The 72,089-nt window shown below is 33.1% G+C and overlaps 4 protein-coding genes and 1 long non-coding RNA gene across 7 annotated transcripts in view; 3 read left to right on the forward strand and 2 right to left on the reverse strand.

Annotated features, from left to right (window-relative positions):
- Positions 1-12,075: 12,075 nt before the first annotated feature.
- On the reverse strand, positions 12,076-13,114 carry LOC128175513 (putative nuclease HARBI1). Its single transcript, XM_052841199.1, has 2 exons — positions 12,894-13,114; positions 12,076-12,768 (listed from the first exon to the last, which is right to left on the reverse strand). The coding sequence occupies exons 1-2, from the start codon at positions 13,112-13,114 to the stop codon at positions 12,591-12,593; spliced, it is 399 nt and encodes a 132-aa protein (XP_052697159.1). The 3' UTR covers positions 12,076-12,590.
- Positions 13,115-20,240: 7,126 nt separating this feature from the next.
- Positions 20,241-21,388, forward strand: LOC128177947 (uncharacterized). The gene is made up of 4 exons (XM_052844881.1): positions 20,241-20,293; positions 20,387-20,451; positions 20,772-20,990; positions 21,123-21,388. The coding sequence occupies exons 2-4, from the start codon at positions 20,388-20,390 to the stop codon at positions 21,155-21,157; spliced, it is 318 nt and encodes a 105-aa protein (XP_052700841.1). The 5' UTR covers positions 20,241-20,293; position 20,387; the 3' UTR covers positions 21,158-21,388.
- Positions 21,389-32,573: 11,185 nt separating this feature from the next.
- Positions 32,574-43,845, forward strand: LOC128177946 (uncharacterized). 2 transcript variants are annotated; one of them, XM_052844880.1, is made up of 6 exons: positions 32,574-32,797; positions 39,098-39,356; positions 40,519-40,696; positions 42,050-42,292; positions 42,455-42,561; positions 42,717-43,845. In XM_052844880.1, the coding sequence occupies exons 1-6, from the start codon at positions 32,770-32,772 to the stop codon at positions 43,027-43,029; spliced, it is 1,128 nt and encodes a 375-aa protein (XP_052700840.1). In that variant the 5' UTR covers positions 32,574-32,769; the 3' UTR covers positions 43,030-43,845. The 2 variants fall into 2 exon arrangements, with proteins under 2 accessions (XP_052700840.1, XP_052700838.1); XM_052844878.1 differs by lacking the exon at positions 32,574-32,797 and having other exon boundaries at positions 38,127-39,356.
- Positions 43,846-45,651: 1,806 nt separating this feature from the next.
- Positions 45,652-72,089, forward strand: part of LOC128177945 (organic cation transporter protein-like) — a 28,807-nt gene continuing 2,369 nt past the window's right edge. The window contains exons 1-11 of one of the 2 annotated variants that reach the window (XR_008242886.1): positions 45,652-45,960; positions 48,733-48,830; positions 49,998-50,194; positions 52,627-52,857; positions 53,767-53,969; positions 54,161-54,439; positions 54,536-54,670; positions 54,915-55,000; positions 57,655-57,775; positions 58,225-58,297; positions 58,610-58,852. Coding sequence is in view for 1 of the 2 variants with exons in the window: in XM_052844877.1 (XP_052700837.1) it covers positions 45,881-45,960; positions 48,733-48,830; positions 49,998-50,194; positions 52,627-52,857; positions 53,767-53,969; positions 54,161-54,439; positions 54,536-54,670; positions 54,915-55,000; positions 57,655-57,775; positions 58,225-58,297; positions 58,610-58,822 (1,716 nt within the window). In the remaining variant the exon portion in view is untranslated. Of the gene's footprint in view, positions 45,961-48,732; positions 48,831-49,997; positions 50,195-52,626; positions 52,858-53,766; positions 53,970-54,160; positions 54,440-54,535; positions 54,671-54,914; positions 55,001-57,654; positions 57,776-58,224; positions 58,298-58,609; positions 59,785-72,089 lie in introns of those variants that run through there. The other variant, XM_052844877.1, reaches the window with a different exon arrangement.
- Positions 54,535-72,089, reverse strand: part of LOC128177948 (uncharacterized) — a 20,976-nt gene continuing 3,421 nt past the window's right edge. Inside the window, exon 2 of the long non-coding RNA XR_008242887.1 lies at positions 54,535-54,682. This is a non-coding gene — a long non-coding RNA (uncharacterized LOC128177948). The remainder of the gene's footprint in view (positions 54,683-72,089) is intronic.

Raw genomic sequence — 72,089 nt, forward strand, 5'->3', positions numbered from 1 at the left:
AATTTCATTGGTTCATAATATTAACCAATGATTTTGAAGCTAGGTGTATAAATAGGTTACCTATACTTCTAATTAAGTTAAAGCAGTATACCGTTTCAAGAAAATACCATCCGGTTGATATCTGTGGCATCTTATAGTATGTAAATTTCATATTAACTGTTTTACTTATCAGTGTAAATGTTTAGTCTCTGGTTTTATTTTAATTGCATTGTCAATACTAAAGTGTATTTTTGTAATTAAAGTTACAATACTTGGAATGTGTCTGTAAAGTTCAAAGGTTAGCTTTCTTTACAGTACGCACTGTAATTGATTTTTTTATGAAACATATAATGTATTTGTGGTAACTTATAGCTAATGTATTTTCTTTCATTTTGTCAGTTTTCTCATATTATGTATTATTTTGTAGGTCAATGCCTCTATATTCAAAATAAAAATAAAGTAATCAGATACACAGTACACAATCTTCATTTTCCTTGATTGCTCGGTTACATCTGGATCCTGTTATATCAATATTTAATGGTTTAATAAAGCATTATTAAACTCCAAATAATTAATGAGTCATTAATTTTCGTTATATCAAAGTTTTAATTAAAAAAACGGTTCATTGAAACTTCATTAACTTCGCACATTCAATGATGCCAATAGGGTTTAATTAACGCTAAATAACAATGGCGTAATTCAACGTAATGTTTCGTAATTTAGAGAAAAAAGGCAGACAGGGTGTTTCGAGAACGTTTATCCATCGACAATATGTCTAAAGAGGAAATTCGGGGGGAATATCGGTTTGGTAGAGATTCGATAAAGTAAATTGTGGATCTGATTGATCCAATCATCGGTTCCAAAACAAAAGATCACATTCTCTCTCTACAGAGTTGCAGGTACATCACTGACATATTAAACTTACTTTGCCATAAGCCTCTGCCTATATGTCAATGGCCTGTCAAGCAGCAACAAAGGCCATAGCTTCCATTTGTTATACTTGATAACGTCACATATGTCCCCATTTTGGTGGCAGATCCTAGCAATTTTACTGCTGATACTGTAACTAGCGGTTTTTTTTTTCAAATATTCTTTTTGTCTTTATCAATTTACACTTTGATTTTGTTTACACTTCGATTTTGTTTACAAAACACACGATAGTGAATTATCATAATATTTATCCACCTTTGTATAAAATGAAGCATTATGGGTAATATTTACAGAATAAGAACGCTTTAATGACATGTACATATTAATATTTTTAATGCTGCATTAACTAATATCCCTTTAATAACGGTTTTTTACAACACTTTAATGTGTTTATTATCTAATGATTTATCTAAATTTTAATGATTCATTAGGCTTAATAATACATCAAAAAGAAAAGACGCCTTAAAAATCGTGTTTTGCGGACATATCCTTTTTAGTCCAAAGTTCCCGTATGAGCTGGAACGATAAAGAACCCCTCATGATAAATATTTCTTTATACAGAGACACTATTAAAAATTCCTATATGTAGATTTGAGGATTTACATTAAAAGAAATCTGAAAAGCAAATGAATGAATTTTTTTCTTCGAACCTTTGTATTTTTGCATTAAAATCAGAAAAATGTTGTAATTTTTAATCTCTACTGAATGTCCGATGCTTGGTAAATATTGTCCGATCCATGGTGAAATAGTTCAACACTTTATTTATCTTTATTTTCTACATTTTTTACAATTTCACAACAGCGTAGATATACATCACTATTCTCTCGAAGTCGCCAGTTTATTTTTACTCGGACATTTACGGTCCAGGGCTCACGATAGGATTTTGCCTATGACAAGAACAGTATCTCGACAAATGGAGAAACATTCACACTAATCTTTAAAAATCTCAAATCGAATGCACGCTACTTACATCCTCAAATTCCGATTAAATTCCTTAAAACTGAACTTTTATTCTGCAGCCACATCAACTTAAACTCAATTTCATTGGTTAATATTCCTTGTGGTCCAATCAGAATCAGTCTTTTTTGAAGACGTCAAAATGGCTGGCCCTGACAGAAATCAATGTGGTTACAGAAAAAAAAGTATTTTCAGTAATATTTCTCCCTCGTGAAAATTCATAAGAACGAAAACAGATTTCCTGCAAAGATTTATAATGGGGAATGTTGACATCTTTTTGACATCTTTTCACCATTCGGAAGTCACTCGGAATACCTCGCACAATTTTTCAACGTTATCATTCGGCTTAATTGTCGCTGATGCATGCAAAATCCCGGAAGACTTTCTATTTTTCGCTGTGTATTGAAACCTGACAAGCTAGATGGGGCGTTGTAAAAGGGAAATTTTGGAATTTTTTCACACTATTTAATGGATATCGTCAGAATCAAGAGGTACATGTATTTATAAATATCGAATAATTAAAGAAAATTGAGGAAAAAGAAGAATTTGAAAGAGACTTTAACGATTATCGTTAGCATGATTAACCGGGGATTCATTTCATGTTAATTGCTGTAGGTACGTTACTCTTTTTAAAATATTGGAGTTAAAATTACGTAATGTAAACTAGAATTTCCTACAGAGCACACTATAAATCTTCAGACCTTAGCTACGTTTATGAAACTGAAATGTGCATATATTTATTGTCTAACGGTTAAATGTGTAATGTATGTGTCGATCACTGGATAAAGAGAATTTTAGAAATTATGTCAATAAAGTTAACACGTTTGTTGTGTGTTTCGCTAGTAATGGGAAGAATTGTACAACCATGTAAATGCACCCATTCCCCATGCCCCGAAAGAATTATCCATTTGGAATAAATATTTTCATTTATTTATTTATTAATCATGTTTATACTGTTTACCTACAACCAGCCAGAATATTCTCTGTTCCCGAAATTAACACAAACACATTGTTTCAACTCAGATATAATGTCAATTTACAACTGATGCCAAGTAGATGCATTAACAATTTTTGGGTAGCAAACTATATAACAATACTACAAATTTGACCTTTTCTTTAATTTTACTCTATTTGTTTTATATTAATATAAAAACAAGTTTAAAGAGAAAACCTGATTGTTTAAATTATTGACTTTCAAAAAGGTATTAAAAGCCTTATATAATTGTCACAAAGTGTCCGTATTCAGAACCAGATGAATAAGAACATTCTTGTATGCTGATAAACTCTATAACTTATGAATTGCTGCGCGAATGGTTGCTAAACAAAATTTTGAACCAGTGTAATCTCTCCATGGAACCCCCCCCCCCCCCCGAGCGTGCATGGGGATAAGAAAAAACAAAGTATTTTGATTCAGTGGTTTTTAACAAGTTAAATATTTGATCACTACAATAACATATTTATTTTTAAATAATGCATTTTCCCACGCAATATTTTCATTTCGCAAAGGGATGCTCCGCTTTGCTGTGACCTTGTTCGAATTTTGGTTAGCGATGATTATCTCAAAAATCAAAAATGGAGAGGTTATGCAAATGTTGACATTTTTGTCCCCCGCCGCAACGCGTTGCGGGGACATAGAAATGCCGGGCGTCCGTCCGTCACACTTTTTTGTAAGCGCTCTCATGCCTACAAATTTTGACCGATTTTCATTAAATTTATTTAATCGAGTTATGGAACTTTGTGACGGATTTATCACACTTTTTTGTAAGCGCTCTCATGCCTACAAATTTTGACGGATTTTCATTAAATTTATACCAAATGTTTATACCACTATTATCTTGTTAGGTTAAAAAGATCATTGCATTGTTAGCATTGTTCGATACTTTTTGTTGGAGTTATGGGACTTTTTGACCTTGTAAGCGCTCTCATGCCTACAAAGTTTGATGGATTTTTATTAAATTTATACCAAATGTTTATACCGCTAAAACTTTGTTCAAGTTCTTTTAGATTCTAGTATTTTGGATATATTTGCGACAGGAAAAATAGAAAAAAAAATGGGTGGTTGGGGTAAAAAAATGTTCCTCCCAACCTCCCCACACATTTAATTCTGGAACAGCCCTGAATGTTTGAAAATATTCCAATATACAGTATACTAGTATACTGCTTGACAAGACCCTGGAATTCTATTCTTGTAAAATCTAAACAAAAGATGAGAATTAAAGAATTAATTCTAAATAATTTGTGGGTAAGGTGATTGAAATATGGGAGTAATGGGAAGCTTTAAAAGTCGCAGCGATAAGTTTGCGGCCGCTCCGGGTCACAAGTCAAAGGTAAGGTAGAGAGTTTAGCAGGAATGATGTAATAATGCCATTGGCAAGAAACTTTGCACATTGATCAACTCTATTTTGGTGTACCTGTCGGTGATATTTCAATGGTTTATCCTCCCTGGTGGAAATAAGAGTATATGTCTCCTAAATTTCCGAACAGACATCTACAATATATATATTTGGTCTGTTCAAGTTGGTATGCATGCTAAACTAAGTTAGGTTGTATTATTTAAACAAGATAGATAGTAACAATAACTATTGATAAAAATGTTCAATTGTCGCTTATCCTTAGTAAAAACTATGAGAAAGTTAACACACTTTGTAGAGACCGGGGGCTACAGACCTCCAGCTTGTTGACAAGAAGTGATAAGTCACCAGGAGGGCTTACAAGAGGACGTGGTTTGTCAGAGGTCACATGGTTACTTTCTATGCAGAGGTTAAAAATGCAATAAATAAATTTACAGGTGAAGCATTTAGTAGTAGTAAACAGCTAAAAAAAACCAGGAAATGGAAAGGGACAAAAACGGATATTGTGGGCATGCTGAGATTTCTAAAGGACAGAGATCCTTTTGGGAAGTTGCCATTACTAAGAAACATTTAAACTGGGGTAACAGGAGACAGATATTGCAAAAAAAAATTGGGAAGGAATCATTGAGTCAATGAGATGGCAATCAATTTGAACATACTGTTTTAGAAGACCTCAGCAAGTTGTCACATTGAAATCCAGAAACCTTATGAAAATTGATGACGTACCTGATTTTTTTTTTTATTGGGTTTTTCATTTCACAACATATGTACATATGTAACATAATAATGATTGTAACATTTTTATAAACATATTACATAGTCTTTATACTATTTCTACTTAATAGTACAGTTTTGTATATTTCATATGAAGTGAAGCTGATTTTGAGAGAGAGAGAGAGAGATTATGCAGGTGGATTACAATACAAGTATAGACTATGCTATACTGAAAACAAATGAAATGATATGAGGGTTCACATCGATCAAAAAAACAAAAAACAGAAGAATTAAACTTATCTCTATAACTACAATTTTTCACAGATATTCTGCCAGTGGCTTTCGTATTCCTTATAATTACATCTTTTCAACAGCAAATATTTTTCAGTTAAGATTCTTTCTGTTATGACCTTTTTCAAGGCATGTATATTTGGTGTCGGATTACTTTTATATTTACATGAAAAAATATATTGCTTCACAATAAGAGCTATCAGGTTAAAAAATTTATAACTTTCTTTATTTTTGTATTTTCCAAAAAGAACTGATTGAATATCAGATGTAATCGAGATTTCAAACTGTGTAAAAATCCACTCTTCAACATCACACCACAATTCTTTTACTATATTACATTCATAAAATAAATGACCAATACTTTCTTCATCTTTTTTACAAAAGGTGCAAACAGCAGATTCTGCTTTTTTTATATTAAAAAGATATTTATTTGTAGGGACAATCCTATGAAGTATTTGATATTGCAGCCAATGTAGTTTTGATTCCTGTGTACACTTAAAAGGGAGTTCAAAAATTCTACTCCAAGAAGTTTGTGAATAGTTATAACCCTTTTCTCTCCATTTTGATATCGATGTACATATTTCTCTTTTTTTTGTCTAATAGTATGTTGTACATGGGTTTACAACCTTTACAAGTATTAATAAACAATAGAATATGATTAGGGACAATTGGTCCATATTGTAATGTGTTCTGTAGGTTTGGTAAGTGTATATCTTGTGTATGTAGTCTGGTTGTAACTGCAGTTCTTAAACTTGCATACTCTATGAAATTTGTCTTTGGATTAATGTGTTTCAATTCATCAAAGTTTCTAAATGTTCCATCTATATTAAGCAGATCACTAACAAAAATAAATCCTTTATTAACATAACTTTTGATAAATATTGATTTATTGTCTGTGGTGATTTTGGGATTGTGCCATATATTATCATTTATAATTTGGGGTCTACTAAGTGGCGTTTGTTCAATTATTTTTAACCAGCTGAGAAGCACTTCTTTCCAAAAAGAATTTTCTAATTTTTTACATAGAAGGTACGAATAATCAGGACCATTTCTCCATATTTCAGAGATACTAATTTTCAAAATTGATTCTAAAAGCTTTACCCATTTTGTATCAGTTTTAATTAGTCTTCTCATCCAAGTAGCTTTGAGTGCTGTGATAAAATTTCCATAATCTACCATTTTGAGACCCCCATGATTATAATCTTGTATAATTGTACTTTTCTTTACTTTATGAACTTTACAGCCCCATAGGAAATGAAAAATATCATGTTAAAAAAGTTTTTAGGTATTCAGTTTTTGGGTTGGGTAATGCTAGTATCAAATGATTTAGCTTTGGTATTATTAGTGTCTTGATTATCGTAATTCGGCCAATTGGTGTTAATTTTCTTAACTTCCACTGATTTATCAATCTTCTAATTTCAGACAATTTTGGTAAATAATTTAATTCTTCCATTTCATCTAATTTAACTGAAAATTTGATACCTAGAAGCTCAAAATTTAAATTGTTCCAACTAAGTTTCCATCGTGAATGATGAAATACATCCTTTGAAAATTTTTTGCTACCAATCCAAACCATTTTTGTTTTTGTAAAATTTATTTTTAAGCCTGATACTTGTGCAAAAAAGTCTAAAACCCTAAGAATGCCATCATATGATTGTGGTGTACCATCCATTATAATTGACGTACCTGATTTGATTGACCCCCAATTGCTGTTTTAACGGCTAATGGCATGGACATGGATTTGTCTGAGGTTCTCATTTTTGAGTTGTACAACATACCTCCAGCATTGTTGGATGCAAATGGTTTACCTAGAGAAGCACACGCGTCAAACCCTGCTGTCTTGAAAACTGCCATCCGGATAATACCCCATCCAGTATATTAAGTATGTACTTGATGGTGGGCCACTTTTGCGTTGGGTTTCTTGGGTGAAAGGTGAAAACTTTGCTGATATTTGTAGAAGATATATTGAACATGGGTCAAACAGATATCCTGGCGCTGTGATTTTCTTTGATGGGTATTCTGATAATCCAAGCACAAAAGACTTCTCACTCATGCGACGCCGCAATGGGATCACAGAAGCAATCTGAGGATATGCCATGTCGATCAAACAAAGATGTTTTCCTCATGTAGTCCCAACACAAGCAGCACATTTTTAGTCTAGTCTCCTAGAAGGTAAATTCGAAAAAACAAATACTTTGAAGATAATGCAGATGTACTAATCGTTATCTATAACGGGGATAAAATTTGAAAAAGAACAAAAGGTACTGGTCGTTGCAGAAGATACCATTATTCTTGTCCTTTTGTGGTTTCGGATGGACATGTTGTTTCATGACATTTTAATTGGAACAGACCTAAATAGGGGTCAAAAAGCAAAGCTTTTGGACATTAACAAAGCCAAAGATTCTTTTTAGTGAGGAACTATTCCAACTGCTTCCTGCAATACACTCCCTTACTAACGGTGAAACAACATCAAAGCTTTTGGGAATTGGCAAAGCAGCTGCATCAAAAAGTATAGGTCCAAACTACATTCAAGAGACATTAAAATCATTTTGAGACACATCTGGATGTACTGAAAGTATATTGCAGTCTGATTCAGAGGCCATAAGCTCTCTCCATGGAGGTTTACTATTAGAAGGTCTAGATCTTCTAAGATTTAGAAGATTTGTCGATTGGTTAGTTCCACATAAGCTTATGCATCGGCTGTGCTTGTCACATACGTGAGTGATATTTATATTACCGCTCCAAAGGAGCCTACATTTTCTAACAAATTTTTGTCAAAGATTTCTCAGCAACTATTATAATAATATTACCACAGATGCTTTTTAAATTTTAACACACTAATAGATTAGAAAAAATGTTTAACAAATTAAAGCAAGGTACCAGGAGTGGGAAAATAAGTACAAACAGTTTTCGTACAAATTAGAGAGCACATTGAAAGACCTGAAGGAGAAAAAGACAAAAACCTAAACTCAATAACAATAAAAACTGAGGAGGCGGGACATTAAGATTTTTAAAGAAAATGGTTGTTTGAGAACGAGAGAGAGGAGAGAGAGAATTGGCTCTGAAATCTGTTGAATATGAGAAGAAAACCTCGGAAATAGATCTAATGAGAAAGGAAAAAAGGAAGCTACTTGTGAAAGCTTGCACGTTAATTTGAAAAGAGAAGTTTCTATCAAAGGAAGTAAGATTTTTGGAGGGCATCGTCATTTCTGTGGACAATGACGTCATTCAACCTTTCCACAATATGGTAAGTAACTAAGTATACAAATAATCTGAGAGAAACAATTATGACCCTTTTATCAGAATTTTGGGTGAGCCAGAAAAAGTCAATGGGGTAATTGAAACTGTTGTAAAAAATCTCGAAGGTAAGTCTTTATCTAGTTTACCAAGTACAGGGCTGCGTTCAAGATCGTAGCTGGTACGTAGGGATAGCCGCTACGTATAGTCTGTCCCAAGATATCTTGGATTCACATTTTGTTTAATTGCTTGATATTTATAAATACCCCAGGGTTCAAACGATGTTCATTCAAAAGTATAATTTTTTTTTAAGATTTCTCAGCCGAAACGCCCCTGTTAGCGTATGAGGTTTCAATAAAATGCTAAAAATGTGATGTCTACGGAGATTTTGTATTGCAGCAAGCCCGGATGATGACGTTGAAAAATTGCGCGATTTATTCAGAATGTATTCCGAATGGAGTAAAGATGTAAACACTTAACATTATAAATCTCCGTAAAAAATCTGTTTTCGTTCCTGTGAATTTTTCTGAGTGACAGTTGATAATGTGTCAATGAAATTATCTTGGAAATTATCACTTTCAAATATTACAAGTGCACTTCTTTCACAGGTATGTGCATTTTTTATTAAACCGTCCAAATGTGCTGCATAAATATCTTGGGGCAGACTATAGATATTCGTAGCCTAAATATTTTATGCTAAGCATCAAATTAAAGATATTCATCGAAATTACCACTTTGTAACAAACATGAAATCTATTTACTTATTGATATTTTGTCTGAGACCAAGCGGCTAACCTAGCGGTCCGTTCAATAGACCTAGATATCTACCACCTAGCGGCTAGGCTATCTGCTACGATCTTGAACGCAGCCCATGTGTTAAAACTAGACTATTTTCAGAGGCAAAGCGCATTGCTCAGCCAAGTGTTTGAAGCAATGTTACAGGTAAAAAATGCTGCAATTAATGAAAATAATTTGAAGGTAATTACCCTCATCAAGACGGTACGTCATTTTCAGCCATTTTAGGTCACAAAAATACAAAAGACCTATATTTTTGGGGTTGTTTTAAGTTGGCAGTAGTAGTGCAACGCGGGCATGTTAAGGCTTCCCTACAGCGATGTGTAAAAAGGCTGTTGTTTGTGCTTCATACGATATGACGTCATATTTATCTCTGACGTCACGATCTGCATTCCTGTCGATAATTCTCAGGGAATGTATCTTAAGGTCGGTAGCGGGTTTAAAATTGTGCGCCCTCTGCGCAGGGTATTGCGCATAACTGTTGTAAAACACAAATTTAAAGTAAAATGTTCAATGATACAGGTTATTATGTAACGTTTTTATTTCAGAAAAATTACTTATCAATAAATTATTTTAAGTAAAATGAATCGTTAGAATAATGTCAGAAGTATTTTAATTTTTTCGCTGCTTCTTCAAAATCGACGTTATTGTCGTCGGAGTCAACGTCTTAGGATGACGTCAGTTGAGACTCTGACGTAACAATTGACAAAAATTAACGTCGTGCATTTTCTATTACAGCGACAATAATTAAAATCAAAACTATAATTGGCAAAATAAAAACATATACGCGACCCTTCTACGTTCTGTGTGAGTGGAATAGTATTTTTTCTTCTAATACAAATAAAACCTAACTTTGATTCGTAAACATCCTTTTGTTTTATTCAATTCTATAATGTAAAATGGCTGGCACGGCACGTTTATAGGATCAAACTATGACTACGGATAGCCTAAAAACCATCCGGTCAATTTCGTTTTAATTTAGCAAAAAGTTTACTTATACGTTAACCTTCCATCACTGAAAATTTACAGAAAATCGTATGTTTGTAATTTTTTAAATATGAAATTGAAAATGAAAACCCTCATTTTCCTGTATAATCCTATATAAAATGTCAGTGATGAATCGGACATACGACCAAAATTTAAGCGCGACAAACAGATAAACTATCCGGTCAATTTACTTTATATTTTGCACATAGTTTACTCATAAGTTAACATTTCACTGTAAAAAAAATTAAAGGAAATCGTATGTTTGAAACATTCTCCCCGAGACTCCTTAACGTTAAAAGTGAATTATATCAAACCAGTATAAAACTGCATGTTTCCTTTACATAGATGCTGCCGTTAATGCTAGACATACAGAATTCATTCATATTTAAAAACCAGTTTCAAAAATTCGGCAGTTTTAAAGCTTCGTTTTAAGTAAAAGACTATTTATAAACTAGTGGTTTAGAGACGCTCGATCCCTGCTTTGTGTAAACAACTGAATGAAGACATTTTAATGCATGTAAAAACTAGCTTGGCGCAGGTGAAAGATCAACACAATTTTAGAATATTTAACGTAAAATTGGCAGATAATATAAGTACCAATGTGAATCGTGCTTGGGAAACTTACGTCTTTTTTCCCAATTTTATGTAAATCGCTATTGATTAGTAAAAATGTGCACTAATTTGATGGTTTTGTAGAATGTTTCAACACTATCTTCCATAAACGAAATATGTATTTCAAGCTAGCCCAAGCAAGAACTTCAAAGTATATGACATAACAAAGGATTTTCCTTAAAAATATTTATGATTTAATGTCATTAATCACCTGCGCCGATGCGATTTAAATATTTCCTTGCAATATTAGGATTCTCCCGTCACGTAAATACAAAGTACATATGACGTCACAAAAATGCATCAAATATAATGGTAAACATCGTTGTCAATAAATGTGACATATTTTAATAAATACTCCAGGTCAAAGTATTTTTGCGATGATTCAAATAATATCGTTTTCCAGCCGTATTTTAGCATCGGGACGCCATAAGATTGCTGATATTATAAATTCACTAACGAACACGTTCAAAAAAGTTGATGGGCCAATTTTCCAAGGCTCTCAATGATTCTGACATAGGTAATTCTTAAAAAAAACACATTTCCAAATTAGTTGGGTCTATTGTTTCTACAGTGGCTGATCAAGGATAAAAAAAATAATTATGTCTTCAACAGACAGTTACAAGAACTTATTGAAAAAGGTATGCCAGATATCATTGAGAATAGGGACAATCGGAATCCTGACACAAGATCTGAATTAAGCAAATTAGTTCCTTCTTTTGAAAAATGCATATTTTTGTCAAGACGGCTAGTGAGGATGACAAGTGCCGGTTGGTGTTTAAAAAGAGTATTTCATACGGAAAGAATTCATATTCATTTGGTTTTATTGGGTAAATTGAGTCAATTTTAACAGACAATATCCAAGGTTTGAACCGATCGATCTTTAACAAGGTAAAATGAGGTTTTATCGCAAGAAATATAAGTCGTATTTAATATTATTTTCATCTTTTTCTTTTATGTCTTTTATTGTAATTTACTTACTATGAGTATCTTCTCTTAGATTTTCTATTTTCTGTGACGATAAAAAGAGTTTTCAGTTCTTTGCGACATGTTTAAATCCATACCTCAAATGAATGATATGTTTTCGACTTTTTCTGGCAAATTCGTAAAGCTTTAACCTTTTCACTGTTTGTTGGCACATGCGGAACTTCTCTGTATATAAGCGACTTTATCTTGATATTAAAGGGACTTGGACAGGATTTGACTTAAAAATTTTAAATTTTGTTTTTCCATTTTCAATGTTTATACTGATAAATATAGAAGTTTATAATACTATGTCAAAATTTGAAACTCAAATATCAAGTTATAAGCAAGATACAGAGTTCTTAATTCTTTGTTTCGTAAACAAAGCTCGAATATTGTCATTTTATTGGTGTAAGTTTTAATCAAATGTAACTTTCTTTTGTTGATAATAGTATTTATGAAGATATTGAATTAGTTTAAATTGTTTTTTACACGTCATTTTGTCTAAGAAAGGGTGAAATTCTACATTACATTTTTTGTAAACAACTATAAGACTCGAGCTTTGTTTACATAACTATCAATTCTTACCTCTGTATCTCGCTTGTAACTTGACTTTAACATTTCATAATTTGGTCAATCATTTCAAATGCACAAGTAAACCATTTTTTACATAAAAAAATTTTGATCTCAGATCGTGTCTAAGCCCCTTTAAGGACACCAAAAGCCCTCTCAACGCAATTTCTTGTCTTGATGTGACTGGCATTGTATTTTGTCCTGCTATCCTGCTTGGGGCGTGAGGAAAGGAGTCATCAGCCATGGACGAAGTGGGTAGCCACTGTCCCCTAAAAGCCATTCTCCACCTGGCAGCTGGTCCATTATCTCGGGAATGCTCGAGTTGGCAAGTATGTATACATCATGTGTTGCACCCCCATACTTGCAAACAATGTTTGTAAATCTGAAATGAGATGTTGGTATATAAATGCAGTCATAAGGAAACAATTTAAAAAATGTTGATAGTTTAATAGACCCAACATAATAATTTAACTGATTGTCCATTTAAAAATACTATTTTTTATTTACCTCAGGTCAGCCATCACGATTCCCTGCATGTTTATGGCATGAAACCCTTTTCTGCACACAAAAACATGCTCATCGTCTCCAGACATTCCGATGATGGGAATCAGAGTTCCATCAATGGCACCAACTACGTTGGGGAAGCTTGCCACCCTCAAGATATCCTCCTTGGTCCGAAGAATTTCCTCTTGCCCCATCGGAAAAATGATGTTGTCAAGGCTAAGCATTCAGGGCATCAACGACTCCCATAAACATTATGCTGAACGAGGGTTAGGAAATACCATGGATGTCAGCAGCCTCATACTGAAAGTCTCCTTTGGACAGAACTCGAAGAGTTGCCAACACCTATAAAATTTAATTATCGTGTGTTAATGTTATCGCTTATTCATATTTAATTTAAAGTTTCAATGAATATAGATACATGTTTTTAAATTATGTCTCCCCTTTCAAAGGGGAGACATATTGTTTTTGTCGACTTTCTTTTTCTTCTTCTTCTTATTCTTCTTCATCCAAATTTGTTCAGGCCGTAACTTCAATACCCTTTGACATTAAGACTTCAAACTTGGAACATAGGTAGATGGTATTGAGAAGGAGTGCACGCCACCAAAAGTTTTGACCTTGACCTATTTTGTTCTTCAAGGTCAAGCTTTTCATAAAAAAATATTGTCCGGACCATAATACAAGACTCCTTTAACATACAGACTTTTAACTTGTATCATAGATAGATGATATATAACCTAGTTGAACCTTACCAAAATGTTTGACCTTGACCTAGAATTTTAATTTCAATGTCATATTAGAAAAAACTTCATTGTTCAAACCCTGAAAATACTTTGACAGAAGGACTTCAACCTTTAAACAAAGAACAATAATAATACACTTAGGTGTACTATTGAATATTATTTGACTTTGACCTTGTTTTACTCAAGGTCAAATTAAGAAAAAAATAATAAAATTTTGTCTGGGTCATAACTTTAATACCCTTTGACATTAAGACTTCAAACTTGGAACATAGGTAGATGGTATTGAAAAAGAGTGCACGCCACCAAAAGTTTTGACCTTGACCTATTTTGTTCTTCAAGGTCAAGCTTTTCATAAAAAATATTGTCCAGACCATAACACAAGACTCCTTTAACATACAGACTTTAAACTTTAAACAAAGAGCAATTATAATACACTTAGGTGTACTATTGATTTATATTTGACCTTGACCATGTTTTACTCAAGGTCAAATTAAGAAAAAGATAATAAAATTTTGTCCGGGTCTGGGTAAGGCCAAAAAAAAATTATTCCTGTTTCCTGTCGCCCGACCGACCCTATCTTTTACCCTCCGACCCTAAAAGTTTTTTTTTTTGTGATCATGGTGGTGATCGATAACTTCGCCAGAATTTCCCCAGAAAGAGAAATGAAGATGACCAAGTCTTCTGAGTTCATAATCGTGTAAATTAACCTCACTGGCGAAAGAATGATAGAAAATTAATCTGCAGACATTCTTACTGCATAAATATACCTTGTGGTGAATAACTTGCGACTATCTTACCTTCAGGGGTTATAAATACGGGTGATGCAACAACATACCATGACATACTGTATATTGGAAATTACAAAAACAATGTTTATTACTTTAAATCCTGATATTACAGTTAGTCAATAACCTGTTATTGGTTAATAACTGCAATAAATGTTAAAATTATCATAAAACTGCTTTCTAAATTATCTTGAGAATTAAACAGATCATCTACATAACGTACGGTAGTAAGTGGGTCAAAGGGTTGGACTAATACCCCAAACACACGGAAGTACAGAGAGTGATTTAATTAATCATGTTGATATTGACATTAAGCTAATATAATACAAAAATATTCATCCAGAAAAGGATAAACACATTCAATACACGTAGATTAAATTTTGCAAATAATATTAGTTTTTATTTTTAATTAAAAAAATATTCTATTTTTTTTCTTTGCCTGTTGTTTTCTATACATTACATGCATCAACAATACAAAGACCTTTGGAAATTTTATATCATCTATTTACATACTGAACACTGGGAATATACATCTCTCTCTCATTATTACACACATGCTCCAAGTTTTTAAAAATAAAATATTTTTTAAAAATAAATTATTTTCCTACCTACCTACCCTAATTTTTTGGGTCAAGTGACAGGAAACAGGAATATTTTTTTGGCCTAATATATAGCTGACATCATTCTTTTTCAATTGTTAAATTTGCCCCATATTACAATCCTTGGGGAGAAGGGGAGACATGTGTTTTTTTTTTTTTTAAAAAAAACAATACCCACTAGTTTTCTTTGGTACAGAATGTCTTCAATAGAATACATTGTAGTTGTTTGGACAATTAATGATTACCATGGGGTAAGATGGGGTTATTGAGGGGGGGGGGAGACAAATTTTTTCATAGAAAAATATCTTTAAATCTTTTTCTTAGAAAACATTTGCCTAGAAAAGCTGTAACTTTTGTGAAAGGAATTTCAGATAGTGTAGATTCAAATTGTTCAAATCCCAATCTTTAGGAGTAGTGTGGGGCCACAATGGGGGTTTAGTTGTACAAAGGAAAAAAATTTAATTATTCACAAAAACTGAAATGTTTTTATATATGTTTTTACTTATTTATATAGCATTTTTATATATATTGCTGATTCTTTAAAATTGTTTAAACTTTGGCCCCTGGATAATTATTAGGGCTCACAAAGGTTCAGAGTTTGATGTACATGAATGCTGAATGTAACACGACTATAAAATCGTGTTAGAAAAGGGACTTAATTATACCGGTAAATATAAGAATATCAAGGGGGGAAACAGACTTTTTTGTATAGAATCTACATGTATTATACCACATTGTCCAGATATTTTGTATTATGACTCAATGAAGCCGATTTTATCCTGCCTATTGTTGCTCAGGTGAGCGATGTGGCTTATCGGCATCTTGTACTGTAAATTTCTATACCCCGTGTAATTTTAATGAGGGCACAAATGAATAACAATTATCAAATGTCCTGAGTTATTATACGTGTAGGTGGAATTTCATGGTCATTTGTATGCAGTCACTGAATATACCTGTTATATGTAATTACACAACACTGTCCAGATAGAAGTATTCAACACTACACGCATATCGCTTCAAATTAGGAAGTAAAACTGAACTGTTAATAAGTTCGCGTATGTGGAACTACTGTGCACCCCTTTATACTGAACCTTGTCGTCTATAATAATACATTACAACATGTTACAGATAATAACAATGAAATTTCTTATATTCATCCAATATCCTTTATCTGCACAGATATTCTCTTTGAAAAATCAATGTGAAATATCAAATAATTTTTTAAAATAGGTTTCAAAACCCCTAACACAGTTTCACCCGTAAAACAAGAATATTCCTCTGTTTGAGGGTCTGCGCATACTGTTGTGAAAAAATTGATGCCCAAAAGGGGGGGGGGGGGGGGTCATAATGGGTATTCATAAAAGACACTTATCATTGTTCATCAGCAAAAGTATGTGTAACATCAAGATTGTGTTTTATCACATAAATGTCATTCTGATGATTATTAATATCGATTTTTTTTGTAAAAAGGGGGTGGGGTGAAATGCTTGGGATTCCTGGTAAATTGTTGGATATTTTATACCAAAGAAAGAGGGTCATGGTTGATAATTGTAAAAGACAGTAATCATTGTTTGTCAGTAATTAATCAACCAGAGAGCATGTGTAACATTGTGTTTTATCATTTTAATATCATGGTGATCAGTGCATATATTCGGATTTTGCGGGGGGGGGGGGGGGGGGGGGGGATGCTTGGGTGAAAACTATACTGCATCTAGAAATACATCGGGTTCAATATCAGCGAAATTACTTTCCATAGATGAAACAGGCAGAGGGTGAGACATGTAAGTAGGTCGTGAAAGTCTTCTGTCCACCTGCTGAATGAAATCAACGCTAGTTCGCTTCGGGAATCGATAACGGCAGATCAGTTCTCTGTCACTGAAGACATCTTAGGGGTTAGTCCGGCCCCGGAAAACTCTCTGACGTCTCAGACTCCCCTCTCTTGCAAGTGTAAACAAATTCGCCGCCATGTTTGAAAAAATACGCGTACCTCTAGAGCAGACGTAGATTTACGTCCTATTATGACGTAATTTTACGTCAACGTAATTTTGTGAATACCGTTTTAGACGTAAACGTACGCTACGTCTAAGTTTACGTCTACGAACTTTAGTAAATATGGGTACTGCTCTGCAGGCGCCCTATGGTGATCAATCTGTCCGTCCTTCCGTCCGAGATTGTACGGAGCATATCTTCTCTCACCTTGGCTCAATCTGGCTCATACTTCACCCACAGGGTGCCTTTGGGTAGAGAGTGTGCAGTGATTTTGACCTTAAACTATGTTTCTAAGAATAGGGTCATAGATCATAACAAAATTTTATATATAATTATATTTTATGTCCGGAACATATTATCTTTTTCTTTTGTCAAATCTGACTAATATTTCACAAACAAAGTGTCTCTCGTCAACAGGTGTGCAGTGATCTTGAGTAAAGTTTGTATGTCAAGGTCATATTGGACCTTGCAAAAATTCTTTTTTCACAGCATACATAGTTTCCACCTACCCCTGTTTGGTCCATACTTCACATAAACAGAGCTTTTGAGTAAAGGGTGTTTTGTGACCTTTCACCAATTTTCAAGGTCAAATGTGTAGGTCATAGCAGAATTATATGAAAAATCCTTGTCTGGAACATATCTTCTCTCCTATTGGTCATTTCACTCATACAGCTGTACTTCACCCCCAGTGAGACTCGTACTTCACCAACATGGTGCCTTTGATCAAAGTTGTAGGAATGTTTGAAGGTCATAGTCATATTATATCACACAAAAATCCTTTTTCAAAGGGCAGAAAATCCTTTTGATAGTACAGATATGTACTTTCCACATAGCCCTATCTGGCAAATACTTTATTTAAACAGAGCTTTTTGGTAATTTTACGTAGTGATCTCGTACCAAGTCAATGTATGTCAGACTGGATCTATTTGTTTTCAGTTCTAGAGCATAGATTTTTTCCATTTGCTTAATCTTGCTCAGATTGAACAAAAATGTCCGTATGTAAGGGTCAATGAGATTGAATTAGAAGTTCTATGCCAGCTTGAAAATTTCCAAGTTTTAGATCAAGGTCAATGCAAATTTGTTTGAATTCCTTTCATCCAACTGTTTGTAGCTAATATTTAAGCGAGGCCCTTTGAGATAGTCACCGACTCAATGTTGTCTAGTTAACAGTTTTATTTTTATAGATTCTGGTCGTTTGATTTATTTACGTGGGAAATTTCATTTGTCAGGGAAATTTCTATCGATCTTGGTTTTCGATATTTTTTTAAATGTCCGTTTCAAAATTACCTATTTAAATGGACATCTGATTGGCGTTTATGGTGTGCTTTTTACTTGTGAAGGATTTTTGGATATTACATGTACCTCTTTACAACAAGTGAAGATTCGAAAGAGAGTGCAATAAAACTCTCGACCATATTTCAGATGTTCATTAGTTTGTCGGCCAGTCTGTTTAGAGTCAGAACGTTCTAGTCCATCCTTTGTTTCGACATCATTTGAAGTCGGATTGTGGCTTTTGTCTCCGGCTGTCGCAGTGAGACTTCACCCCCATTCGTCATTTTTAAACAACGTTAACCATTTCTCAGAAGGTGCGCCATTTTTCAAGGAAACCCCTCTCTAAGCAAGTGCCCAGCGGTACGTAAAAAGTGTACGTTTGGTGTCACTACTAAAGTAGTTGTTTTTCTTTCTCCACTGTCAGTACAGGGTTTTTTCATTTAATTTTTAATTCTTTAATCCTGCCAGTAACATGATCGTGCAATGTAGATATCGGCACATTGTACTTTCTTAATCGGCACAGTGTACTTTCTTCTTTCTTTCTGTAAGGACAAAACGCCTGATTTAACCTCATTCAAAGCAGCCGCCATACTCTCTGATGACCACCTACTCCTTTTAGAAGGATACGTATGCATTGTTTTTTTTACTCTGCAAAAAATTGTTTTCGCAACTCTATAATTAAATTCTTAATTAGTCTATGCGCGAAAAAATTGGATGTTACATGCCTGTTTAAATCTCCAAGCTATCATTCCTTGTAAAGACAAATATAAGAATTTCGGATGTAGATCAATAAATGTAAATTCCAACCCCCCAACAATTGTAATTATCCTGTGGTGAGCCCCCTCTTTAGGGATTTTACCTGTACAATTCACCTGTAACGAGCCTCAACTCGCTGGACCTTTAAAATTATAATCAGTCCGTGCACAGTTTGGAAAGGCCTTCCGAGGGGAAGGACGCAACCAAGACTTCTCCTGTTTTTCAAGTACTAGTCCGGGCACATTTTTACTTTGCTTTAAGCATTCCTTATTTTTTATGCGTATGGTCCAGCTTCTCTGAGGTAAGCCTTATTTTTGTCATAATTGTTGTGCTTTTAATATTGTTTCATATATGCAGTAAAAGCCTTAAAACATCCAGTTACGAAGTTTCTTGGTAATTTCAACTTTAAGCTATTCACGTTTATCATTAAATATTTTTACCAGCTGTTTACCTATATTTAGCATTCTTATTATGGTGGTCCATTTATGTCTTCATGTATACATGTATGAATGTCATGTTCCGTTGGTCTCATTTTAGTAAGTGTAAGTGTATCCATGTGTAAAGTAATGCATGTATTTCATGTATGTAATGCGTAACAGAAGTTACAAGAAAGTAAAATGTATATTCTTGAGACATGAACTATTTGTGCCATGTGTTGGTATGGTGTCCACCTTGGTACATAAGTATGTTTTTATATTTGAACAATTAACAGGTCTAAGTCTACCTGGTAGTTTCCTGGTGTTTTTACACGTACCTACACCGTAGACATCTTCGTCACTGAATGGAGCATATATAGCATTGTGTTTGTCGCTGTACAATTTTCTTAAAAAAGCTTTCAGTGCTTCTCAAAAAATACCAGGACTAAGTCTAATATTGACCAAGAGAGTAGGAAATTGTGAAATTCAGTTAAATAACTTCATTCCTAATGGAGTGAATAATGCCATACAATTTCAATATACATGTATTGTTATGCATCACTTAGAGTATATACACCTCATACAGAATTTACTGGCTATGTTTAAATTAGATTATGTGAATTAATAACTGTAACATTTAAATCGACCAACTGCTCGGCTGTGATCAAACCAGCAATGTGATATTTGGTTTGTAACAATTAATTACAATTAGTTGAAATTATGAAAAAAAATAAAACAATACGTAAATTATAGTTTAAGTTAAATTATATTCCTTTAATAGATGGGAAATAGAACACGCGCGTCTCTGTCCATCATTCTTCTTATTGAAACTAGTCCCTTGAAAAGGTACTAAAATTTGCAATGTTTTTTTTTTAAATGTATTATAAGTGAAATGTTTAATCAGTTTAGAAATTATTAATTTAAACCATTTATTTCCAGTATGCCAACTGGCTATTCAACAAAGAAAAAAAGAAAGATCACAGTTAAGACAGCATGTACATCAGGTACGGTAGGACTATCTTTGATTTGCCAAAACATTTTTGAGATCTTATTTCTTTCATATTTTTAACGAATGTCAAAGTCGTACATGTATTACAATCAAACCCGCCTCAACGTCTTGTTAAAAAATGAAATAATGCGGTAACCTTGTATGTATAATTTGTTATGTTTAAAAAATTTTTACATCATTTTCTCATTTAAATATAGATAATATAAACAATATTGCCCTCAATCCCAGTCAATATTTGTATAATATATATGTAAAAAGAATTTAACTACGGTACTATACAAATTGTATGGAAATATTTTAAATTGTGTATTTTAGATAACTTCAAGGCAGAGGTACTGCGTAACATCCAGAGAGAGAAACTGGAGCTAAAGAAAAGTCTGCTCGGGATAGAAAGGAAGAAGTTGGATGTGCTTACAGAGATCTGTGTTGAATTGAAAAGGAAAAAAAACTGTTGCTGTTCCTATTCTTTTCAAACTATTGAACCCCTAGTTGAATTTGAACCAGCATCTTGCTCAGTTTCACCAGTTATCAAAGGTATTGTGAAAGAAATTTAATTTTTTCTATGTGATGAAATTAGCCTTTTTTTATGTAAAGAGCTTTTCTGATGAATGGTGTCTGTTTATCCATCTGTTTGTAAACTTAACACATATGTTCCTTCTATTCTAGAACCAATTGGCAGTAATCATCATTGGAGATTCTAAAATATTGAATTAAAGGGTCAACCTTTTTGAAAAGGAGTTAAACATACAACTCTGTTAACATTTAAATACATGTAGGTGTCTTAGAGATACTCGTCTCAAGAATCATTGCACCAGCTATTCCAATATTAATAGTTTAGTGAAAATTAAAAGAAAATATTTTGCAAAGCCATATGATACACTTACGCTGTATTTAAAAATATTCCAAAGGTGAGCAATATGGTTCTGGTTCATTATTTTCTTGTATTGCTTGTTCAATTGGGGGAGGGGGGGGGGGGGGGGGTCTTATGGTCAATTCAATAAGAAATAAAACTAGAGCCGAGCTCGTTGCAAAGCAACGAGTAGGTCTTCCGTCGCAACTTCGTGTCGCGAAAGGATTGTCCATCAGTCTGATTAAAACACCTCCTTCTCCTGACACTTGTCAGAGCCTGACAGATCCTGTATTGATAAAATGTCATCTTTACACGACCATTTCTTCTTTCCAATTAGAGCTTTTGAAAATTGATTGGAACTCTTCAAACGGAGACCAAAAAATTAATTCATGCCTGTTATCTATGTAACCTCTAGATTGAGTATTTCACCACACCACCACAACAGATAAAGGCATATCTTTGCTAAGTAGGTGTTTATTTAGATTGTATGCAAATGTGGAGGTCAAGTGGAGATTGGTGGATCTGTTATTGATACAGGTATTTCAGAACCTGGCGAGTGTAAGGAGAAAGGAAATGGTTTTTAATGATACTGGATTATCAATATGAGAATAGTAAGTTCAAGAAATCAAGAAAGTAGTATTTCATACCAGGCAAGTTCTTCGTTTAACTTACTTCAAGTTTAGGATAACTTTAAAAAGTACATCATTTATGTACATGTATATAATTAATTTAATTATAATAAAAGTGTGGATGTGGCGGTGGGGGAAATGACCCAAAAATCAATTTTCTAAGCGTTAACTTAAGGGAAATATTGGTTGAGAGAAAGGGGGCATTGCTCCCACTGGACCATCTAAAAGGTACTGTTAGCAAGCTCACAAATGATATCCCCGCTAAGAAAGAAGTCATTACTCACGTATTTCTCTATTAGAGAATAATGGATGGCTCTTTTTCTTTAGTGAGTCAGACAAGGCAGGGTATATTTACAGGTCACAAGTAATCTTTATGTCAAAATCTAGCTTTTACTCATTTCCATTAATAAAAGATATGACACATGTTTAATATGACTTTGAACTTGCGCAACTGACCCTGGGTCAAGTTCATGACACATCATCGGTCATCAGGAATCTTTACATGAAATAGAAACACTTGCAGTCGACACTTGCAGTACTCTGATGATTTAATGTCGATCGACCGACTTTATTGCTTAATGTAGTCGTATATCATTACTTCTAATCCTGAGTACAAATTTTATTCAATCTTTGACTTAAAACTGTTAACTTATAAAACCAGATACATAAATAACTTATTAAGTTATTTATGTCTCTGATAATATATATTTTATTCTGTTCATAACTATAGAAGTTTAGCGTGTTCAACAGGTTATTTTTTTAGCCACATTCTCAGATTACGATATCGCACCTTTAATGTGAGGTTGATTGACATCGAATATTTAGACACTTATTGTTTAACAATTGACCGCTGCAGTGAAAGCATCCGTCCAAATGTTACTCAATCATTTATCAATTGCTGATCTGCAGCCCGGGGGCATTATTCTGAGCTATGTGGGCAGACGCGACACGAGATTTTCGGTAGCACGTGGAGCGGATTGACTTAGCATAGACTGACCGAATAACCACACGGGTGGGAAAGTGACATACATTGAGGAGAAAAATGTACACATGTTAAGTAGTCGCCAAAAATAGGTCTTCGCCACATTTTGTAAAATAATAAAGCCCTTGCACTGTGATCATGAAACCGATAAAATCTAAACAAATCTTGTTTAAAAACTCATGTGAACATTTTAAAAATAATCACTAAATCCCTCAATTCTGGACAATTCTTTTATCGTGTCAGCCTCTACCGCCAATCGAAACTTCTCGGGCCTTTCCGACAAGCTCGGAAAACACTTCGAATGTATTACCTAGGCGTCCATGACACCCCCCTTTTTATAAAACTATATATAATTACAACACATTTTATGATCTGTTGAGATGTGAGCTATACTTCATTATAGGTATCAATATAAATATAACACAGAAACGACATACAAGACTTCTTGCCGATACTTATTTCAATGGGAAGCGACTCCATTTTTTATAAAATTCGAACATCCGGTGATGTTAATGCATTCGAGGTGTTTTTCCAAACTTGCCGGAAAGGCCAGAGAAGTTGCAATTGCCTCTACCGCATGTGTTAATTTGATTTTTGATTTTTTTTTATCCTGCCTTGAACGCTCGGGGACTGTTTCATTTTCTAAATTCGGCTAAATAATGCTTCCAATTTTGAGCGCTCTCTCTCTCTCTCTCTCTCTCCCTCTCTCTCTCTCTCTCTCTCTCTCTCTCTCATTTTATGTGCAACCTTATGAAGACGTCAACTACTTTCTATGATATCTAAAAAACCTCTCAGCAGTATTTAGCGGAAATATTCGTGGGTAAATAAATAAATCTTAAATTGAAACACAAGTCAATCTTACATGTACCGGTCAAAATCTCGAATAAACAAATAGTTGGAATCATACAAAATATCAATAAACATGCACGTGTGATAAGGTACATGTAGAAGAACACAATGCTACCGCGGATCACTTGTCCACTCGCGCGGGAACTCCTTGGCTATGTTCTAGGGGTGATTATCGTTTTAAGGTTTAATCTTTGTGGTTTTGCGTTGTTTATCTATAACATTATTAGTACATGTATAGTTTTAGTGCATTTTAGAATTACAAATTCACTATTGATTTATGTCTGATGATGTTTCTGATTTGGAATAATATCGCTTTTATCAATTTTTAGAGGGGCTTCTCAATTCACATTCTAATGTTTAATTAAATAAATTGAAGGTGAACAAACTTCAAGAACATAAAATTGAAACAGTTCTTGTATATATATCTTGTTATTAGATAACCGCTGACCTCTAGGTAGTGCAGCCGATTTCCTCGGCCGCGGATGAGGGATCGGATAAATTACGTAAAGGTAAAACACACATAGAGAGCTCAGAACCCAGGAAGATTTACAATGTTTCCAGTATAATGACTAAACTCTACTTAATATAAGTTTTTCCCCCTTTAATCCCACAGTTGATCTATCTGTCTGATACTGCTTCAGTTCGAGAATGGCATTGCTTTTATGATTAAACAGAACGATTTCTTATTGACAATCTATCGTTTAATTCAAATTAAGAAGAGTAAGCTTTAATGTCATTGTGTACGATTCTTGTGTTTGCGGCTAAATAAAATCACATATGACAGACGCGATTCTTGTGTATTAGTAACCGCTGACCGCTAGGTAGTCCAGCCGCGACCTTGGCGATCGATTTTCTCGGCCGCGGGCGAGATGGGTTATGTAATGACGCACACAGCTAAGAATTTAGGTCGATTTGAAATGACTCAAATCTATTTTATGGAAGTTTTTTTTTTAAATGTAGTTTATGTATCTCACTAGATAAGAAAAAGAACGTTTATATTTTCTCGTTTTTGTTTTTCTTAACGGTTGTCCACTATAGGACCTAAACAGAGGTGGCTCAAAAAAAGGCTGTAAGAAAAACATGTACACGTATACTTTTTAGACACTTTTTCAAATGAATCAAAGCATCCCGTATATACTGGTACACTTTCAGCTGTTAATTTATGTACGTTATGCGCACGAAGACGATTCGCTTACTTGCCAAATGACATACAGGTACATGTTAACAAGACAAGCTTTTTACACTCATATTTCGCATTACCGGTACAAAATAATTTTGTAACGGCATTGATAACACAATAATGAACAACTTTTTTATCGACAGCTATTGCGAAATATTAACCATTTTTGAGTAATAAAGCGAAGACTTTTAAGGGCTCTAGACCCCTAATTTAAGGGGCCAACCCTTTTTCAATGGTGTCAAGTGAAAGCCCTTGATATTTTGCACATATTTTGTTCTATATGTGTTTAGAGAAAATTTTAAACTAAAGAGCTACATAACAAAAACACAACCAAAAATCAGCATTTTTTGAAACACAAATTCAAATCAATTTTTTGAAACTTTAAAGGAGGAAAATTGTAAAAACAAAACTCGGAGGACAACGTTCAAACTCTCTATTTTTAAGATTTGTGACTTTGTAATACATGCTATGAGCGGTTTCAGAGCCTTTGCGTGCACAAGAATGCCTATATTTTTGGGAAAAAGGGGAATAACTCGCTACCGGAAGTGTTGATTTCAACAATTTTCCTTATATATTGAGAAATAGTAACTACCAATAAGCTCTGAAAATTTGAACTTTATAAGACAACAAACAAGCAAGATATTTGAGTTTTAAAAAACGTCTAGAAGAAAAAAAAGAACTAGATCTCGTTACGAGTAACGAGTAGGTCTTCCGTCCGATTTTGTTTTCATATGATACGATGAAATATCGATATTCTCTGCCAAATCTGCGATCTTGGTGAATCTAGGTTTTTTATCTCGAGACCGAAAACGGACGAACAAAAGAGGTTTATGAAAATAAAAGCTAGGGTTTTTTATACATATGTTTAGTGTACACTACTGTTAATCATAGCAGATGAAACACCAAAGATAATCAGTTAAACTTGTGAAAAAAATGAATTGTTTGAACTCTTCTGGTGAGTACCGGAAGTGACGGTTGACAAAAGAAAACCCGTTAAATATATCTTCAATCGATTGTCTATCATTTATAAAAGTTTGTGTCTCAATTACTTACAGTGACTAAAATCTCGCTGGTATCAATTTTGTAAAAAAGGCTAAGTACCAAAGATATTTGAAATCTTGCTTGTTTTCAAGTTATCTGTAATATAGTTTACGAGTGTCTTGGCTTCTCATTTAAGGGGCCAGCCCCTTTTTCTTGAGTTCAATCGACAGTTCTCACGAATACTAACATTTTTTGTTCTTACACCCATCTAAAATTGTTGTTCATTTTTGAGATACAAATGATTGAATATTTTAGGGGCCAGCCCTATAGATCCTTAATGGGGACAGACTTTGGAGTTTTGATTAGTGGAATTGATTAGAATCATCAATGCAAACATTTTCTTTTCTACATTGCCTAACAAAATATGTCTCCTTCTCTAGATATATTGCATCAAAGTTTAAGTACTTTGGCCCCTTAAAATCCCTAATTACGTCATAAATGGGTCTGAAAATGATTTTACCTGATAAATATTGCTACAATCAACAACTTTGCTTCTATATTGCATTACCAAATTTTGATCGTTTTTAAGTTATTTGCAATAGAGTTTACGATAGTCTTGGCCCCTAATTTAAGGGGCCAGCCCCTTTTTCTTGATTTTGTTGGAAAGAACGTTTAATTATCTACTATATTTGTTATATATGTCTTAACAAAATATCAACTGATAAAAAGATACAGATGAAAACGTATGAAGAATTTGAATGAAATTCTGGTGTCGTAAAAATGTACAAAATGGCCGATAAATCGGTACCGGAAGTGCCGACAGGAAAAATCTCAAAAACGTATGAAGTTTACATCAAGACTCATCTTCTCTGAAAAAATGGTCGAAATCGGTCGAATAGTTTTTGAGAAATCTCGTGCACAAAATTTGTGGAAAAAAATAATAATAACTAGATACGACCTCGTTACGAGTAACGAGTAGGTCTTCCGTCCGACATTTTTTTTTTTTTTTTAGATAAAATGATACCATGAGATATCGATACAATTTCAAAATTACTCCCCCCCCCCCCCCCAAAAAAAAATGAAGATAAAGAATAAAAACCCTAATTACGTCAGACATGGGCCTGACGATGACTCTTTCAAACCGATAATGTAGAGATCAACAACTTTGATTTTTATAATGCATAACAAAATATTTATCGTTTTCAAGTTATTCGTAATAGAATTTACGAGTCTCTTGGTCCCTAGTTAAAGGGGCCAGCCCCTTTTTCTTGATTTTATTGGATAGAACTTTTGATTCTCTACTACTTTTGTTCTATATGTCTTGTCAAAATATCAACTGATAAAAAGATACTGATCAAAACATATGGAAATTTTGATTCGAAATCTGTACCCCATTTTTGTGCCTAAGCGAGCTCCAAGGAATAGCACCACTGGTGCAAAACAACTTAATAGTGCACAACTTCAAACCATGCTCTACCTATCCTGAAAATTTCAAAGTCATATCTCTTATAGTTTCTGAGATCAACTCTGCACAAAATTGGTCGTAAAAAATTACAAAATCGACCGTAAATCCGGACCGGAAGTGACGACGACAAAAAATTCATAAACATATAAAATTCAGATAATTTCCCATCATCTGTGAAAAAAATGTTCAGATCGGTTGAGTAGTTTTCGAGAAATCGCGTGCACAAAATTTGGAAAAAAAAAATAATAATAAACAGTACGAAAACAATAAGGTCTTCCGTTGGAAACGGAAGACCTTAATAATAATAATAATAAGAAATCGTATGAAAACTATAAGGTCTTCCGTTGGAAACGGAAGACCTTAATAAAAAGAATTACCAACAGAATCAGTACAAGGTCTTCCGTTGAAAACGGAAGACCTTAATAAAAAACTTGGTGATGTCATAGCATGGTAATTACTCTTGATTGTTAAATGACATTGCATTTTGAAATGGAAATTTGTTTGATATCAAATGCAATGGTTAAAGTTATATTTGTGTTATACTTGTTTTGCTATTGTTATCATCATTTGTTTAACAGTCAAGTTATGATGACATGAGTACAATTATTTTTTAACCTTAATATCTAGATCTCTTGTTCTTTTCACTTGCAATTTTATTGAACTTATTATTTTAAAAGCATTGAACCAGACTCTCTCTCTCTGATCTGTTGAGCTCCACCTGCACCGTTTGCTTGGAGATAGTTGATATCCTCTTCACCCAACCTGGGGCTGGATATCAAAGTCACCTCTGGCATTGGCAGCCTGTCCTTGATACACTTGTGTAGCTTGAAGCATGCTACCACAGTTTTCATGCACTTTTGAGTGGCAAAGGGTAATACACCCCAGTTGGATGTAAGCATCTCAAAGAAATCGGGGATTTATTATTAGCTTTATTTCTTTAGAGTACATGTATTAAGAAGATGAGTAATAAAATTTTTCATTAAGATGAGTTTCAGGAACACTTTCATTTCATGTCATCTTACTGAAATCTTGACTTGAGCACACCAAATGCTCTCCCCACCACAACACGAGTTCTGCAGTGGGCGCTGTTATAATTCACTTCCTTTTGATTAGTTGGAATGTTAAGTGGTGTCATCAAGTATAACTTCAAAGGATAGCCTATAATCAAATGTATGTAGTGGATAGCTCTATTCATCTATGTGAAGAATACTTAATATACTTGTTATATTTCATTTACTTCATTGTACCTGAATCTCCTAGAAGCCATCCATTGCACCATTGACCCACGATGAAGTTCAGGTTTGAATTTTCAAACACAAAGCTGTCGTGAACAGCACCAACCATTTGCACACCAAATCTATGAATCTTAAAGAAGATGGTTAAATGAGATGGGGCAAAAGCCCATTGGTTCAACAATGAAATCTATTTATTATCGAATCTTTCTTTAATGAACTGATACAGTTTTTGAAATCATGATTTTTAACATCTTTTTATCTTATACTAATAGTATCAGTCTTTAAAGTACAATAAAATAAATAATGTTAACTATGGAAATTAATATGGGTCATTGCTCTTTGAAATAATACCTAAGGGAAGCATCAGAAACGGTATGAACATTCAGAGCGTGAAAACCTTTCCTACAGACGTAGCTTAATTCGTTTTCGGAGGGAGCCTGGATTTTGATTAAAGTTCCATCCACTGCATCCAGCCCATTGGGAAATCGGGCCTTTGAAAAAACTCTGATTTGTTCTTTGGTTTTCTTCATCAGATGTGGGAAAAGATATGTTTTGCATCCGGTGGCAAAAGGGAGGTCAGAACTCTGTCCATAGCAATGCAAACGCTAGATTTAGACATTCCATGTTAATCCCTACACTCCGAATAGAATATTTCTTTTGTGAGGCATCTTTTTGTGACAAGAACCTTGTCAATAAGACAACAATTTTTTTAGGAATGAATGTTAACACATCACTATTAAAAAGTTTAAATGTAAAATTTATGTGGATAAGTCTATTAAGAACATCATGGCTTTCATCGCCGGATGGTGCCCAAAAGTAAATTTTATAATGGGGAAAAATGAGTTCATGATGTTTTTTTTCAAAATTACATGCTTACATCTCTGAAACTCAATCTACTAAATAAATGATATCAACAAATATTAATGAAAACAGAGAAAGTTTTGAATAAAAATAAAGTACAAAATCTCCCCCCCCCCCCCCCCCGTGTTCTACAAAAAGGTCCTTGTGGCCTTTAACGAATACAAAGATATTTCATTAACCAATCAAAATATCTGGTTCAATAAAAAATATGTTTTAAGGGTAAATCTCTATTTTTTTTCAAGTTGGACTAAAGCTGGTTTATTATTAGTAAAAGACCTTTTTAATGAGAATGGCTTCAAAACAATAAACGGCATTAAAAAAATGCTTGGCATCAACAAACAATTTTTATGTGAGTACTTCATAGTTCAAAATGCAATAAAGGTGCACCTTTCAAGAATAAATCTACAAACCATAAAGATCACGAATTCGCTCACTAAGTTATATTTCTATTTTGAAGGAAAGCTAGAAGATACTTCAAATAAAAAGCCTAAATTTTTCTACAGTATTCTAATTAACAAGAAATCACAAAAACCTACTATGGAAAATATATGGTGTAAGGAATTCCAAATAGACAAGTACTACTTCAATGTAATCTACAAGAACAAGATTCGGTCATTATTTGATAAATCTGTATTGGAGTTTAATTATAAATTACTTCACAACTTGTTGACCACGAATCTATCGTTTAGTAAATGGGATAAAAACATTAATGGGAACTGTAATAACTTTAATAATTCTGAAAATATAAAACATTTAATCTACGAATGTGACTTGATAATGCCACTTTGGCGGAAAATTTCTCCGATACTAAATATTGATGTTATATGGAAATTGAATGTCACTGGCTATATTTTCACGAGCAACAAATATACGTTTATCTTAATAAATAACACTTTGGCATTCATTGCATGCAAAATTTACAAATATAAAATGAAACGTAGAATCTTAAACGAACATGTGTCATCTAGGGATATGCGCTGGGTTTTTTTTTTAAATTCGCTTATGCAATGGTATAAAGGTATATTACTAATTATTGTTGATATGCATGGCTAGGCTGAGGATCAATATTAAGAAAGTACTTTTGGACAACTTAAGGCAGTAAAAAATCCCTCTATATCTAGGTGAGTCTCAGCAATGCTTGTTTGCTCTAAATTTTATTAATTCAATTTAGCTGTTTAATATGACTTGCAGTTGTGTTTGATGTTAAAAAAAATGTGGGTTAAAAAAAATGTGGTTTAAAAAAAACAAACTTCCTTTACCATCTTTACGTCATTTTAAATTACGAAAAAGTTACAACTGGAATTATCGAAAGGATGCCTTATATTATTTTGTAAATAAATAATCGTAACAGAGATCTAGAATGTTTGTACATTTGTAATCGATCTCCCATTGCGCTTCGTCAGAAATCGAAACTGATCGCAATATACAGAAGCTGGGTAATCCATATAATTTAAAATTAGATTAAACATTCATTACAGAATCAAGCGCCTGTAGTTTGTCGGTTGAAGTTTTGATAAAGTGTAATATATTAACCCATTTGTTTTACATCAAAGTCACCATCTTTTATTGAAGAAGATCGTAATAAGGTTTAGAGCTGGCAAGCAAAATCTCGCCTCGAGTGATCCTGTAAAATGGTAACATTGAATTGTGACCATGGTAATGCAGAGAAATGTCAGTACTGTGAGGATCTTGCTTTGGTCATGAATGTTTTGAACAAATGGTCATTGATAAAATATATTCCTCAGCAGAAATCAAAATAGAATTTCTGCTTGACTTTATGAAATGTTAAGAAAATTTAATAAAATGAAAACATATTCATATACTCAGAACAGCCAACCAAAAGCTTACAAATGCCAAGCACTTGATCCCCTAAAATATGAATTTAACATCTTCTCTTATTGTAATGGACTGAGACCTGCATTTCTTACTACGATATGATCGAGATAGGCGAACCTATTACATGTACAAAGGTACAAAGGGAATTAACAGGATAAGCGTCGGAACAGCAATACACGTCCCCTACCGGCTTGTATTATTCTATGAAAGCTTCGAAGCATGTCAAGTGCCATAATGTTGCTTTATTTAAACATTACTAAGCTTATTAAATGTGTGAACACTGGAAAGTATCATATAGATTTGTGGTTTATTCATTTTAATTACTAGTTATTTAGTAAGATAATATCTAAGTAAAGCGACGTGTCTCAGGAATGCCTTGTTAGGTTAAGTGCACGTGAAAACCGAAAATAAAGGAAGAAAACAAAATGAAAGCATGTCGACCCATCGGAAGTGTATTGACGGATCTTGTGATATCTTTAAGCAATAAAAATTAACTTCATCTAAGAAATTAACTTTTTTGAGTAATAAAAAAACATTTTTAGAAATCATCAATAATTGTGGCAATTAACTTGGCAAGCAATAGCTAGATAGCCTATTATAAAATTAATGTAAATATGCTCATATCTCACTTAGACATAATAAAATAATCTACATTAGGTTGTTGTTATTATAAAAGTCCGATTTATATAATAAATTTATTTTATTTTACAAAATAACTTTTTTATTAAAGGGGCTATGTCACGATTTTGATCAATATTTTTCCGATTCAAATGGTTACAATGCTTTAGTAAGGCATTTTTAATAGGCAACAAGAGTTTGAGTGTCATTTGTTGAGTTATTGCTAGCGCTCTCGAGCGCTAGCAACTACGTTAGTCTATACCTCTGAAATACGCATGCTCGAGTTTACGGTGGGGCATTCTGGGAAAACTACTATAGATAGACTGTACGATGACAATTTCGTTTTTCATTAAAAAAGAAGAAGATATCATCCGAATTTAATTCATTGTCTAACCTACACATAAAAGTACAAGAATCCTGGTCATGGATACAAGGATTGTAGACATCACCCGGTAAAACATATATATATATATAAAACTTCCTCCGAAATGTTTTTGGAAAACCCGGTGAAACATAGCTATACACCAACTTCCTACGAAAAGTTTAGAAAAAAAAAGTTTAGCATGTTGGAAAGTCAAGAATAAAGCGATTGATACAATGCAGTACCACACTGATATAATTTCTTATTTTTTTTTTATTTTTTTCCTTTGTTGACGGAAAAGCCCGATTGTTATAAACAAAGAAACGACATTTAAGCGGGAAAATTTTACGTCGAAGCCAAAAAAGATAATTTCTCATTGGTCAATTACCATACGAAAAAATCCGAGCAGGGAGACGACATTTACGCGCGAAAAATTTACGCCGAAACACAAGCGATAGCTAACAATATGGCGGAGACGGACCAAACAGACTCTGGTATGTAATATTTTTCTCTTGATGATACTCAGTCATATATATATATATATATATATATATATATATATATATATATATATATATATATATATATATATATATATATATATATTATAGGTCTAACGTTATATCTGCAAAGATAATTGATATAAACATGTAATATTTTTTTCTTTATACATAGGTTCATAACTATTTTATCTGCAAAGAAAATTGATATAAATATCAATATGGGTCGAATTTTGAGGGGTAGAATTCATCAAGGATATCCCTATTTCTCCGGGGAATTTGCCGGTAGACAGTGTACTGCCATTGCTTTTCTGGCCCTTTGTTTGGCGACGATCAAATTGGGTAGTCTTTGGACTACTGATGATATTGATAATATAATATATAGAGGGAACGATGAATATGTAAACACTATTCGTAATCGCCTATGTCTAGCACATCCAAGAAACTTGCAGCATAACGAACTTCCACAATCTATATCAAATTTTCTGAATTCTAATATAGACTATATAATTGCACCACATCAAAACTTTTATGGTGTTGTGGGTAGACAGAGTAATCCATATGCAGGTAGTCATAATTTGCAAACGGCTTTGTTAATGGGATTTTCTGGATCTAATTATCTGTTAGCAACATTTGCTGATTATACAACTGCTTTATTTTATGATGAAGTGTCAAATTCTTATTATTTATTTGATTCACATGCTTGTAATGAAAGTGGACAAACAGATGCTAATGGCTATGCAATTCTCTTGGAATTCTCTACTGTTCTGCAAATCTTGCAACATTTACAAGAAAGACATTTAAATCAAGTGTTTGAAGTAACAGCATTCAGTTTTACACAAACAGTTATAGCTGATTCATCACAATTATCAGATTTGACAGACTGTTTACAAGATGTGCCTTGCCCATTGCCGAGTAATGGGGATTCTAACACACCAACATCTATGAATACTTCTAACTTAAATATTGAAGATCATTTTTGTAACAATTCAAATTTTCAGCAAACTTCTGACACATTCTACAACCTGAATCACACTTACTCAACCTCAACACAAAAGATGCACGATTCCAACACACAGCCATGTGTGAATGCATCCAACTTCAACTCTACTTTTGAAGACCATTCATGTAATCAATATGATTTTCAGAGATATTCAAACAAGCATTGTAACCTTAACCACACTTACTCATCACAAATGCCTGCAAAAAAAAAAAAAACATATTTCAACGTCTCCTATAATTCATGATCACTGTTACAACAACTCGTTGTCTTTTAATTACTTTGAGTTTAATACATCAAACATATGTCCTATTGTTCAATTGCCTCACCAACCTCTTTTAGATATGTGTGAGACTATATCACCTACAGTAAACATTCAAACACAGATTGAATACATGTGTAACAGTCATGAAGTTTCAACAAGTATATTGTCAAAAGCATATAGAGACTACATTAACATGGAACCAGAATTTTCCTGTAAAGTATGTAATAGGTTCTTGTTTAAAAATCAAGTGTATAAAAGTTCAGATCAATATCCAAACTATAATGTGAGTCAAGGGGACACATTGTGTAGCTGGTGCAAATCTTCACTGAGAAAAAATGCCTTTCCACCATTGGATTTTACTTTAAATAATCTGAATGCTGGAGATATCCCACAAGTATTGCAGGACCTCAGTTTGGCAGAAAAACGATGCATTTCAAAAATTAATACTTTCTTCACTTTGTTAATTTTGCCAGCTTTCCCTGTGGGCCAGTTAGGAATGAAGGGCCTTGTAGTACATTTACCATTGCCAGTTTTTGAGGTGGCTCATAATTTACCACGATACTGTGCATCTTCTAATGTAGCTATTATTGTTCCATCATCTTTGAGCAAACCATCTGTAATTAATCCAACAAAAGTTTTCAAAGCTTTGAGGTGGTTGTGTGCTAATAATCCTTTATATTCTGATATTTCTTTAGATTGGTATGATTCATCACAAAACTCTTGTTATAATTCTATAAATATGGACCAGTTTCAGTTTCAGGACTTTGGAACAGTTAATTTAAATACTACAATGCCAGATATAAGTATAAGTAATTTTTTATCCCAACAACCATATATGTTACCTCTAGCACAAAACTTTACAAATTTAACAAAGATTGCCAATGGTGAAGAATTAGCTTTTCCTACTTTGTTTCCATATGGAAAATCTGGCTTTACATACCCCCGCCACAAAAAATTAACACTTCTTCAGTACTACAAAGCCAGATTATATAATATTGATAAACGATGGCGTTCTGATATTTCTTATCTTCTTTCTTCAGTTGGTTCTTTTGAAAGAAACAGATTATTTGAACTTATATCTGTGTACATGAGAATTCGAAAAACTGAAAGACCTATTCATCTTCATGATATTCATCACATTTCTACAAATCCAGATATACTTCAGAATTCTTACATGTTTATGAAAACACTGCGTGGAACTGCAGCATACTGGAAAGATGTATTGTTCAATTTAATTGCTATGCTAAAAAATTTGGGTTGTCCAACACTTTTCATGACTCTCTCTGCTAATGATTACCATTGGAAAGAGCTCGCAAAAACCTTGAAAGTTCCTCTAGAAAATTTACCAAAAGCTGTTCAACAAAACCCCCTGATTACAGCTATTCATTTTGAAAGAAGGTGGAAGGCATTATTGAATCACGTGTTGCTTTCAGGTGAACAACCATTAGGAGAAATTGTTGATTATTTTGCACGTGTTGAATTTCAGTCACGAGGAAGTCCACACTTGCACATATTCTTTTGGGTGAAAAATGCTCCTTCCTTGCAAACTTCTTCTCCTTCAGAATTAATTGCTTATATAAACAGAACCATACATACCACAATACCTAAAAATAATACATCCTTGTATCCTCTAGTTAAATCATTACAAATACACAAGCATTGCAACACATGCAAAAGAAGAAACAAATGTAGATTTTCATTTCCATATACCACTTGCGAGAATACTAGAATTATTCCTGCACTAAATGTTTCTGGTTCTAGACGATTTTATGAAACTAGACGTACTGAGCAAGATTGCATGGTAAATGCATATAATCCTTGTATTCTATTACATTGGCAAGCAAATATGGATATTCAAATGGTTGATGGCCCATTAGGCATTGCATACTATATATGCAGTTATGTTTGCAAAGCCGAGCCCAATATTTTAAAAAATGCTTTAGCACAAACCCTCTCTAACATGAATACTGCTAATGCTGAACCATCTATGCGAAGTCGTCTCTCTAAAATAGGATTTTGCATATTAAAACATAGAACTCTCAGTGCCCAAGAGGCAGCATACCGTATTGGAAATTTACAACTTGTTTGGTACTCCAGAGAGATTGTGCGTGTTATTGCATGCAAACCAGAAAAAAGATTCAAGCGTTTGAAGTCCAAACAGCAGTTGCAATTTTTATCAGACAACACAACTGATGTATTTGACTATAATATTTTTGATTATTATTATGCTCGCCCAGAATCTCTTGAAAATCTGTCTATTTTCAGGTTCATTCGCTTATACAAAGTTTCAAGGCAAATCCCCAAAACAAAGCAGGTTCTTAGATTATCTTTACCTGAAAACATTTTCATTACTGAACGTGCCAAATTTGCAACAGTTAGGGTTACAAAACCTCCCTATGGAACAGACGATTATTATTATGCACTTTTACAACTGTACTTGCCTCATAGAAATGATGAAAATTTAATATACCCTTTTACAAACAGTAAGGAAGCTTTTCTAAATAAATATATGAATTTTGACAGACAAGCCTTGTGTGTTGGGATGCAATTGAATGAATTAGAAAATATTATTCAAGCTGTTCAGTTGTCTAACATAGAAAATTCTCTTTTTGAACAAAGTGAACCTGAAAACATTCACCCACAAGTAATAGATGAATCAGCATTTAATGACTCTGATAGCCAAAATAGTGTTCTAAATAACTTGGTAAGTGATAACTTTCCAAGAACCATAGAACTTTTCTCAGCAGAGCGTCAATGGCATGAAATGGTAACCTCAGTTTCTGACCAAACATTTCGCCTTACTTTACAACAAATAACTAAAGACCAAACAAAAGTTTTTAGATATGTAATTCAAAAATTTCATCAAAAGTCTGTATTCCATATATTTATAACTGGTGGGGCTGGTGTTGGGAAAAGCTTTTTAATAAACCTGTTGACTAAGTACATAACTCTGTGTCAATCAACATTAAGTGGCCATTGTCCAGTTTGTACTGTTGCACCAACAGGAGTTGCTGCATTCAATATTCATGGTAAAACCATACATTCTGCTTTTAGATTGCCAGTGCAGCATTATCAACACACTGATGACTATCCATTATCATCTGCATCTCTTTCATCTTTAAGAAGTCTCTTTACTTCTGTCAACACTTTAATTATAGACGAAATTAGTATGGTTAGTTCTAGGATGTTGGAGCAAATTCATTTAAGATTGCAAGCTATCAAAAGTAATGAACTTCCATTTGGAGGACTAAATGTTATTATTGTTGGAGATTTTTTCCAGTTGCGACCAATTCGTGCAAAATTTGCTTTCACTCACACCACATTGTGGCCTTTATTTACACCCTTCTTTCTCAATGAAAACATGCGTCAATCATCAGATCATTCGTTTGCACAATTATTAAACAGAGTTCGTATAGCCTCTTTGAATCCAGATGACATCAAATTACTAAAAAGTCGTTTAATTTCTGAAAATACACATTTGGACCTTTTACACATATTTCCTTTGTGTCAGCAAGTACAGTTGCATAATTACAAAATGCAGCAATTGCTGCCAGATGAACAATTCCTTGCTAAAGCTTACCATTACTTCTCTGATAATGATGCAACTCCACATAACCCAGTACTAGATAATTCTTTGATACCTCAGGATGATCGCAATGCTGGTGGACTTCCTATTCAACTTAATGTCTCAAGAGGTACAAGAGTAATGTTGTTAAGAAATTTAAATGTACAATATGGTCTAGTTAATGGTGCAAGAGGTACTGTTGTTCGTGTTCATTCCAATGACAATAATGTAAACACCATTGATGTTGCTTTTGACCATTCTGTAGATATGCCTCAAGCGCTCTGTTCAAATAATGGTACTTACTGTGTTAACAGAGTAAGACAAGAATTTATCTTTAGAAATAGATATATAATCAGAGAAATGTTTCCTCTGTTACCATGTTGGGCAGCTACTGTTCATAAGATTCAAGGCCTATCATTAGATAGTGCCGTTATATGCATAGACAACTTTATATTTGAACATGGCCAAGCTTATGTCGCCCTCAGCCGTGTAAGAACATTAGAGTCTTTATACCTCTCATCTTTTGATGTCAGTAAAATTACTGCCAATGCAACTGTTGTACAGGAGTATTTAAGATTATACAGATCTCTATCAGATAACACAGATTAAACCTAAATTACATTTCCTTTGGCTAATTGTATTCAGTGTGTTGGCACTCCCACGTGTCCATCTCAACTCTTTTATTCCAAGTATAATCTTCCCATAGTAAAACACTCAAATGACTTCGATTTTTTCTATTTTTAAAGCATTATCTCTTTTCTGTCAAGTAATATTGATCCCAATAGTAAATATCTAGTCAAACATGCAGTTTTGATTCAATTGAAACAAAAGCTTAAATAGTAGGCAGTAGAACTTACATATATCACAGATTATTTCTAGTGGTATTTAGCATTATATGAAAATTACATGAAGTTCAATGACTAAAACGTAAAACTGTATCATACACATCAAACAAGCAAAATTCATAGTATCAAAAGATAAGATTTTTTTCTCATTCATTTATCATCTCTACATTCTCATACTTTCAATGCTTCTAATAGTTTTCTATTGAAAAACATTTAATTCCAACTCATTGATATCAGGATAATTTATTACTTTGTGCATCAACAACGTAAAATATCATTGTTCACTACTCATTCTGGCAGAGTTCAACATAGTGCCAAATGATAATAAAATTGCATGTATAATCATGTAATTCACAAACAAAATCTGTTGTGCAAGTGTGTCAACGTGCCAAATACAATTACCCATTTATTTTGTGTCAAAATGTATTTTTCCTTTAATGAATTTCTTTTTTCAAAATAATTTACAAATTAAGATATTATTACCAGGTAAGTGCTGATAATCAGGTAATTAAAAAATTATCCAAACAGGAAAGAAATTAAATGTTTCTTGTGATGATTCTTATTAAGAATAATCCTTGATTTTTTTGTATGTTATATCATTTCATACTTTTTTTTTCAGGAAATGTCAACACTTTATCCTCCCTAAATGCTATGGAAGGTGAATTTCACATGCGGAACTTCATCACAGCCAAAATATTGAAAGTCGAAAGCCCAATCAAATACAAAAACAAAAAAAGTGAGGAGGGAACTATGTTGAAAGCACTCATTGCAGACGAAACAGCATCAGCTAAATGTTTAGCTTATGACCCAAAGATGTTCCCTTTATTCCAAAAGGATGAATGCATTGTATTACATGATATTATTAAAAAAACAGATGGGTAAGCATTTCGTAAAACATATAAACTTCATTAATTTATTTATTACATTTTTGTGCATGTAGTACATGTATCTTTAATACTTTTTATACCCCTGCTATGAAGGAGAGGATGTATACTGTTTTACACTTGTGAGTTTGTAACAAATTTCTATCTCATTTTTCTATAAGGAACTATTCATTGCACATGCTTACAATTTAAAAGCACTCTTTGGTTGGATGTCATATGACGTAATTCATATATACCTACCAATCGGACGTCAACTTCTTGTTTATTGAAGTCTTTGTGTATATTTTTGTGGGCTCAGTATACAAAAAATTAAAAACATTTTAATGGCTGCCTAAACATGTGGATCACCGTTTGATTCCAGTCAAGTTTGTTATCATAAGGATACTTTTCATTGTCTTCATGCTTTCACAGAAAAGTAAAAAAAAAATGGAATTTAAATATTACTATTGGGTTGTGTACTCGTATTAACAAGCATTCTGGAGAGTATTGCATCTATAAGCAATACATGTCCCCTACTGGTTTGTGGAAATTGTGAAAACAATAATGCACTGTTATGCAGAATATCGAACCCGAACTTTAAAAAATTTGAATATAAAAAATTAATTTTCTTGAAAATATGTCAACCAGACGTTACAAAAGTGTAAAATTGACCTGTAGTTTGACATTTTGAAGCTGTGCAGCAAATTTCATATTATTCCTCAAACACATAAAGAAAAAAAGTGTGGAAAAATGACGTGGGACAGACAGACTTAGGGACACAGGGGAAAGCTATAGTCCCCTCTGGTGAAAACCGGTAGGAGACTAATAAGCATCAACAATTTGAAAGAATAGAGCAGTTGTTATTTCTAGAACATAAATGATAAAAAGTGTTTTAAAAAAATAAAAATGATAAATAACAATCTGCCCACCAGCCCCATATTTTTTGCAAATCAGGATAAGAATCTAAATATTAATTTTATGTGGTCTTAAGTCTAAATTTTTGTGCCACATGCTGGGATTCACTTTTTAACAAATTCAATGATATTGTTAAAAGTCGACTTTGCTCATTCTGTATATTCACATTAGAACGGGGGTGCTCATTCTGTATATTCACATTAGAACAGGGGTATCACAAGTGACCATTGCCTTACAGATATCTTGTTTGTTTTTTCCTCAGGGTTTTAATCATTACGCATGGGTCTACAGTTTTCGCAACAGCCAAAGACACTGTCACTGTTCCAGCTACAATACTTAGTGCAGTTCAAGAAGCTTCAGAATCCAAGGATGTCAGTATTCTTATAGCAGCAACATCACCAGTCAAACAAGAATTTAGTGTGAAAGGAAAAGTAGTCAGTGTAAGTTTACAAGCATTGGTCCAAACCACTATTTGGAGCATTAATGCTTCCTCAAATGTGGCTAATTTATGCTATGTCTGCTTATTTCTTATAAAGTGATAACTATTTCATACTTCATTGTTACCAACATTTACTCAGGATAGTGAGCAATAGTCAATTCTTTGAATCTAATAAGTTCACTGGACAAAAAAGCAAAATAAAAACCTATTCTGTTAAAGCCAACATAAATTCATAAGTACACATTATTTCCTTTTCATCTCTGACTACCACCATATTAGTTGTCAATTCTTAGGCTCATAGCTACACATACCCTATATAAGGCTATGAGCAATATTCATGCTTCACTGCAGTCAAGTATTTCATTAACCTGAACATGTTATATTTGACAAAAAAATTGTAGAAACCCATTTTGAACAAAAATATGGCAACCACTTCACCAGAAAGGAATATCCAATGAAAGACAAACTTAACAGACTAAAATCTAGGCACACTTTCAAAATTCCTTGATCATTGTAGAACATTTTTCTGGGTCCACCTGTTATAACATAGCAGGTGCCCAAACCACCATGCAGTAATGGTATTGACTTTAGGAAACAAACTGTTTTGTGGAAACTTATGAAAACAATGTTAGGTTGTTACTTTTATGGATATACTATCACTTATCTACTGTGTTGAATGTAGTGTTGCCAGGGTCTACAATAAAATGCAGACATCATGTACTTTGTATGAACAACACAGCTGTTCGATGTGCACACGAAGTAAGGTAGTACTATCTGAGCAAGATAATGCGGATGCATTGAAAAATATTTAAAAGAATTAACCAATTTTTTAAGTTTTATTGATTGTAGTTTCCTTTAATCTTTTTTACAAACATATAAATACAATGTGTAGTTCTATCATTTAGAAGTCTGTGCAACCCGATTGTCTTGATAAAAAAAAAACAACCAACACTAAATTTCTCAGCCAGTATATATATACCCCAGTGGCAGTTGAGAAGTGATCAAAACTAATTTGGCGACCAAATGATTCATGTCAGCTTTAATAACACATATAAACAGTTTTTACTAGAATGATGGACCCATTGATGATCACTTGACACAATCTGAAGTACCCTAGAAACAGTTCATATGAATGACAGACACAAACACAGAAAAAAATGAATGTGAAACGCTGGTTTCCCAACATTTAAAAAATTAAAATTCAGCATGTTTCTGCACATTCCTCAATTTTCTCTTTATCCATCATTGACCTTCATTTTTAGATTATTGTGTTGTATCTTCTGCAAGTGATATGCATTCTGTTTAAGAACTCTTTTATTAAAAATGATATATATTTCATAAACCATTATTACAGGTTGGACAATTGACAACAAAGAGAAAGAGGTCAAGCAATGAAGAAATTCCTTTCAAGCAGTTGAAGTTGAAAGACAAATCCAGCTCTATTAAAGTAGCACTTTGGAGGGATTTAGCCACCACACCCATAGAAAAGGGAAATTATATCCATCTCAAAATTTTTTATAAAACTTCTACATTTGACTCCAAGAAAGAAGACCAAGTTCCAGTTTTGTCAAATTCAACAAACAAATCAGCTGTACTGGTAAGGAATTTTCAAGAATATCCTCAAGTAGTGCAACCTTCAAAAGAAGCACAACATAATTATTAAACTTTAGTATTAGCAAAACTTTTCATTGCTAAAAAGTATATAGTCGCACTGAATACAGCTGTAACTACTTAATATACTAATTAAACTTGATTTTAGTTCCTCCAGCCTCACTCAGACATTTCTTCTTCCGAAGAAGACATTCCAGAAGAAGACAACAACCATGTCGGTCAGATATACGGCATACAGAACATTTACACCTACAGGTAAATGAAAATAAAATTTATAAGAATATTGCAGACTTGTACATGCAAAAAATAATTAACATTACAGAATTTAATGTATGCCAATTTCTCTTTCATTTCCAACTCACCACTCAAAACATACATATATATGTGCTGAATAATTTCTTTCCAACTAGATGCTGCATTAATGAAAAATGTACAAAGAAAAAGATCAACGAAATGATGACCTGCACAAATTGGCATATCAAATACAGTGACACTAGTGCCGGACATGCTGTTGTTGTTAAACTTCTAATGAAGAACAGCAGAAATAATATGCAGATTTTCACAGCCTTTACAGATGCCATTGAACAACTATTCACATCAATGGGGAAAACTGCAAACTTTTCTGATGCCGTAATACTCCTCCAAACCTTTAAAGAACTCTTACCAGTTCCTGTGAAATACACCCCAAAGGGTGACAAAATTTCCTCATTGCAAGCTGTTTAGACAGTAAACTTTCCATTCATTCTTCTGTCAAGCATTTAAAAACTTTCAATCCCACATGTAAGTTTTGTAGTACACTGTACATTATTGTATTGATATGTAAAACCTATTTTAAAAATGACACTAATTGTACATGCTGAAGATCAAAAGGATTTCTGTTTTTCCATTTGAAAGTAGAAAACATTTCTTTGATTTCTTTTTTTTAAATTCATTGCTGTCATCATGATCATATTGACTAGTTATTCCATATATCTTGATGTTCTCTTCATTGGGCTGTCAACTTTTCAAACCATCACCATTTAAAATAAATTCAATTATGTGGAAAAAGCTTGAACAGTTTCAATCTCGCAGGGAAGTTTTATACATAATACATTATTGTATTGATATGTAACCTATTTGAAAATTGCCACTAATTGTACATGCTGTAGATCAAAAGGATTTCTTTTTTTTCAATTTGAAACCAAAATAGGTTTCTTTGCTTTCTTTTTTTTTCATTGTTGTCATCATTGTTATATTGCCTAGTTATTCCATTTAACTTGACTTTCTTTTATTGGACAGTATCGCATGTGCCATTATTGACAGCTATTTTTGATGAGACTTGTACATTTAAGCAAGCTACTCCAGACTAAGGAGCATTGATCCTGTAAAATGTGTAAGCTACTATAAAGGTACAGTGTATTGGTCAAATACATGTACATGATTCATGTTTTTAAGACTATAATTTTATTGTGTATATCCTCCTCTGCATTGCTTATGTCGAGAATGAAAACAATTGCAAAAAATGTTGCAGTTAAATATATATGTTGCAATTTCAATCTTCTTTTTTTATTCTTTCAAATGTTTAAAACAAATACTTGAAACTTGATAGCATATTACATAGGCTTCAAGCTCTACTTGTGTGTTACCAGTTCTAGCAGGACTGGTCACACGCCAGTAGGTTGAAAACAATTCAAGGAGGGTATTTACCTATTCTCTTCTTACCATGTTAACGAAGTTTTACAGTTCACCTTATTTCTAGCGGACATTATAAAAGTTAAGAGTTTATTTAGTTTCTTACATTAACTTACATTAACAATGACGATAAGTTTAACAAAATTTAAGCAAGCGTTCTGTAATCTACTCTTTGAGAAACATCTGTAGACTCTAGTTAGCATGTCGCACATGTATTTCAATCTAAATCGTTTAACCAGCAGAATTAATATTTAACGAATGTTGCATGTTGACAATATTCGTCGAAGGACCTGTTCTACTCTTAAGTAATTACTTAGGAAATATAACACCAATATTCGGCTCGAACGGCTGCTTGGTCTGATAAAACCAATATTTCTCACTTTGGAAAACCCATAAGGCCTACCATAAAAAGTTGGTTTCTTGAAAATGATTACCATACTTTCACTTTCATACCGGAAATGCCTATTGTCAAGTCGTACATAAAATTTCTTCCTACGATCTTGTTATTTAAACGATATGTTAATAATTTTGTAACAAATTAAACAAAATATACTTGAATATTATTGGGTTTGTTCTTTTAACATTCTAAAGAAGTGTACGAACTGCGATGAACATTACTTCAGTTGTACGAGTGTTTTTCGCCTTCATATAAGAGATTTGCACCAGTCATGCTACAATTAAGTTGCGCGAGATGACAAAGAATGATTACTATATAAATGATAATCTTAACTTTAACGTATAAAACAACTCATACGTGTATGTTATTACAAATAAAACTACACCTTCATCCTACCTAAGCAAGCAATCGACACTACTCGGGCTTTTCTGCTCCACAAAAAATACTGTCTACTTTTTAATCGTTAAAACGATCAGCAAAATAACCCAGTTAATCACGAATCTTGCTTTGTGTATATAAAAATAGCTACAGCGCTAGCTCACCTATCTTTTTTAAAAGATAAACTTGTAAGCAAGTTACAGAGATAACAATTCTTTGCTACATGGATAAAAAAAAAGCTTTTGTTCAAACTTTATATGTTGAAGTGAAAATTCAAGTTTTAGACCTAAAATGTGTTGAATGTAAGGACCTGTTAATTTATGTTAAAAATGAATCAGAAGAAAGGCCTTAAAAAAAGATTTTTTACAGGAAAATTGAACCTATGTAAACAGAAACAGAGTACGAGCCTTGTTTACATGACAAAGAATTTTGAGCACTGTATCTTTTTTTTAACTCAACGACAGACTTTTAAATTTCATTTGATTATTGGAAATCTATCCTTAAGCATTAATTGTATATACTTGAAACAAAAAAAAATGACCAAAATCGTGACCATGCCCCTTTAAGCTGTGTACTCTGTATGAATTTAAACGCACTATTCTAATTTTTTGCTATTTGGCATGAAAGGCAAAAATACAAAACCAAAACCGATAATAAACATATATATGATTATTTCTGACAAAGATATACACATTTTAGATTCATGAAGATCATGAAACGCTTCATCTATCCGGAGGATTGAACTGAAAACATGAGCGTCCCGAATACTGAGGCCACTGTAATTTGGCATTTGATATTTGAATAACGTATATAAATAAATTTTAAAAATACTGAAAAAAACTCAAGGTTAACTTCATACACTTCATTTGACATAGATTTAAATAATACGTAACATCGATTGTTGTGTGTGTACCCGGCAGAAAACCTTACTGATTATTCGCTTATTTATTTAACCTCGATCAGATAAAAAAAGAAGTTGTTGCCCCTAACTAAATTCGGGAGGTAATGTTCAAAGTGTGAAATATTTGGATATAAATAGTGTTTGTTCAAAGTATGACCTTTTGACCCCTTGAACATTATCTCAAGAATAAAGACGCCACTTGATACCGAGAACATTGTGTTTGAAACATGGCTTCTATTGATTCTGTACCTTCGGCAGCTATTAATGACACAAGAAGGACGAAACATGGGTTGGACAGAGATTACATGTAAGTGAACTTGTTTTATAATATTGTGGAAAATAGCAACAAAGCACTATCTTTGTTTGAATATAACTTTTTTAATTTTATCAGAAAAAAACTATTTTTTGAGATCTCCACGAACAATGATTATTTAAGGAATAAAAAATCCTTCTTTGAGTATTTACAGTGGCAATTTTCGTCGGGGCGTGATCAAATCCAATACGGCCCAAAGGACTATATGAATTTGATCACGCCCCGACCGATATTATCACCTTATAATATTGAAAGAATGAGTCCTTGATTCCAGATATTCCTTGATACAGATATTTATATAATTTTCAGCAATTGTATAGTAAATTAAATAATTATTTGAATATAAATAAGTAAAACCAGCTTGCGCCCTAGTACGTCATTTGAAATTATTGGTTTCTATAACACAAAATCGTTACGTATATTTATCATAGGACACAATTACACTGAAAAATAAAAATTCAAAACTTGCAAATAAAGACTATAACAATTATACAATATGTTCCCCAGGACCGACATTTGTGTGAATCAAATTATGAGGAAACAACATAAGATAATTGATTTATTATAATATCAATGGGTTATGATCATTGTCTGCATCAAATAACCAGTGTGTGCAATCATGGAAAAGACGCATGTAAAACCTACAATACTTTAAATGTTCGCCCTTGTACAATATACCGATATAACCTTTCTATAAAATATCAATAGCAGTTTCTGTCCTTACTTTCAACCGATAATATATATATATATATATAATAAAAAATAACAGAAAGCCGATTCAAAACTCTACCGGTTTCATTATAATCTTCAGGAAAAACGATTTTGTTCGTTAATAATATTTCGACATCAATTATCAAATAACAATGTACACTCTAGTACGCTACAATCTTGTTATGATTACTAGTATTGCTTTTAATGAACTCTCAAGCTCATATTTAATACATTGAAAATAAATCGGGGGACAATTTTCACCAACTAGTGTGTTTTAAACTGTTCCAACGGAGGCGAAAGGCAGTTAAACTCCTGAAGATTATAATGAAACCGGTAGAATTTTGAATCGGCTTTCTGTTATTTTTTATTATTTATTAATTGTGTGGATTAATTTTACTCATTTTGGGTTGTGTGTGTGTGTGTGTGCATATATATATATATATATATATATATATATATATATATATATATATATATATATATATATATATATAGTCTATCATGATTTGCGATGGTATATGAATTTTATCCAACGAGTTGTGCGTTTTCTATCCCCGAGCCTTGGCGAGGGGATCAAAGAAAACACGCAACGATAAAAATCATATACCATCGCAAATCATGAGATATGCTTTTTATCACATCATTTACATTTACCAGGTGGGTTTTTTTTTGGTTAAACCTCAGTCTCTTTTATAAAAATTATAATTGTGAGCCTCACAACACATTTACTATAAGACGTCAACTACGTTACGCACGGAAAAAAGTTCCTTAAAGATTAACAAACAAACATTCCTTTTCGAGCCTGTTTTTATCGATTGATGGAAAAAATATAACACAACATTAAATGCTTCACATTTAAAATTCTACACTTTTCAACAGAATGGTTTCTTCCAAAAAAAATTATCCCATGAGTGATATCCACCGTATATTGAGATAAACATGTGATAAATGAATGATATATGTTGAGAGGTAAACGACTTTATGTCGTTGATACTCGTGTGAACCTTTCGTGTAACCGTACTGAGATAACCGATAAACACTAATTTTATTCACATTGGAGAAATTTGTTTGACTACATAACCAACCACTTACAGATTACATGTAGGAGCTAACACCTATTGAAAGTCAGTAGTTTAGGGCTGTTGATTAATCTATGTAAATTAAAACATAATTAAGAAAGTTAGCTCAATTCAAGTTTTATTTCATCATTCAACGCATGCATTAAAAATTATTGCTTTGGTTTTTGTTTGTAAACATATTCTTAGCACTGCAAATTCAGTCAATATGAAAGTCATCCTTTCATGACTTATTTCTGATTCAATTTTACTACCGGCCGTCTTGCAGATGTACGTAACCTTATAAAAACGATTATAAAAATCGTATCGATATAAGTGTATAAACAGCCAGGTTGTTACATGTATAAAAGGGTTTTATAAAATGTTCTATCAAACTACATATACAAAATGTACCAGTAAAAAAAGTGAACTTTCGTCGTAGACCCGATTACTAGTATTCCTTTTAGTTAACTCTCAAGCTCATATTCAATACATTAATAATAAATCGGGGAACAATTTTCACCAACAAGTGTGTTTTAAACTGTCCCAACGGAGGCGAAAGGCAGTTTTGTAGCCTTTTCGCGAATAAGATAACTCGTTTCATTACTTTTCCTTTTTACTGCCTCCTTTTTTTAGATTTTTTCCAGCACCCAAAACAATTTAAAAAAAGTCTTCAGTTCTGTAACGCTTCAACTATAGATTCCTTACTTCTATTATTATAAATTTTTCCTACGATTTTGTACATGAGCGCCATGCAATTATGTAAAACTCTCCTTTTCTTTTTTCTCGTGTAAACCCGGAAATTCTCTGTTAACGTGCAAAATTGCGACTCGTCACCCACTCTTAGCACGTCGGGCAGTGATTCGACCTCTGGGCAGAGGGCTCAAAGCCTTATTGTTGCCCATATACCAAATCTACATTTGTATTTTTTAAAATTAAAATTCTTTCCTTTTTGATAATACATGTAATATTTTATATCACACTGTTTTTAATGCAATAGCTATGGTCGATGGGGACCATACCAAAGACTACAACTGGCATTTACCTACTTCCATCTCTTGGAAACAACGTTCCAGCTAATGATCGGAGTGTTTATTGGTATACAATTTTAGCACATATTTTATATAACTTTGATCTTGATATAATTTTCTTTACCATTATAGAAGGGGGTTCTGGCAACATGACTTTTGAAGAAAAAAAATCAAATTTCATTCTCAGAATTAAATTCATTACTTTCGAAGACGCTTTTATGCAAACAATGCAGTTTCCAATTAGGGCCATTTTGGAACACAATAAACAAGTCTTGTTTTAAATATATTAAATGTTGTATCTATCTGTTTCGACGGTAAGACTGTGAAATGATAATCTTATATTTGAATTCTTTTTGTCAGATATGACTGCAAAGTACAATGATCAATCATATATTTATATATTGTACATTTAGAATTGCCTTTTTTATCAGCTAGAAGAGACTGTTTATAATTTTTTATGATAAAAGTATCTTTAAAATACGTAACTTTATAACCCATTGCAGGGTCATTATGCATTAGATGTGGACCTTTTAAAATTCAGTATGTTTTTACAATAATTAAGATGATTTTTTTCTATATTTGGGGTACAACTTCACAACCGTAGTAAGCAATACTTCCTTAACATAAGCGTCAAAGGGGGAGAAGAGTGTAGTAAAATTAAGACTCATATTACAGCATCTCCTTTTCAGTGCAAAATGCGCCTTCATACATATATGTACATTGTAATGACAGTTGTTTTTGCGTAACATAAAGTTTGCCAATGTAATTCATTACTTCAATTTGTTCACACTTACAAAACCACAAATCTTCTATTCGTAAAATTTCCCAATTTCTGAAAACCATTTTTTCAGTTTTGTTTAAATTAATCGTTAACGGTCATTTCTCTGTTTAGTTTTCTAAAGTATTCAACATTGACTGTAATTCAGCAGCAGACTGAGAAAAAATAATCAAGTCGTCTGCTCACATCATTGAAAATAAAGTAGAGCTTTTGTAATTCAATTGGTATTTTTCCATTACTTAAAAATTCATTTTGCAATCATTAACATAGATATTTATACATTGACATAAAAAACCCTTTATATTAGTCGGAGTAAGGATACTAACTCAAACTGACTTATGGATCATGCATTGCTCAAAGTCATTATTTATTTTATTTAATCACTGAAAATAAGAGGTTGGGAGTTAAAATAAGCATTGGTATCTGTTTAATAAGCCTGATTTTTTTTTATTTCAGCGTATTCACCGGGATTTCAATGCGCATCCTCGGATCACAAAAACCAGTCTCTGACTAATACATCTTTTGGGACTACGTACGAAACGTGTGACAAGAAAATGTATAGAAATGGTTCCATAAGACATGGGTTGAAGTCTGTTCAGGGGTGTTTTGAATACGTGTACGTTTTAAAGAAACATAGTACAATCGTTACTGAGGTATAATTACAAACATGTTCTTTTCAACTTTTGCACAGTAAACAATATGCAATAATTAAAAAAAACCTTGTACTGCTGGATAAATTCACTTTCTTACTATCATATACTTTTATAATGTTGTTTTTATTAAAGGAAAAGGGCCCCGGTAAAAAGTGAAAAAATGAACATTCAAATTGAGCACAAATCAAATCATCTATTGATATTAAAACCATAAGAATCAACAAGTTGTAGCGCTGAATTTAATGTATATAAAAGAACAAAGCTTTACAACATAGTAGAGGTCAGCAGACATTCGTGATTTTATTTAGTAAATCGAGGACGGGCATTCAAAACAAAGTCGTTGTTTACTGTCAGCCTAACCGTACACAAGACATAAGACGCATTGTACATTTAGAAAACTCCCGTGAAAATTAGAAGTTTGTACAAAATTAACTAAAATATAAAAAGTGAATGAAAATTCGATTTTTTTTTCAAAAGCAAGTGACAGCTATTACCTGCGTGACCCATGTTTGAACCAACGTATGGAATAAATTATTTCTAAAGTCACGTGGGTTCTATCAAGTTAGTCCTGTCAATAAGCTCACTGTAAAACACTAACACGTGTTAAATCGCTTTCCAACGACTTTGTAGGGTCAGGATTTTTTTTTTAATCACTATGATTATATGCAAATTTAAAGCTTTATCCGATTTTTTAAGACGTAAAATAAAGCATTTAGTATAATTTAGCAAACGCACAAATCGATCCATCAAAAGAATAATGCTGATTTAAATGTCTCCTCCCTCTGATTTAAATTCTCACAATTCAAGTATATTCACTACAATATTTCTGGATTTGGATTATCCATAGGCATTTAAAATTCTCAATTGTTTAAACTGTATGCTAAGAAGATGGGTGGATAAGGCGTGTAAAATGCCCATACACGGTCAGACAAGCTACTGAAAAATTTAAATATCAATAAATCCTATATTTTTTTTAAAATAATCATTGAAACAAAATATATTTAACATTTCATTGATTTGTAACCTATAAATATGTTCAATACTTGGAATATGTTGACTCAAACAGGCGTATACGTAATCAAAACCTGCAAATAGTGTCATTTTTTAGAGCTTCAAGACATTTTCTTTCCTAGAGTGGGTGTGTGCTCCATATTTTTCTCATAGTATAAATAAGGTCTTATGGAAAACAAACCGATTTCGGTCAACAAAAACGTGGAGAGATGACCCACTATACATTAATAATATCATTTTGTATCCCAACAATTGAACGTTTTGAAAAAATAATACGAGTCCGTAAATTCGTGGCCAAAGTCACACTTTACATTTAAACAGCATACTTTGTTGTGTCTGAAATGGCTCAGTGGTTAGAGCACCTGTCATAAACTAACCTTGTACATCGAGGGTTTTTATGTTATTGGTTCGATATCACCAAAATTTAAGGCAATATTTTTTCTTGTCGTTTGTTAAATATATTAAAAACTGAATATAGTTAGAAATTGAGCTTTTGCAAACTTGTATTATTATATATTTGAATGAATTTAAATAGGAAAAAATAAATTCAAAATGGTACATGTATTTCACAACTGAACCAATAGGCATTTGCGCTATCTTATTCTCCCATCTTCTTTGGTAAATTTGAGCTTGCATTTAAATCAGAAGTATCCATCAGGGATTACATAAAACAGGAAATCAAAGTACTGAAGAACTGACGGGGGTTAATTTTATCGATTATTATTATTTTAAATCAACGATATGTTATTTTGCTTAGCAAGTAATTTATAATATATATTTGAATTACGCACATTTTAATAATATGAATTCTCGGACTTTTCCGACAAAAATTTCGAGAAAACCCCGTATGAACCATGTTGTGTAATTATATTATAAAAAACTATGTATCAGTAATCGAAATATTTCAAGAATTGTATTGATCCTAGCAATAATAAACTCTAGTATAGTTCAACCAGACGCTCGGCTGTCTCCGTTAATCTCCAACAAGCAAGACATACTCTCTGTTAACCCCGGATCCCGTGATAGCTTGATGACGCGACCTCTGAATATAGACTGACTCTCTGCTTGTCGGATATTTACGGAGACAGCCGATGGTTGAACGAGACTACATGTAAATTGAATTCTGGCGCAGGAATACATACGACTGCAAAAAATATCTAAATTTGACTATTTTCAAGGTATTAATAAACACGTTTCCTTAAAAAAAAATTTCAGCATACATTACATCGAATTCATCGATTATTTTCAAGAACTAGGTTTTTTCAGCGGTGATTATTTGTGCTAAGGTCCAAACACTGTTTCAGTTCCGGTTTGTCAGAGTAACTGCACAGGAGAGTTGATTAAAATCAACTCCCAAAAAGCAATTTATTGATATTTTCTACCTAAAAACGGCCCTATAAATAATTTTCTGTATCTTCCAGTTTGATTTGGTATGCGATCAGGCCTATTTAGCAGAACTAATTCAGGCAGTGCTAATGGCAGGTCAGATAGCTGGGGCAGTCTTTGTTTCGCCAGTCTGTGACAGGATGGGACGGAAGACTGTTCATCTCTCCTGTAACCTGTTAACCTTGATCATAGGAATAAGTGCTGCATTTGCCCCGAACTATACCACACTGGTTATCTTGAAGTTTATATTGGGTGTCTTGCAGCAGGTTTTTATATCTTAACTAATTCTATTTTTACATATTACACATTTACGCTCAATTTTCAGCTGTAATTTTTATATGTAAATTGAATTTTGGAGGTTCCATAAGGGTCTGTTTGCCCGACTGTAGACGAAGCGACACTTTGCAAAAAAGTGGATTGAGTTGTTTCTTTTGCAAGGACAACTCAAATGTAAAAACGGGGGAGAACAACATTCCTCGTATTTGTGTTAGAAATATTTTGGAAGTAATGTTATAAAATTGTCCGAATTTATTGCAAAAATTATTCCTTGGATGAATGGGTTGCCTCATCCCGGCGTAAAAAATCCTATGAAAGAGGGTTTTTTCATATGTCATATAACAAAGTTACAAACCTCTTAAAAACAATGGTCTCTGGGAAATATGCGGGTTATTTTTCAAATATCACTTTTGTTATTAAGTCTATATTTGTCGTATTTAAAATACAATATTGAAAGATATGCTACAATACAAACTTGTAAATTACAATATTTTGAAAACTTATGGGATAGTGGGAAAGGTATCTTGCTGCTGCTATCTGATTTATTTTCATTATCATGAATATTTTTTCTATTTCTTTTTTCTTTTTTTTTGCGGTTTATACTTTTTTCCCCATGTAGGCAAGTAACCACAAAATAATACATTTCTGTGTTTATTCATAAGTGTGTATGTGTTTGTGTGTTGTGTGTGTGTGTGTGTATGATTGAATGTCTGTTCTGCATGTCTGTTTCTTTGAAAAAGGAATAAATTATTTTTTTTAAAGTCTATATTTGGTTTTTTTTTAGAATAACACATGCATATTTTTTAATGTCTGCCTTAATAAGTCTAAAAACTCAAGATCGATGAAATAAAAACTTCTTGTTCTTATATCAGATTTTTTTCTCTAAAATTTGTTTATAGGGGATGGTTATGTCAGGGGTGGTCCTAACATTAGAAATATTTCCTGAACGCATCCGATTTCACGCAGCAATATGGGGAGCCTTTGTAACCTCCAGCGGATTGGTCGTCATGACTGGCATTGCATACCTGTTACAAAACTTTTCGTGGAGATACTTGCAGATAACCTTAAGTTGCTTTTCACTTCTAAGTCTTATTCAGTATTGGTAAGTTTAAAATTGATGTTGAAGTAGTTCTTGTTATGAATGCATACTACTCAATGAACTATATATATATTGAATATTAAAATCACAATATTCCATATTACTATACAATATACTCTAAAATAAAAACCCTTTACTTTTACTGTCTCCTAGATAATACATTTTGATAATAAATTACATTTAATTGATACTAGGACTCAGGACGAATCACTAAGATGGTTGATTGTAAATGGGAAAATGAAGAGGATAGAAAAAATATTACTCAAAGTAGCGAAGTGGAACAAACTAGACTACGAGGATCTAATGCAAAATGTTAAACATAAAATGGCAACCGTTAGGGATGGAAAAGAGGAAACAAATGAAACACTGTTAAAGAACGAAAATACTCGTTACAAAGCAGAGAAATATTCTATAAAGACGATCTTACACACTAGGTCAATTCTGATTATATCTTTTATGATGTGTTTTATTTGGTAAGTATGACACCACATCAGAATAAAGCTTTAAGATTATATAAATTTGTTGACCCTTTGATACAGGTGATTTAATGGCATATTCGTTTATTTCAGGGTTACAGATAATCTGACTTATTTTGGATTGACCTTAATGGCGACATCTTTGGCTGGGAATCGGTTCCTTAACTTTTTCTTCTCGGCGTTTGTTGAATATGTTTCATTGACATTGAATATCGTCATGCTACATCGGTATGGCTCTTTCTACAAAATATACAAATATTAAAAATCATGATGTGTATATTATTTGTTCAGAACTTTATATTTTAAAATGTCACGAATTTCTGAAAAGATACTTGTCATGATAAACATTAACTGAGAAAACTTTAACATTTCAAAGAAAAAAAAAGTTCGCTCAATAATGTACATATTTGTTTTACATGTCGAAAAGAATTATCGTTTTTTTTAATCAGCCATTGCATTTATATGTATTTAGGCTTGGACGAATATCAACCTTGATCGTTTTTCACAGCGTTGCTGGAATATCTTTGACACTTGCCACGGTTCTGAATTATTTTACAGGTAAGTTGTAACTAGAATTCGAAATTCTTTATAGCTCTAAATTTGCTTTTAATTAAGTCTCCCAAACGAAGTTTGGATACGATAGGCCTGCATTTCCTAATGCACACTGGTTTGAATTTTCTCATTTGGGGTTGGCCAACCCTTTTTCTGAGGGGTCAAAAGGTCGTGGGGTGTAACATTGAACCTTATGGGGAAAAAATCTTACTCTATTGTAAATGGTTATAACTTGAAAACGGACAAAAATAATAACAATAGGGTTTTCAGAATCATATATTGACTGTTACTGGCAATATATAGGGTTTATTAGATATTACCCCGGGGGTCCTGCCCTTCCTCAGGAATTGGAAATGACCATATATCTCTGAAACTGTTAGAATCCTGACCCCTAAACCATTTATATTCTTGTTCCACGTGTTAAGGGGCATCAAATGGTATGTAGGTCATTGGCCCCGGGGGTGGTCCTGACACAGGAAGTGCATAAATAACTTGAAAATGGTTACATGTAAGATCCCCACCCCTAAACCATACACATTCTTGTTCCTTGTGATAGAGGGCATCAACTGGTATGTAGGTCATGGGTTCCGGTTGTGGTCTTGACCCCCTCAAACAGGAAGAGCCCAAATATCCTGAAAACGGTAAAGAACCCCAACCCTAAACCATATACATTCTTGTTCCATGTGTTAAGGGGCATCAAATGGTATGTAGGCTATGGGCCCTTGGGGTGGTCCTGACCCCCTCAAACAGGATGGCCTGAATATCTTGAAAACGGACGAGATCCCCATCCCTAACCCATATATATTCTTGTTTCCTGTGTTAAGGGGAATCACATGGTATGTAGGTCATGGGCCCCCGGGGGTGGTCCTGACCTCCCTCAAACAGGAAGTGCCTAAATATCTTGAAAACGGTTAAGATCGCCACACCATAACTATATATATTCTTGTTTCTCAGGTCATGTTGGTTCACATGATGTATAGTTTAGGACCCCTGGGGAACATCATTAAACTTCAGAAATAAAAATAATCAAGTTCTAAATCTTTTTGTCTGTAAAGTTTGACCCATGTGGGTCATCCCTACTCCCAATGATGGCCTCGTTCAATTGGGAGACTTTATAATCGCCCTGATTATAGTTACATCTTGTTTTAATTTTTCATCATACTCATCTTCAGAGTATTGTTGTTCATTAACTTTGCTCTTTGCTATTAGCTCTGCTGTCATTTCTTTTACAAAAAGTTGAAAAACATAATGTGTATTTGGAGTTTTAAACAAATTTCAAAAGACGATCAAATACAAATATTCTTTATCTTAATAGGAACTAAAGGTACTGTAAGGAAGCTCACGATTGATATCCCCGCTAGGAAAATATAATAACCTATGTATTTCTCTATTGAAAAGTAACAGATGCACCATTTTGTTTGGTGATCTTGGACTTGCAAATACGACCATAGCTTACGATCATGAGATATTTACAGATCACATGCAATCTTTTAATCATTTTTATTACAAAATATGGTTTACACAGAACTTATGCAATTTTTTTAACAATGACCTTGAATTTGCAAACCTAAACCTGGGTCAAGTTTATGACACAACCTCAGGTCATTTTTATGTGAGGTATGAAAGTCCCATTTTTCTCCATAAGAAAGGTATAGACAGGACACAAATTCTTAACCTTTTCTTTTCAATGACCATGAATCTGCTCAAATGACGTCATTTTTCACTCATTTTGGATATATATATATAAGGGTGGAACGAAAGGTGTATGATCAGAGGTAAAATATGTGATATATTTATTAAGTTATGAATACACACTTTGAAATAATATTTTTATTTCAATTATTATCTGTTAGTTTTTGTCATATTTAATTGAGTATATATTTACTGGCTATAAAAACGACATCTAGATTATTGTCCCTCGAGATAGCAACCTTTACCCGAGGCTCCCAGTAGAGTTTTTTCAACAGTTTGCTTGGGCAACAAAATTGCCAGTGCACGAGTATTCGACAGTAGATATGTATTTTAATATACCGTAGAAAAAAAACCCATTATTAAATAAATTGGCGAAGCACAGTTTGTTGATAGTCAAGATTTATCAAATAATATAAGTAATATAACAATTCCATTCTAACAACACTAGAAAAGTTAGCAAATTAAAAGCAAGGGATTCTGAATGTTTACAGTTAATAACTATTCTACATGCTCTTTTCCAAGATCAACGTTGTTTAGAGGAAATATAAGGTTCATATGAGAAATTTCACATGTATATATGTTGACATAACATTGTCGTAAAATTTATTGGTGGTCGTCGAAAAAAAAATATTTATTTATTTATTTTTTTAATCCCTTATTCCGTTTTGAAACTCATGTTTCCATGTATAATGGTTCTAAAAAGTATTGTAAAATTATAAATGCTGAGTTGTGAAAGATAAGAGTTAATTATAATTATATATAATGATAAAACATTAATGTCTATTTATGTCACAAACTTCGTAAATTGACAAAACTAGAAAATTAAATTCCATTAGAGTTTATTTAGTTAATATGCAAAGACACACATTAAATATTCCATCACTGTTTTGATGATTGTAAAATTTATTAAAGGAGCACAAAAACTTACAATGACTGATTAGATGTAAATATTTTTGTTCAAATTTTAGATAGTGATTCAAGTCTTACGACGCTTTCCATCATTGCAACATTGACGGGGAAAATGGCGATGACAGGATCAATAAGCGTTCTGTATTTATTCACACCGGAATTGTTTCCTACGAATATTAGGTAAAAAAGAGCCCATGTATATAAATAGTCCCTGTTTGGGGGGGGGGTAACAGTCGAAATCGACACTCCTTAGAGAACAATGGTCAACATACGCCAAGCAAAGGTGTCAATTTCAACTGCTACCCTCCCAAACAAGCACTATACATGTATATTAATTTTATTTAACTGAACATCTTATTTTCAAAGAAAGCTATCTTTTTTTCTGAGGAACAATGTGACTTCTACGTCGAACAGTACGCGCATAATTTACGCGCATGTAACAATTTGTTATTTTACCCGTTGTCAATTATGTTGCTAACACTAATAGAATAGTTTATAAACTGCTTCTAAAACATAGAACGGATTATGAACTGCGTCTAAACCAGTCAGGTTTCGGTATTTAACATGAAAGTATAAGAAAATTGTTTCTTTTTGAAAAATTATGAAACCGATAAATGTGAATTTTAAAGGAATTTTGGAATGGGAATGTGCTCAACTGTTGCCAGGATTGGTGCCTTGATATCTTCTTTTGCTGGAACGTTGGTTAGTTGATTTAAAATTAGTAGGTCATTCTAAAATATGCCATTGTCTGTGCATTTATCAAAAAAGGGTTTTTTAAGTATTTCTCAAATTCAATCAAAATTGAAAACGCTGATTTCTTTTCTGAAAAAAATGAAAGAATAATAGAGAAAAGTGTCTTTATTTTCAAAAAGTTTGATTCAGCGCCTAATTAGAAAAAAAACATGATTACTTTTAAAACTAATTGTGTAAATTATGTAATAATTAATCCTAAATAAGATGATTTCTATGACAAAGTTTTTAACTCTTTCAAACAACAGATTGTATTTAATCTAGGCCAGGCACACACCTTGGGCTCCAGGAGCAGTTTTTTCCGTTATGTGTTTTGTTGTCATCGTCATAGTATTATATCTACCGGAAACTCGAGGAATAGATTTACCACAGACATTAGAAGAAGTGAAAATATGGTATGCTGAAAATAGTGGTATCAAGCTCGGAAAATATAAAAGAAAGAAGGCAAATCAAGATTTGGAAACAGTCGTTCCATGAATGTTGATGTATTTTGATCTGGTAAATCAGGTAATAAAAGGCTGCGAGGTCACAAACTGGTTCATTGAAACAATAAATAAAATGGGGCCCTACTGTATTTTTTAATTTTCTTTTAAAAAGGGGCTGGTTACAAGACTTCGTGTTCGTAATTCAAGGATTTCCGGTTAATTAACATACATTTCAATTTACAACTATGAAGGATATTCCATGAATTTGTCTATACTTAAGATATTTGGGTGAATTTTCTTATTGTTTGTTTTTAAAGCATGGCTTAGTGTGTGTTTCAATGGTTTTCGACTCATTCGATGATCTTTAACTTGCATATCGAAACCGTCAACATTTGTGTCATTTCTTTCCAACGTTTAATTTTACAAATTTTTAATTATAATATGAACAGTTATATGGATATTGTAGTGCTTTTGTAGGTAAATTAATTTTGACCAAATTTTGATTCACACAATTTAACGAACGCCGATATTAGACGCAAGAAAGGAGACTTTTCAAGACATTTAGAGTGTTAGTGATCAAATAAAATGATTTTGTTTTCGATTTAATGATCATTAAAATTGCAAGACAAAAAGATTAGTCTACAGGTGTTGCAGCAAAACCTCATAACTATGATGCTATATGTTGTTCGTCGGTCCTGTTTTTGCTATCAATAATGCTATTATTGAAATTTTAAAAGTATCCATCACTACAATTTCAATGTGGATGAGAGTACATCATGTATGAATTTTTAAAAAATAAGTTTTAAACCCTGTGCACGTTTCAAAGTCATGAAAAACACAACCAAACTCCTCAACCACTGCCCTACACTATTATTCCAACAATATTACAAAAGTAAAATAATTAAAAAGTTATCTTAATAGCTTATTCAATTATAATGTGTGTACATTTCATTTTTCCGTTTCGTACTTTATAATGCAAATTGAATACAATGCATTGGTTAATAGACATTCTTAAGAATGATATCAAATGATTAAGCAAACGTTTGATAATAGTCTTTCATAAAATATGAATAAATGATACAAAATAAATAATTTGTGTCCAATCTATACAATATTTAAGCGATTAACGTGATAATAGTTTTTCGTTCCGTTCCGTTTTTCGTTCCGCGTTTTAGCAACACCCAATGATATTTGGGTGCCAGTCGATGAGTTTTAAGAAAGATACAGGGCTCACATGTAACTCTTCGTCATGTAAACAAGGCTCGTGCCCAGTTTTTGTTTACCGGGTACATTGGTTCAATATACCAGTAAAAAAGCTTATTTGTATATCTTATTCATTTTTAGCACGAATAAGTAAAACAGTTCCTAATGATTAACACATTCATTTGAGGTCTAAAAACTAGAATTTTCAATTCAACATTTAAATTGTTAACCAAACTTATGCTTTGTAACATAGCGTAAAAAATTGTAATCTATGTAACTCGCTTATAACTCAACAAATGACACTCAAATTTGGTTACCTATTAAAAATGCCTTACTGAGGCATCGTAAACATTACACTTGGAAAAATAATTTTCGACCAAAATCGTGACAATGCCCCTTTTAATGTAGAAATTAATATTATTGTTATCATACCGAGCTAACGGTGTTAATATATTGATGTTAATCTGTATGAATTATTTGGGTATCGTCGCCTTAAAGTCTTTATATGCGCTCTTAGTCATGGATATAAAACATACAGGAAACAGCCATATAAACAGGTAACAGAATAATTTTGCCTCGTGTTATTTTCGCCCTTTTACAATTGCAAACGGTTTAACCGCGTCTTAAAGGGGCATGGTCACGATTTTGGTCAAATTTAATTATAATAATTTTATAATTTACAATGCTTTACGAATGTATTCCTAATGATCAAGTGATGTTTGAGAGTCAGTCGTAGAGTTATGAGCAAGATACAAAGCTCACAACTCTTTGACGGGTAAACAAGGCGCGTGCCCTGTTTTTATTTACATAGGTTCAATATACCAGTAAAATACCCAAGCAATTTGTCTATCTTCTTAATATTCATTTCAAGCGTCAATAAACAGTTTCTAACGTTTAACACATTCATTTTAGGTATAAAACTGGAACTTTCAGATTAACATTCAAAATGTAAACAAAAGATTTGTTTACATAAAAAAGAATTGTAAGCTTTGTAACTCGCCTAAAAATCAACAAATGATACTCAAATTTTGGTTGCCTAATAAAAATTCTTTGATAAAACATTGTGAACATTAAAATCGGAAAAAAAATTGACCAAAATCGTGACCATGCCCCTTTAATGCAATTGTGCTGGCAAGAGATATTATTTGAAATATAGACTTCGCCCAGTTTTAACTTCGCCCTTTGACAATGACAGCGAAAGCGGCGAAAATAAAACGTGTTCGAATATGTCCCTGTGTACGGTATACCATTGAAGGAATCAGCAAAATTCCAGTTCCCCGAGAGTAAGTATATTTCCCAAGGCGAATTTTTTTATTATGAATATAAATGATCATATTTGGAATATTTCGGAACTTCTCTATTCGTTAACGGAAATAATTAAGTGTTATAAATAGGTATGTATCAGTTCATCAAATTGACGCACCGTATTGCAGGGAATTAGTCTCTTTTGCAGTGAATCAGTCTGTTTACAGAGATTGTCAGGAAAATCAATCAGCGAAATATGTCAAATTACTCTTTAATAGTGAAAATAAGTAGAGGTAAAATAATTCCATATAAAATCAAGCTACTTGTTATAAATTACGTCAGAGGATGTGCTGAAAGGAAAATATATATTTATGTACAGATGTACATAAATAGATTTATAACAATGCAAATTAACAAACTTAGCATAAATTGTTATAAAGGAGGGTAGACTTATACTTTCTCGATTTTATATGAAATAAACGAAGTCCTTCAATTTTTTCTAAGTGTTATGGTGCAGCAATTTGATATTACTTGTATTTCTTGAAATCTATAATATAGGGTTTTATGCAGTATTTATATATTTTGGATATCAATACTACTATATTAAAATAATAGACTCGAAGTTTTGGGCTTTAATATCGAGAAATCGGAAGAGTACTATTTTTTCTTTTTTATATACGGTATTTTTAACATCATTGGTACTTGTGAATTACCAATTTGGTTTTTGTTTTTCTCAATCGGGCTTCGCTAATTAATAACCAACAAAATTCCTTTAAAAAATCCGGAAATCGTCTGAATTTTTCGGATTTTACAATCTTGCGCATGCGCATTACATTCACGCTAAATCACGGGATGCTCTTTAGTTTATGTTCCGACAATATCACATTCGCATGGATAAACTCAAACAAGAGGCCCATGGGCCACATCGCTCACCTGAGGAACAATAGGTATGATAAAGTCAGCTTAATGGAGTCATAATACAAGCAATCTGGACAATGTACAATAATACACGTAGATCATGTATAAATAAAATCCATTTTCCCCCTTGGAACTCGGATAGCCCTGATTGCTGCCAATATTTACAAGAGCAGACTTTAATCACCGCTCCTGCACATATATAGGAACTCAACGTTACGCAGGCAGGGATGACCGCACACCTACGCAACTCAACAGGTACCAACGTTTCCGCCAACAGCTCAACCTAACGCAAGCAGGGAGTGCCGCACATTTGCGCTAGAAAGGCCTGAACACCTGCAGGGATGACCATACACTAGTGCTCCGCCTCAACCACCACCAATACAAGCAGGTATGACTGTACACTTGTATTAATGCGATATAGAGCAGGAATGACCGCACACTTTGTATCAAAGGTTAGAAAACACGGATGTTCACACGCTCAATCTACCCATACCTGTTCAAGTTTAACCCCGAACAGTCGCTCATCATAATGCAATAGACACTGTCCCTATCCTATATATGTGCCGGCCGAAAATAATTCATAGTATCTAAAAATTGGAAATCAAAAATAAACAAACTAATCCGGCCTAACCCAAAACTTCTGATGCAGTACAACTTATATACATTGAATATTTATTATTGTATAAAAATAATCATCACAATAATTGGTTAACAGTGGATGCATTAATTAAAATAATCAAGAATCAATAAATCAAGGGCAACAACTCAATACAGTAATACAAAAAGATTCTAATGAAAAAATAGCTGCCTGCTTCAATTTTATAGTCACATCACATGTTGAGTATTGCAGTTCTCAAAAAAATCCTTTACAATTGCTTATATATGGGATATTTAGCTACATCAAACTCTGAACCTTCTTGTGAGGCCGAAGAATTGTCCTGGAGCCAAAGTTTTAACAATTATAAAGAATCTTGCTGATTAGTTTCTGAGAAGAAGATTTTTAAAGATTTACTCTATATATTCCTATGTAAAACCGTAACACCCCCCCCCCCATGTCACCCTACCCCCATGGATCATGATTTTCACAACTTTGAATCTACACTACCTGAGGATACTTCCACACAAGTTTCAGCTTTCCTGGCTGATTAGTTTCTGAGAAGAAGATTTTTAAAGATTAACGCTATATATTTCTATGTAAAATGTTAACACCCCCCCCCCAATGTGGCCTCACCCTACCCCCAGGGATCATGATTTTTACAACTTTGAATCTATACTACCTGAGTATGCTTCCACACAAGTTTCAGCTTTCCTGGCTGATTAGTTTCTGAGAAGAAGATTTTTAAAGATTAACGCTATATATTTCTATGTAAAATGTTAACCCCCCCCCCCAATGTGGCCTCACCCTACCCCCAGGGATCATGATTTTTACAACTTTGAATCTACACTACCTGAGGATGCTTCCACACAAGTTTCAGCTTTCCTGGCTGATTAGTTTCTGAGAAGAAGATTTTTAAAGATTTACTCTATATATTCCTATGTAAAATTTCGACCCCCCATTGTGGCCCCACCCTACCCCCAGGGATCATGATTTTCACAACTTTGAATCTACACTACCTGAGGATGCTTCCACACAAGTTTCAGCTTTCCTGGCTGATAAGTTTCTGAGAAGAAGATTTTTAAAGATTTACTCTATATATATTCCTATGTAAAATTTCGACCCCCCATTGAGGCCCCATCCTACCCCCAAGGATCATGATTTTCACAACTTTGAATCTACACTACCTGAGGATGTTTCCACACAAGTTTCAGCTTTCCTGGCTGATTAGTTTCTGAGAAGAAGATTTTTAAAGATTTACTCTATATATTCCTATGTAAAACTTCGACCCCCCATTGTGGCCCCACCCTACCCCCGGGGGTCATGAATTTCACAACTTTGAATCTACATTACCTGAGGATGCTTCCACACAAGTTTCAGCTTTCCTGGCTGTTTAGTTTCTGAGAAGAAGATTTTTAAAGAATTACTCTATATATTCCTATGTAAAACTTCGACCCCCCCTTGTGGCCCCACCCTACCTCCGGGGGTCATGAATTTCACAACTTTGAATCTACACTACCTGAGGATGCTTCCACACAAGTTTCAGCTTTCCTGGCTGTTTAGTTTCTGAGAAGAAGATTTTTAAAGAATTACTCTATATGTTCCTATGTAAAACTTCGCCCCCCTATTGTTGCCCCACCCTACCCCCGGGGGTCATGAATTTCACAACTTTGAATCTACACTACCTGAGGATGCTTCCACACAAGTTTCAGCTTTCCTGGCTGTTTAGTTTCTGAGAAGAAGATTTTTAAAGATTTACTCTATATATTCCTATGTAAAACTTCGACCCCCCATTGTAGCCCCACCCTACCCCCGGGGGTCTTGATTTTCACAACTTTGAATCTACACTACCTGAGGATGCTTTCACACAAGTTTCAGCTTTCCTGGCTGTTTAGTTTCTGAGAAGAAGATTTTTAAAGATTTACTCTATATATTCCTATGTAAAATTTCGACCCCCCATTGTGGCCCCACCCTACCCCGGGGGTCATGAATTTCACAACTTTTAATCAACACTACCTGAGGATGCTTCCACACAAGTTTCAGCTTTCCTGGCTGATTAGTTTCTGAGAAGAAGATTTTTAAAGATTTACTCTATATATTCCTATGTAAAACTTCGACCCCCCATTGTGGCCCCACCCTACCCCCGGGGGTCATGAATTTCACAACTTTGAATCTACACTACCTGAGGATGCTTCCACACAAGTTTCAGCTTTCCTGGCTGTTTAGTTTCTGAGAAGAAGATTTTTAAAGATTTACTCTATATATTCCTATGTAAAACTTCGACCCCCCATTGTGGCCCCACCCTACCCCCGGGGGTCATGAATTTCACAACTTTGAATCTACACTACCTGAAGATGCTTCCACACAAGTTTCAGCTTTCCTGGCTTTCTGGTTCTTGAGAAGAAGAATTTTGAAAATTTCTCGAAATTTTTCATTATTTTCTAATTATCTCCCCTTTTAAACGGGTGTGGCCCTTAATTTTCACAACTTTGAATCCCCTTTGTCTAAGGATGATTTGTGCCAAGTTTGGTTGAAATTGGCCTAGTAGTTCTTGAGAAGATGTTGAAAATGTGAAAAGTTTACGGACAGACAGACAGACGGACAAACGGACGGACGGACAGACAGACAGACGGACGACAGACAAAATGTGATCAGAATAGCTCACTTGAGCTTTCAGCTCAGGTGAGCTAAAAACGATGATACAAATACGTGTTAATTTCATTTAAAAATTTGCTATATATTCTGTTCATAAAAGAAAGTTACTATACTCTAACTCAGTGCGTTTAATATGAAAAATTCCGAGAGAGAACATCCATGTGCAAATTTGATGTATGCCCGACATAATATACAATGTCAAAATCTAGTAGTAATGTAAAATATTTGATAATGCGGTAAACTCAAGAAGGCAATGAAATTTATATGCAGTTCTAATTTTGTCACAAGATTACAATTTCCTACAGAATGAGGTACATTAAATTATATATGTCAGTCTCTATTGGGTAGCGAGGATTTTACTTCAAATTATGAAGAAAACACTATTGGCATTTTAAGTAATTCTTCTATATCATTCTATGCCGATTTTTTTAAAATCGATCTCTTAATAAATAAACACTAACAAGGTAAGTTTAAGGAAAACATTTCCCAAGACAAATCACTATAAGAATTTTGTTTACGTTATTGTTAATCTACCTGGAAAAAAGATGACGCGTCAACGACGAAATCTTTGGAGTTTTTCCTTTCATCGATTTTGATTGTACTACTTTGACTTGTAGTGTAGTTTTGTTAAACTCCATAAAAATGACGGAAACTGTACAATGGCAAAAAATATACGTAGATAGTCTAGCTACAGCTGATAATCTCAGTGAATTACAATTCCTGGTATTATGTCCAGAATTCTTGTGGACTGAGATCTTTTAGTAAAAGTCTAAAGTACACTTGTAATTCCGCTGCTCTACGATACGCTAGTAAAGCGTATCGTAGAGGAGCGGAATTACAAGTCTAATTTTAAATAGATTGTACTTCTATGAAATAAAAGCTAAATATGCCAAATATATCGATGAAATATCAAAATATTGTTTAAATGTGTTTTTAGAAAATCATGAATATATCGCAATACACTAACTATCTAGAAGTTTGGTCTGCGCTGAAAATTAAAAAGATAAAAAACTACTCTTCTCCTTTCACAGGGGCTTAGCCCGTTTTGACATTAATTTCAATGTAACCATAAATAAAGAAAGGGGTCGAACTCTGACCCAGATAAACAAACTACCAGCTCGCTTCAATAGCCTATTAAATCAATAAATTTTTATAACTTTCACGATATGCATAACGTTTTCAGAAACGCGATGTCTAAAATACATTCATGCCGAATTTCAGGTTGATAGGTCTTAAAAGGGCATGGTCACGATTTTGGTCAAATTTTATTTTTATGTTTTTATTATTTACAATGCTTTAGAAATGCATTTCTAATGATCAAATTAAATTTGAGAGTCATTCGTAGAGTTATAAGCAAGATACAGGGCCCACAATTCTTTAACATGTAAACAAGGCTCTACCCTGTTTTGTTTACATAGGTTCAATAAAGCAGTAAAAAAAATAATTCCAGCTTATTTGTCAATCTTTTTATTTTTTCAGATCCTAACGTTTAACACATTCGTTTTAGGTTTAAAACTGAGTTTTAATTCAACGTTCAAAATGTAAACAAACGCTTTGTTTACATAGCGAAGAATTTCAATCTCTGTAACTTGCTTATAACTCAACAAATGACACTCAAATTTCGGTTGCCTATTAAAAATGCCTTTCTGAAGCATTGTAAACATTAAAATTGGAAGAATGATTTTGACCAAAATCGTGACCATGCCCCTTTAAAATAGCAGGAATATACGTCATTATTCTCCGGAAGTCGCCTATTTATTTTTACTCGGACATTTACCGGTCCAGGGCTCCCGATACGTTTTTGCCTATGACAACAGCATGTCGACAAGTTTAGCTTTTTTAAAAACGCTTACCGTCTTTAGAACAAACCCTAAACAGCAATTAGTTATCAAAGACAGTTTAATTCTTTTTATATAAATGTCACCTTCCTCTACATAGCATGGCGAGTGAAACATTTTATGTCATGTGTCGTTTAAGCCTTCGTGTCTAAAATTGAGAACTGCGTACCCGAGCATGTAAGTTGTGATCGACTATAGGGTAAAAGAGATCTTAGGTAGGGTCGTAGACTCGTATTATTATAAAATCAAAGTTATCCCACTGCATTTATCTATCTAAGGTGCAAATAACTTTACCGATATTAGACATACCGCATCAATTTTTTTTTTATTTTGTATATATATTTGAATAAACAATGCTAAAAGAAAAACAAATAATTTCAATTTATTATTATAGAATTTTACTTTCAACTAGTTGGACCTGAAAACCAAAGGCTGAATTTCATTCATAGCAATTTTGTATTGCTTTTTCGTTTTCTCACTTTTTAAGATTTGAAATCTACGAAATTTGTTAAGTCGTACATGAAAAAGATCATCAGAAAATTATCTCCCTTGCGCCGAACAGTATTTCAACCAATGAAATAAATGTAAATTTTCACATCATGTATTTTCTACCAATCACAAAGGAAAGGAAGTGCACAACCCGGAGACTGTAAATTATTTCAACTCTTTATACCGTCTTCTAAGGAAGACGGTAACGAGTGGAGAAACATTAAATTTTTGTACTTATGTTTTAAAATCACACATTCCGCTAGTTGCACCCCCAAACTCCTACAAAATTATCCAACTTTTAAATCTGCAACCTCATCAATTTCTGACAAGATTATTAGTTATTATTGTGATAATTTTACATTAGCTATCACAATGGCCAGCCTTGTCAAAGTAGTTTAGATCGACGTGTGAACGTAAACTTTATCAATCATAAACCAGCGTTTTATTCAGAGCGCTGTGTACATTTTAATTGTGGCCCGAACCAAAATAGATGGTATGACGTAAAAAATGTTTCTTTATTTTTAATGCAAGAGTTCTACATCATGTCAGTCTTAAATTAAGGCTTAATGATGTAGTTTAATTCAAAAACCTCGTGACCAGATGTCAAATTTTAAACCACTTTACTAATATCAATAAAATATGTTTCTGACTTTCCTTTTTCTTTCACTATTGTATTTAATCTAGGCCAGGCACAAACCTTGGGCTCCAGGAGCAGTATTTTCCGGTATGTGTGTTCTTGTAATCGTCATAGTATTATATTTGCCAGAAACTCGGGGAATAGATTTACCGCAAACATTAGAAAAAGTGAAAACATAATATGCTGAAAACAGTGATATCAAGCTCCAAAAATATAAAAGAAAGAAGGCAAATCAAAATTCGGAAACAGTCAGTGTTCCATATAAAACTGTTGATGTATTGTGATCTCCATAATAAAAGCGTTGTACATCAATTCAGTGTATGGAGGCTCCGGGGTTATATACTGATTCATTGATAAATTTTTTAAAAACATCTTTGAAAGCATCAGATTTAGTGTCAGTAATACAAGGATTTCCGTTTAATTACCATATATTTCAAATTAATAAGTATTATAAATTTCATGAATTTGTCTCTACTTGATTTTATTTTTTTTAAGGGAAGGGGGGGGGGTGTATGTTTTAATGGTTTTCGCCTCATTCGATGATCTTCCACTTGTATTTCGAAACCGTCAATGAGTAGATAATTAAATAGTGTCTAAGAAAGCTTACTCTGGCTACCTAATGATTGGCCATTGTTGAGAGAGAAAAAGGAAGAAAGATGCTAACATATGTCATTGAAATTGATCCGCAAACAGTCGTTGCTCCACGTAAAAAAGTTCATGTATAGTGCTGGTGAGTAGGAAATTGTATCATAGGGTCCAGTGGAAGTCAGTGAAAGGTACAGTCAATGTACTGTTTAAGTTTGACAATATCAATCAATTTTTAGTGAATATCAGTGAAGAATACTTGATATTAGATTTAGCAGTAAAACGCCTGTCTGATTTAGACAATTTTAAAACATGTTTTAATATCGTGTGCATTTCATCTAAAAATATAACCAGCAGTATGGCATTCATATTTACATAATGTATGCATGCCATATGGCGTACATGAGCGCCATAAATAGTTTTGAAGTCATAGTTTTCATATTTAAAAAAATTGTGTTTCGTTAAATACATGGTTAACAGAGAATTTGCTTCAACTTGGGTTATCAGTCATTATGAAAATCGCCAATTACAAGGTCTTGGTAAGGCTTTCTTTTAAATTGTTTCACAAGTTATTCTTGAAGCATTACTTTTTTTTTAATTTTTGTTTTTTATAATTTATTCACAAACTATGCATGTGCAATCGTAACAAACAAAGATGAAAGAAAACAGGAAACTTAAGTAACTATTTTTTTTAAATGATCTCCCAACTATCCTTGACATCATTTTTTTCTTATGTTTAATGTATTTTCTTTATAATCCGATGTTTATAAAAACTTGTTTTCTTGGCATAAATGGTGTCCAAATATCGGTAAAAATAAAACAACAAATAAAATAATTTTCATTTTTGAGAGGTCAAATTTTCATAAGTAGATATTCGTCAAGACTTAAGAAGTTCGAAGCTAAAAACATGAAAAAACATGCATGATAATTATGATCACACATACGCTTACCGTTTTAATTTCTTATGTCACTTGAGTGATTGCCTATGTTTTTTTCATCGTCATGCATTGCGTCCCTCAATGGAATATTTTTATTGTGCGTTATGAAAAATGTTAAGCGATGTCAAGTCTCACCAAAGGTACTGTAAGCAAGCTCACAAATGAAATCCCCGCTTAGAAAATATATTTATTCACTAAACTATTTCTCTATTAACAAATAATGAAATATACATTTTTACATTGTGACTTTGAACTTGTAAAATGGCGATAGCTCAAGGTCAAGACAAGCTAACAGGTCACAAGCAATCTTTGTGTCATAAGTAATATTCGTATAAAGTAAAAAACATTCACAAGTGGGGAACATAAACTGCATGCTGAATGCGTTTATACATGTAACTATGATTTTCAAGACACCCTCTACAATGACATAAATATCACATTCGCGACTCCTGGGAAAAGGTTCAGGACCCTTTGGTAGAGCCAATATGGCTACATAGTTATGGCTACAATTGATCTTCCTGTCTTGAAAACTGTAGGAGAGTTAACCGTGCAATGAGGGTACCCTATATGCAATATATATATATATATATATATATATATATATATATATATATATATATATATATATATATATATATATATATATATATATATATGCAATATTTTGCCAAAAATGACTAAGTTCAAAAGCTGGTATTTTTTCATTAATTTTTAGAAATCAAAATCCTAGCAATATGCTAATTTTTGATATGATAATGTATGATCTGTAAAAGAACAATCTCCTATCTTCAAAACTGTAGGAGGAGTAATCGGTACAATGAGGGTACCCTTTTGGCAGCCGTACTCCCTTTTCACCATTTTATAACCGTATTTTTCCGTTGGAAAAAAACCGGTTAAAAAACCAAACCTATTATAATGTTAACATTTTTAATCAATATTTATCAACACTTATAAATCATGACATTTTGCGGATAAACTATGAAACGTCTGCACCAGAGTAACTGCTCAAACCTTTGTTATTTCTACAAGTGTAAGTTGATGTTCATAAACAATAATTTAATTGTACATGATAAGTAATCATTGTAAAATGAATTTAAAAAAAACCTACATTCATTTTCGATAAACCAGTCGAAAAGTAGCAAATTTAAGAGTAAGGAGTAGATCTAATTCAGTAGGAGTTTGTATAAAAATTCATTTATTTGCAATTATCTAATGATGACGTAAAGAATGAGTATATTAACTAAGAACTTATCTAAGCCCATATAAAGTCATTGTTGCTGAGGTGAGCGTCCACGGGGAAAGTTTCTGTCTGCCCCTGGTGATGGGGAATGTGGGGGTTGTTTTAACAAAAACATGTATAATATCCGTATTAATTGCTTTTCGACATACACACCGACTACATAACGTTACGGCAAATTGTTTTTCTTTTGCCATTATCATGATTATGATCCAATCGAGGGTTATTACTGTTTTACGTTTAAAAAAAATGGAGATAATCTCATGTAACCTTTGAATCGTGTGTGTGATTCTGATCTTCAAACTGAATATTATAGAAAAAGATGTTTTATGAGCGTGTTATCTATAGCTAAGCGTTTTCGGTTTAAGTTTAAAAAACGCAAAAGACACATTTCAGGCAAAAAAAAGGAAAAGAAAACCAGACGAATGACAATCGAAGTCAAAAGTCACAACTCGCTAAAATTCGAGTGTTTGCTATGTTTGCTCTCTTTCTAAAAATCAGCCTCCCCCTCAAGTCAAAATGTCAATATCGGAACTTTTGAAAATCGGTTCGGGTTTATATAAAAATAAATTTTAACTTTTATAAGGGCTTTTCGACTTTCGATCGGAAAGACCTATTGTTTATGTTCAGTTTTATTATTATTATTCTTTTCATCGGCGATTTTTTGAAAACGGAGGATAAAGATTTTTTGGATTTCCGGATTAAATACTTCCGGTTTACACATGCAAAATACAAAATATTAAAAGACCCTTGTATCTATTTTATTTTTTTTATAACTAAGAAATTTTTCTAACTATGATATACAAAATCGTTAGCGAAAACTTCTTTCTATCTTTTATTGTTTTCGAGATATAAAGCGTAAGACGTAAAAAAGGGGATGAAAAAAGTAGATAATGAAATAACCACCAAATTTTTAAAGTGAGGCATGGGAAATATTTAAACTGTCAAAGTTATTATATTTTTCAAGTTTTAATTAAAA

This window comes from Crassostrea angulata, chromosome 3 (genome assembly GCF_025612915.1).
Source record: "Crassostrea angulata isolate pt1a10 chromosome 3, ASM2561291v2, whole genome shotgun sequence".
Classification (NCBI taxonomy): Eukaryota; Metazoa; Mollusca; class Bivalvia; order Ostreida; family Ostreidae; genus Magallana; species Magallana angulata.

Bases quoted from the DNA above. Each gene is read 5' to 3' on its own strand.
- LOC128175513 (XM_052841199.1), bottom strand. From the start codon at position 13,114: ATGCTTAGCCTTGACAACATCATTTTTCCGATGGGGCAAGAGGAAATT. The intron at 12,769-12,893 runs GTAAATAAAAAA...ATCTCATTTCAG, and splicing joins ATCGTGATGGCTGACCTGAG to ATTTACAAACATTGTTTGCA.
- LOC128177947 (XM_052844881.1), top strand. From the start codon at position 20,388: ATGCCAACTGGCTATTCAACAAAGAAAAAAAGAAAGATCACAGTTAAG. The intron at 20,452-20,771 runs GTACGGTAGGAC...TGTGTATTTTAG, and splicing joins TAAGACAGCATGTACATCAG to ATAACTTCAAGGCAGAGGTA. The intron at 20,991-21,122 runs GTATTGTGAAAG...CTTCTATTCTAG, and splicing joins AGTTTCACCAGTTATCAAAG to AACCAATTGGCAGTAATCAT.
- LOC128177946 (XM_052844878.1), top strand. From the start codon at position 39,067: ATGTTATATCATTTCATACTTTTTTTTTCAGGAAATGTCAACACTTTA. The intron at 39,357-40,518 runs GTAAGCATTTCG...TTTTTTCCTCAG, and splicing joins ATTATTAAAAAAACAGATGG to GGTTTTAATCATTACGCATG. The intron at 40,697-42,049 runs GTAAGTTTACAA...CCATTATTACAG, and splicing joins TGAAAGGAAAAGTAGTCAGT to GTTGGACAATTGACAACAAA.